At 45.8% G+C, this 71,063-nt stretch overlaps 3 protein-coding genes, 2 long non-coding RNA genes and 1 pseudogene across 10 annotated transcripts; 3 read left to right on the top strand and 3 right to left on the bottom strand.

Moving 5' to 3' along the window:
- Window positions 1–30,170: 30,170 nt before the first annotated feature.
- LOC120681630 lies at window positions 30,171–32,199 on the top strand. Its single transcript, XR_005677963.1, has 2 exons — window positions 30,171–30,519; window positions 31,883–32,199. It is a non-coding gene; the product is annotated as an uncharacterized LOC120681630 (long non-coding RNA).
- Window positions 32,200–32,356: 157 nt separating this feature from the next.
- LOC120681629 lies at window positions 32,357–37,491 on the bottom strand. The gene is made up of 4 exons (XR_005677961.1): window positions 36,219–37,491; window positions 36,025–36,089; window positions 33,179–33,306; window positions 32,357–32,715 (listed from the first exon to the last, which is right to left on the bottom strand). It is a non-coding gene; the product is annotated as an uncharacterized LOC120681629 (long non-coding RNA).
- A 15,481-nt stretch (window positions 37,492–52,972) lies between these two features.
- LOC120680732 (F-box protein SKIP14-like) lies at window positions 52,973–56,626 on the top strand. Its single transcript, XM_039962260.1, has 3 exons — window positions 52,973–54,639; window positions 55,388–56,188; window positions 56,355–56,626. The coding sequence occupies exons 1-2, from the start codon at window positions 53,776–53,778 to the stop codon at window positions 55,907–55,909; spliced, it is 1,386 nt and encodes a 461-aa protein (XP_039818194.1). The 5' UTR covers window positions 52,973–53,775; the 3' UTR covers window positions 55,910–56,188; window positions 56,355–56,626.
- A 1,180-nt stretch (window positions 56,627–57,806) lies between these two features.
- On the bottom strand, window positions 57,807–60,637 carry LOC120680730. Its single transcript, XM_039962253.1, has 2 exons — window positions 60,265–60,637; window positions 57,807–58,857 (listed from the first exon to the last, which is right to left on the bottom strand). Exons 1-2 carry the CDS (start codon window positions 60,473–60,475, stop codon window positions 57,902–57,904), a joined length of 1,167 nt encoding a protein of 388 aa, XP_039818187.1. The 5' UTR covers window positions 60,476–60,637; the 3' UTR covers window positions 57,807–57,901.
- A 51-nt stretch (window positions 60,638–60,688) lies between these two features.
- Window positions 60,689–62,941, top strand: LOC120680734 (annotated as a pseudogene).
- Window positions 62,942–63,385: 444 nt separating this feature from the next.
- Window positions 63,386–70,394, bottom strand: LOC120680731 (glucose-6-phosphate 1-dehydrogenase, cytoplasmic isoform-like). 6 transcript variants are annotated; one of them, XM_039962256.1, is made up of 16 exons: window positions 70,085–70,394; window positions 68,836–69,040; window positions 68,452–68,537; window positions 68,141–68,189; window positions 67,889–68,069; window positions 67,249–67,406; window positions 67,098–67,166; window positions 66,734–66,792; window positions 66,176–66,212; window positions 65,809–65,880; window positions 65,390–65,537; window positions 65,113–65,208; window positions 64,271–64,341; window positions 64,058–64,173; window positions 63,814–63,859; window positions 63,386–63,707 (listed from the first exon to the last, which is right to left on the bottom strand). In XM_039962256.1, exons 2-16 carry the CDS (start codon window positions 69,010–69,012, stop codon window positions 63,537–63,539), a joined length of 1,536 nt encoding a protein of 511 aa, XP_039818190.1. In that variant the 5' UTR covers window positions 69,013–69,040; window positions 70,085–70,394; the 3' UTR covers window positions 63,386–63,536. The 6 variants fall into 6 exon arrangements, with proteins under 6 accessions (XP_039818190.1, XP_039818191.1, XP_039818189.1 ...); XM_039962257.1 differs by having other exon boundaries at window positions 68,836–69,037; XM_039962255.1 differs by having other exon boundaries at window positions 70,118–70,394.
- Between the last annotated feature and the right edge of the window lie 669 nt (window positions 70,395–71,063).

Here is a 71,063-nt window from a genome sequence, read left to right as displayed (position 1 = left end):
GAGCCGACGAAATTCAAACCAGAAGTAACCCGCACAGGAATAGAGTAACACTTCCAACTTGAAACAAACTCTTGAATCCGAGCACAATTCGAAAACCAAGCTCTACAAATCCGAGCAATCACTCCCCAAGCAGCCGGAATTCGAATCAGAATCTCCAGCAATCAAACCCTAAGTCAACAGATCTGACCATGGCAGATTCTGCAGCTCAAACGACAAGCTCTGCAATCAACGATGCGGCAATCTACGGCCTGAAGGTAATATTCGGCCTAATCCTTTAGTTTTCTTCAGCTTATTAAGCTTCTGAAACTAAAATTCTGAAACATGACACCATACGTATGCTTCTGAATCTCTGAACTTCAGGTGTCAAACATCCTTCTGCCGCTTCCCTCCGATCCAAAATCTTTCTGTCTTGACCCACAAACCCATGAAAACCCCATAGATTTGATCTCTTGTGAAACAAATAGGATCCCTTTTGTGAGTCAAAACATCGACCTGAACCTCTGGGCCGACTGCTTAAGAGCCTGGCCTAATCCACCTGAGAGCTGGATTACATGGTACAACAGAGTAGCAAAAGCCTACATGCCCTTGTGGCAAGATTTGAACATAGCTGATGCACTTAGTTTATCACTGTCACCCCTTGACAAAGATGAAAATCTTCTGAAAACCATCGGCTATTTCTGGTCTGATGCTCTGAATTGTTTCCTTTTTGGTCATGGACCCATGACCCCTACTCTGCTAGACATCACCATGATCACTGGACTAGACATTAGCTCTCCTAATCCTGCTGCTCACAAAATGGCAGAAGTCCCCTTTAAACTTTCTTCCAAAGTTAACTGCACAAACTGGGGTACTTACATGAGTCAGCACATGAAAACAAAAGGTCCAGTGACTCAGAAAGAACACACAGCCTTCTTAAATCTTTGGCTAGAGCATTTCATCTTCTGTGGCCCTTCCTTAGCTCCAACTAAGAACTATCTCCCCTTGGCCTACCACCTGGCCCATGGTAATCACACCGGCCTAGGCAAACTCTTCCTTGGAGAAATTTACAGATATCTCCATTTGATGACATCTAACTTGCTTAATAAAAAGAAACTGAGAACTGGAGGCCCTTGGTGGTTCATTCAGTTGTGGGCACAACTGTACTTCCAACATCATATTCCCAACTTCCAAGGCCTGACCAAGAACTATTTCCCCGATGAAAGTGGCAAACCAATCAGATGTACTAGTTACGGCCAAGCTTTGTTCAGTCTCCCTGGCAGTAAACTGAATTCAACAGATGCAGCAAACTGGTTTAGAGTCTTCTACAAAGGACTAGACAATCCTCTCTACTTCCCGTTTACTGAATCTGAATCCTTTGAGAACCCAACTGCCTTCAGATTAGATAATTTTGCCGATGACGACAGCACTCGGCATCTATATTCTTTGATGATTCGACCCGGTTTCCTTTCTGTTGGCATCAGCACTTCTAACAGAATTATCAAGCCAGGTTATGAATCTTACCAACCAGTTATAGCAGCTCGGCAATTTAGCCTAGGACAGGTCCCTCCCCACTTCCATATTCACCACTTGGTGGAGAGCAGAGCCGATCTGCCTGATGGTCTCACCAGCTCGAGATGCTACAACATGTTTGACAATCTCCACATTCCAATACCAGTCGATCTGTCCTTCACTTCCTCATCAATCAGCTTTGATACCTGGTGGAACATGTGGAAAACTCATGTCTTCAGAAAAGCTCTAGGTCCTCGACTGCAGCAAATCGACCTTGAATATGCAATCCCCGAGGAAGAGGTACTAAATTTATGCATTCATCCTTCTAAGTCCTCCATCCTTTGCATCTGTCTAATTCTAACCCACCTTGCTTGCAGCGACAAGATGGTCCAGAACCTATGACCAGCACTGGGGAGCCATTCCACTTTCTTCCAACTGCTCCTGATGTACTCTTTTGCAAAGGATCACCACCAATGAAGAAAGTGATAATGACTGTTCAGCCAGACTTACTTCAATCGGCTTCCAAGTGAAGACAAACTTCTGCAATCGTTGCCCCCCGAGTCTTGACCAAGAAAAGGAAGATGATCACAAGGCGAGTGGCCAAGAAACCAGCACCAGCATCCCCAAGTCCATCAGAGTCCAACACCAACCAGGTAACTCATCTTTCTAAAACCCTTTTTTTATTTCGTATACATATACTCCGGTTGACTGTAGTTCTATGTTCAGGATGCAGCTGAAGACATCCCCAATCCGGATCAACATGAGATGGCTGCAACTCCTGATGCACTGTCGGATGCAAGCGAGGAACAAGCCGATGCAGTAGATGCTCTTGACGTCAACACCAGCTCTGATAGGACGATTGCTCTTGAACCGCCCAACACTTCTTCTTCAGAACAGGTAACATTACAAAACTAATTCTGAACCAGCCGATAACTCCATAAATGCATCTTGCACTAACTCCAGACATGCCCATAGAGTTTCGATATTTCAGGTTTGCTTTCCTTTGACCCTACATCAATGGGCCTGACTACCCCTGGAGCAGAGACATCTTCTCTGCAACAATCGGCTAACTTGGCACATCAGCTTCAACTTATCAAGGATCTTCTATCTGCTCCGATCACTGCTCTAGTTAACGACTCCAGCAAGACAAAGAACATCTTCGAGAAATTAGAATCCCAACTCCCGGAGCCATTGCAAATCAAGCTCTGGTCAGCCAGCAACCTTTCATTCTTTCGGATAGAAGTGAGTAAAGCACAACAAAGAATGGAAGCACGTCGCTCCCAAGCTTCTCTGAAAGCTGACATTACCCAAAAGTGCAAGGCCCTTAACTAGAAGAAAGCAACTCTAGATATCAAAGCTGATGTGTCTGCCAACATGAATCGACTCGACCTCCTGAAGAAAGAATTGTCGGAACTCAAAGAAAAGGTCCGCACTACCAAGGAACTCATCCAGGCCGAGGAAACTTCCATTGCAAACTTCAAACAAGAAACCCAGAAAATATCTGAGCAGATACAAGCAGAGTTTGTAGAGATCAGCACCTTGAGTCGGCAGATAGTTTCAGGTAATGACAAGGATGACGAAGCGATTGTAGCACGAGCAGATGCCGTCCGTACTGAAGCCATCCCGCCATAGAAGAATTCCTGAACCAGTAGATAGGCTCAAGAGACAATCAGTACTTGTTTAAAAACATCTTAAGTCGATGGTTACACATCGGCTATCTTACTTCTCATATGCATTTTTTCTTTACTAGCCAACTCAATGTGTTGGCCTATCATCAATTTTTTTTACCGGCCAACTCAACGTGTTGGCCTGTCATCATCATATTTTTTTTACCTTCCAACTCAACGTGTTGGCCTATTACACTGCAGCCAGATGGATCTCATCGGCTTTTCGTTTTTTTACCGGCCAACGCAATGTGTTGGCCTATTACACTGCAGCCAGATGGATCTCATCGGCTTTTCGTTACTCGCCTTTCCACATGCTCGGGAAATACTTCTTCAGATGCTGTCCATTGACAGCAACAGGAAACTTGACGCCGTCCAATTCCTCGAGCATGTACGCATTCCCAGGCAAAACCTGATCAACCTTGTACGGCCCATGCCAAGTTGGAGACCATTTACCGAACTTTTTATCTTTAGTTCCCAACGGCAATACTGCCTCCCAAACCAAGTCTCCCATCTGGAAATCCTTAGGCTTGACCATCTTGTTGTATGCGCGGGCGACTTTAGCCTTATTTTCTTTGATCTTTTCCAACGACCAAAGTCTTAGTTCCGTTAGGTCCTCCACGTTGTCATTCATCAAGGCTGCATACTGTTCAGCAGATAGACCATTCTGAAACTCAACACGCCTTGATCCGGCCGTGATCTCCCACAGTAGCACAGTATCCTGGCCGTAGACTAGATGGTACGGCGACGTCTTGGTAGACCCATGACACGAAATACGATATGCCCACAAAGCTTCTGACAACATCTCATGCCAGCGCCTAGGATATTCATCAATCTTTCTTTTTATGAGCTTGATGAGGCTCTGGTTGGATGCTTCAGCCTGTCCATTAGCTTGGGCATAATATGGAGATGATCTGATCAGCTTAATCCCCATGTCATCGGCAAACTTTCTGAATTCCTCTGATATAAAGACCGATCCTCCATCGGTCGTAATGGTCTGAGGGATCCCAAATCTGTGAATGATGTGCTCTTTGACAAAACTGATCACATCTCTCGATGCTACCGACCTAATGGGCACTGCCTCTACCCACTTTGTGAAATAATCTGTGGCAGCTAAAACCCATGGGTGACCCTTGCTGGACGACGGGTTGATTTGTCCGATCATGTCCATGCCCCAACCTCTGAATGGCCACGGTTTGATGATCGGATTCATCACTGACGCCAGCACTATCTGAATTTTGCCAAACTTCTGACATGCCTGACATCCTTTATAATATTTGAAACAATCTTCCAGCATACTGGGCCAGTAATAACCCGATCGCCTAATCAGCCACTTCATCTTATGAGCCGATTAGTGAGTACCGCATGCTCCTTCATGAACCTCATGCAAGAGCCGATTTGACTCTGAAGGTCCCAGACATTTAAGTAGTAGTCCTTCCAAGGTCCTGTAGAACATGTCATCCCCTATCAGAACATACTTCATGGCCTTGAGTCTTATCCTTCTCGGTGCCCCCCGAGCCGAATCCTTCAAGTAATTGAAGATATCGGCTCTCCAGTCTCCGGGTTCTGGAAACTGAACCTCCACCTCGACTCCATCGGCTGTCTCCTTGTAGCCAGAAGCCATCTGTGCCAAATCATTGGCTTCATTGTTCAGAGTCCTGCGTATCCAGTGGAAATTGATGTACCTGAATCGTGACATCAACTCACGGCACTGCATCCATATCCGGAAAAGAGCCTCGCTCTCACACCTATATTCCTCCGTGAGCTGAGAAATCACCAGCTTCGAATCTCCAAAAATTTCCACCGCTTCTGCACCGGCTTCGAGAAGCAATTCCATCCCTTTGCGAACGGCTTCATATTCCACCAGATTATTGGTGCACGGGGCAGTCATTCTGATGGAGAAGGAGTAAGTCGCCCCACGAGGCGACACCAACAGAATTCCCACACCGCACCCATCATCACAAGCCGATCCGTCAAAGAACATAGCCCAAGCACGAATAAATAATGCAGCAATATCAGTGCTGATCCTGTCCGCAACAAGATCCGCCAGTGCTTGCCCTTTGACTGCTTTTGCAGGCTGGTACCGGATATCGAACTCTGACAATGCAAACATCCATTTTCCAAGTCGGCCTTTAAGGACAGGGGCCGACAACATATGCTTTATGATATACGATTTGCATATGACAATTGTTTCCGCCGAGAACAAAATATGGCGAAGCTTCGTACATGTAAAGTATAAGCAAAGACAAAGCTTCTCGATTTCAGGATACCTGGTCTCGGCATCTAACATGCGTCTGCTGAGGTAGAAAACCACCCTCTCTTGGACGTCATGCTTCTGGACTAACACCGAAGCAATGGAAGTGTCACCCACGGATAGGTACACATAGAACGGCCTATCTTGCTGAGGAGAAACCAATACTGGAGGCTTTGACAAATATTCCTTGATTTCATCGAAAGCTTGTTGCTGTTCTGCCCCCCAGCAAAACTCATCATCGGATTTGATCTTTACTAACCCCATAAACGGCTCAATGCATCCGGACAGATTAGAAATAAATCGCCTGACAAAATTAATTTTACCGATGAGTTTCTGCAACTCCTTCTTTGTAGTAGGTGGCTTCATCGTCTTTACAGCTTCTTGACTCTTTAGGCCGATCTCGATTCCCTGTTCATGCACCAGGAATCCCAGAAACTGACCGGCCGACACACCGAAAGCACACTTCTTTGGGTTCATTTTGAGCCCAAACCTCCGAGTCCGCTCCAAAACTTGACGCAGATCTTCTAAATGCCCCGCAGCTGATTTGGACTTGACCACGACATCATCAATATAAATCTCTACCAGCTTGCCGATGAGATCATGAAAAATGTAATTCATAGCACGTTGGTACGTTGCACCGGTATTTTTCAGCCCGAAGGTCATAACCAAGTACTCGAACAAGCCAACTGCACCTGGTACTCTGAACGCAGTCTTGTTCACGTCCTCTGGGGCCATGAAGATCTGGTTGTAACCAGCATTGCCATCCATAAAACTCATCATTTTGTGGCCAGCAGCTGCGTTGATCAATGTTTCTACAACAGGCATCGGGTATTCGTCCTTTGGTGTTGCTCTGTTGAGATCTCTAAAATCGACACAAACACGCCATCGGCCATCCTTCTTTTGTACCGGTACCACGCTAGAGATCCATTCTGCATATCGGCATGGCCTGATGAACCCAGCATCCAGCATCTTCTCCACCTCTTTCTTAACTTCCTCTAGGACTTCGGCCTTCATCTGACGTGCTCGTTGCTGAAACGGCCGAAACCCTTTCTTGAGCGGGAGCCGATGATCGACTATCCAGTCCGGGCATCTCGGTGTAGTCCCATGCAAAGCAATCCCGGTATTCTTTTAGCAGTGCAATCATCTCCTCTCGCGAAGCCGGATCCAACTTCTTGCTGATAAATGTCGGCCGTGGCTTATCACCAGGACCGATGTCAACCTCTTCCAAATCATCAGCTGATGTGAACCCGTATCCGAGTTTGCCGTCGTCTGAAAAATTATCTGCGAACGCAAGCGAGTCTTCATTATCCACAAGATCAGCGGCAAACATAGGGAGATGACAAGAAAAATTATTTGGCCAACCGCACGGGCTGGCCGCTTCTAAACTCCTATTATCACTCAGAGCCAAATAGTCAATGAGTGGCCAACTGCCAGAGCAGGCCAACTACAAACAGAATTTTTCTATTTTTTTGGGGCCGATCGCTGGGATCGGCCTCTCTATTTCTATTACACCCCGTGGCTTGCCAGGATGCATTTATTCTGTGAGGCCAGTGGATAAGACCAGCCTCAGTCCGTTTTTTGTCACCTCGATCCGATCACAGTCTTCCAGGGCGATCCCTGAGATCGGCTCTTGTCCTTCCGCATCCCAGGCGTTCATATCTGCGACCGAGACTGTGGCAGAACCACCTGAATTATCCCGGCTCAAGTGCGCAGGCCATCGCCATAAAGGCAACACCAACTCTAACGCACTTCAAACGGAACAATCCTTGGTCTGTCGGGTAACGTCCCGATACAACCATCGGTTTTCGGATCGAACAAGCATACCCCGCACGAAGGCGAGTCCAGAGATATTACAACCACAATTTTTACATCACAGGCATAAAAGTTATTACATACCAGTTCTAAAACATTATTACCAGACCATCCTTAGTAAAGCAGTTATACAAGCCATAAAATAAGTTAAGAGTTTATACAGCGGAAGATAAAACACGACGGCTACAACACGTCGCAAAAGGATACCAGGCTAGCCCAAGCATGGTATCACTCGTCATAGTCATTGCCGGTCGCAGACGTATCCCACTCTACGGACTAGCCAGGAGGCAACGAGCAAGGATAGGTCAAGCTAGCGATTTGCTCCTCAAAACTCATACCTGAAAAGGTTTTCAACAGCAAGACTGAGTATTCTAATACTCAACAAGACTTAACCGTCAACGGGTATAAGTAGCCTACTTTAGCTAGACTATGCAAGGTTTTGTGAGGCTCTGGATTTCCTTTTGCTGAAAAGCAATAAAGAGTAGATCCTTACTTTCAAGTTTTAGCTTTCAAGATTCTAGTTGATTAACCATTCTAGGTAAGCAACTACTATCCAATCATGGTAGAAAACTAAGCAAACATCAAGATTGATAAATAATATTGTTGCTCTTATTACTCTGTGTGGCAAAGGGATCAAGCAGTCTCATTTCATCGTGAGAGGCGGACGATTCTGAATCGAAATTCAACCTGGCCAGGCAAACCTAACACACACGTTTGGAACACCGTCGGGTTGTTTCCAAACAACCGTTGACCTTTCTTTCCGGCTTGTGGATAGGAACACTCTCCCCGACTACAGGGCTCCAAGGTCCACCCTTCTACGAGGTCCACCCTTGTCCCTTGAAGTCGCAGTGTTGCGCAACATAAAAATAAAACCTATCCCTAAGAGAGAGTGTCAGGTATATCCACTCCCCGGTCCAATCGGCTACTAGGCTTGCCGCGTACCATATTTACGGCATGTGGCTAGTACTTTCAAAAACTTAACCACCGCTACCACACACCGCGACCTTAGCAAGTTCATCAATACAGACGGGGTCTCACCAAAGGTCATGATATCGAACACGACCCCGTCCGTCGTCCTTATATTGATAACAGAAAGTAAACAAGCAATTCCTATAAAGCTCGCGAGTAACAGACAATCACTCGACTTTTACCGGTCCTATAAGCTTAGCAAGTAGTCGAACTCAAGTCTAGTTTTCAGTACATAGGTTCCTAGGATCATGCATCTAGGGTTTCAATTCAAATCCTAAGAACTGTAAATGCATAAGCAAGTAATAACAGTAAATGATAATAATTTGAAATATAGGTTATGTCTGGGGCTTGCCTTCTCGGTAGTCGCTAACTATTTCAGCTCTAGGCTCTTCCGAACTTTGGTTCGGGGCTTCAGTTAGTACGGCGGTGTTCGCTTGAGCTTCGAGATCACCTCCGTCGGACTCCGGGATCAGCTCGTACGTCCCGTCCGACAAAGTAGTCGTATCTATATGTAATGCAAGAACAACATTATAAACACACATGGGCAATCGTTTATAGAGTAGTTAAATAACAAATCTAACTACACAAGGCATCATGATCAACAGCACAAATGAAGTTTACTAACTTCATTAAACAAGTGGGGGGTGATTTTCTATAACAAATAAGTCATTGTCTTCTAATAAATAAACAACTCAAAGCACAACCAGAAATAAATTTAGCAAAAATTACCCTAAACAGAACATAAACAGATTAAGCTACCCTGCAAAAATCATGCCAAGACATGTAACCATTTAATCACAACAATTTATTCATTCAGACTACACCTAGAACAAGCTTGAATTATACAGGTCAAACTGGAACAAAACAGAACCTCAAAATTTAACAGAATGTCTACACAGAAAAGAAATAGCTACCGTGAATTTTTCATGATTTTATCTACAAAGAATTAATTCTGAGAAAATAAACAAAACAGACATCAGATTAGCAAGATTTATTTTTAGATCCTGTTCTGTTCATGAACTGAGGCTCAAACTTCCTGGAAAAGCTAAGCTACTCAAGAAGAACATGCAGAAAATTTTTCATGATTTATTACGAAGAGAAACTATTTACCATAAATAAAGTCTATTAAACAAGGATTAAATCAAATAAATAGCTATACATGAGAACTAAGCACGAAATTTTTATAGAAACACTATATACATATGAGTAAATCACAATAAAAATTTCATTGCAAGATCAGGCTTCAAACAGTAGATAAGAAAAAGATAAAATCAACCAATATTTATGCACTAGTAACACAAATCAATTTCTACAGCAAAAACTTTCAATTAATGCCTAACATATTATGATTCTACTGCATAGATATCTTCAAGAGGATTCCAAAACATCTAGATTTGGTATTTTATGAATTTTCCATGAATTGATATTGAATTTCAAAGATCACAGCAAACTATTACAAACAAGTACCTATAGCACTATTCCAATGTGTCACTGACTACGCAGATAGCCCCCTGGGGGTTTTCAAATTCAAACACCGACGTCCTTGGCAGGGTCAGAGAGGGGAGACGGGGTTTGACTGGCCGTTTCCAGCGCCTAGGCTCACCGGCGGCGAGGGATGGGTTGGGGGAAATGGAGTATAGGTCGATGCGGTTCTCCTGGTGCTTGGAATCGAAGCTGGGGTGGTCGGAGATGGGGTGTCGACGGTGAGCGGCGGCTTGCGGTGCTCGGAGCACGGCGGCAGGGTGGTTCCCGTGGGGTTTGGGCGAGGGGAAGTGGCCTGGGAGTTGCGCGAGGGTGAGGCGGTGCTTGCTAGGGGGTCAGAGCGAGGAACAGGCGGAGCGGGGGTGACACAGGCGCGGCGAGGGTGTGGCGCAGGCGGCGCAGGCGTAGAGCGGGCGAGGCACGGGCGCGGTGAAGCTGTGCGCAAGCGGCGGTGGTGCGGCGGCGGCGTGTGGGCGCGCGGCGGCGGAGCGAGGGCGCGGGCCGCGGTTCGCGAGGAAGAAGGAAGTGAGAGAGAGATTGACGCGCGGGGCCCATGGAGGATTTAAGAGAAACAGGACGTGCGGGCCCGCCAACCCTAAAGCACCGGAAGTTCCGAAGGTTCGGAGAACTAGGCATCGGTGAACCCACCGGTTTGAGTTTGACCAGATCTAAAAGAGGTGAAAACGGGTCAACAGAGGGCATCGGAAGAACCGTTACTGAGGCATCGGTACATCCGACGGGCGTCGGTGCAACGGCAGGAGTAATGTCCAGAGACACTGCAAGGGCCATTACTCTACGCAGTAGCACCGGTTGAACCGATGCTGAGACGTCGGTTCATCCGCCAACCATCGGAAGCACCGGTGGCCATCGGTGTAACGGTCGGGAGAAGTTCCAGAGGCGATGCAGAAACCGAGCCACGAAGACTTAAGCACCGGATGAACCGATGAGGGTAAAAACAGGGCGTCGGTTTAACCGGTGATTAAGGAAAATTTCTGCTGAACTACAAACTCTACTTCTGATCCAAATTTACAAAACCAAAGCCATAAACACTCAATTTGGACCAATTTCGAGAGACAACCTCACCCCTCAAACACTCATACTAAGTGCTCGCAAGCTTTTACATAAACATAGGCAAATTAAGATCCAAGCGAGGTTTAAACAGAAAAACCAAATGTATGAGCCACTTTGCCTATGAACTTAGAGATTGAAACTTTAAGTTTGATAGGACGTGTCTCAATAGGCATGAAAGCGCAACATTGATCTTATCACCCTTGTTGAGATGATATATCATATTTAGCATGAATATCTTTCTCGAAGTGTGATTTGCTCTCTTGTGATGCTACTACCGTGATGCAATGCTAATGCAAAGCTAGAGATAAAACATGGATGCATTTTATATGACAAGCACATGCATTGCATAAATTTAAATCTATCTTGTCAAGGTTGAACCCTCGGCAAGCTTCTTCATGATGAACCATTCTTCATGCCATGAGCGAAATGAAGACCACCGGCTCATGCAAGACCCATGTTCATCACTATCTTGACAAGGTTAGACAAGTGTCCTATATGTATGCATTTTTCTATATGACAAGGCATTTTACATGACGTTTGCCGCATCTAATACATTAAGCTCATTCCTTAGCCTAACAAAAGTACTCTCGTCTAATGGTTTTGTGAGAATATCCGCCAATTGCTCCTCGGATCTCACATCTTGAAGAGATATGTCTCCTTTGGCTTCGTGATCACGCAAGAAGTGATGGCGAATATCAATGTGCTTTGTGCGAGAGTGTTGAACCGGATTCTTGGCAATTTTTACGGCACTTTCATTGTCACAAAGGAGTGGGATCCTATCTAGTTTCACACCAAAGTCCAAAAGGGTTTGCTTCATATATAGGATTTGGGCACAACATGCACCGGCCGCTATATATTCCGCTTCCGCGGTGGACAAAGCCATGGAATTTTGCTTCTTACTCGACCAAGAAACTAGAGAACGCCCAAGCAAGTGGCAACCCCCGGAGGTACTCTTGCGATCCACACGGCTTCCGGCAAAATCCGAATCTGAGTATCCCAAGAGATCTAAGCTAGCGCCTTTGGAGTACCACAAGCCTATGCTTGGGGTGTGCTTGAGATACCGAAGGATCCTATTCACAGCTGAGAGGTGTGATTCCTTTGGGTTTGCTTGAAAGCGGGCACACAAGCACACACTAAATATTATATCGGGCCTAGATGCGGTAAGGTAAAGCAAAGACCCTATCATAGAACGATAGAGAGATTGATCAACCGATTTACCATCCACATCCAAGTCGAGATGCCCATTGGTTGCCATGGGTGTCTTGATTGGCTTGCACTCATCCATCTTGAACTTCTTCAAGATATCTTTAGTATATTTTTCTTGATGGATGAATGTCCCTTCCTTCATTTGTTTGACTTGAAAACCAAGGAAGAAGGTCAATTCGCCAATCATGGACATCTCGAATTCCCTAGACATCATGGTAGCAAAATCATGGCTTAGTAAATCATTAGTTGAGCCAAAGATAATATCGTCAACATAAATTTGACAAATGAAAAGATCCCCGTTGACGTCTTTTGTGAACAATGTGGTGTCCACACTCCCGATCTTGAAGCCTTGCATGATTAGGAAGTCACGAAGCCTCTCATACCAAGCCCTTGGAGCTTGTTTGAGCCCATAGAGTGCCTTGTGCAACCTATAAACATGGTTAGGATTCCTCAGATCTTCAAACCCGGGAGGTTGCTCAACATAAACAAGTTCGTTAATTACGACATTTAAGAAAGCACTTTTCACATCCATTTGATACAACTTAATGTTATGATGTGAAGAGTAAGCAAGAAGGATGCGGATAGCTTCAAGTCTTGCGACCGGAGCAAAAGTTTCACCAAAATCCAAACCTTCGACTTGAGAAAACCCTTTTGCCACAAGTCTAGCTTTGTTGCGTATCACCACCCCATGTTCATCTTGCTTGTTTCGAAAGACCCACTTGGTGCCGATGATGTTCTTGTCTTTCGGAGGAGCTTCGAGGACCCAAACTTCATTGCGGGTGAAGTTGTTCAATTCTTCTTGCATGGCCATCACCCAATCTGAGTCTTCAAGCGCTTCCTCTATGCTAGTGGGTTCAATACAAGAAACAAACGAGTAATATTCGCAAAATGAAGCATGCTTGGAGCGAGTTCTTACTCCCTTAGAAGGACTACCAATGATTTGACCAATTGGATGATCCTTGGAGATGTGACCATGCTTCACTAGCGGTGCTTGCGTGGATGCTTGTTGGGGTGTATCATGGGTGACTTGTGCTTGTGGTGGAACATTTTGCTCTTCTTGTTCTTGGACTTGGGGTGTTGGCGTTGGCACAATTTCTTGAGGTTGTGGATCATCTTTTTCTTGATCTTCATCCACTTGGGGTGCCGTAGAGGTGCTTGGTGTAGATGAGAAAGGTCCTCCCCCTTGATCATTGCCTTTATGCACCTCTTCCGGCTTGATATCCCTAATGGACATATTCTTTAAAGCTTCATCAATCTCCTCATCACCTACATTATCATAGCCAACAACCTCCTCTTGGGAGCCATTAGATTTATCAAACTCCACATCACATGTTTCTTCAACTAACCCGGAGGTTTGATTGAATACTCTATATGCTTTGGAGTTTGATGCATAACCAAGAAAGAAACCCTCATCACATCTACTTTCAAACTTACCGAGCCTTTTCTTCTTATAGATGAAGCATTTGCAACCAAAGACTCGAAAGTAGGATATATTTGGTTTCTTCCCGATGATGAGCTCATATGGAGTTTTCTTGAGGAGTCGGTGAGAATACACTCGGTTGGATGCATGACACGCCGTGTTGATTGCTTCCGCCCAAAACTTTTCGGACGTGTCATAATCATCCAACATTGCTCTTGCTAGGGTGATGAGTGTCTTATTCTTTCTTTCCACAACTCCATTTTGTTGAGGCGTGTAGGTGGCGGAGAACTCATGCTTGATGCCCTCTTCATCGCACCATTCTTCAATCTTCATATTATTGAACTCGGTGCCGTTGTCACTCCGGATCTTTACTATTGGGGAGTTGTACTCCCTTTGAGCTCTTCTTGCAAATGTCTTGAATATTTCCGGAGTTTCACCCTTATCGCCTAGAAACATGACCCAAGTATAACGTGAAAAATCATCAACGATTACTAGGCAATAGAGGTTACCACCAATGCTCTTGTATGTAGTTGGACCAAAGAGATCCATGTGTAGTAGCTCGAGCGGCTTGGAGGTAGACAACATCGTCTTGATGGGATGATGTGTTGCAACTTGCTTCCCGACTTGGCATGCTTTGCATAACTTGTTCTTGTCAAAAGTGACATCCTTCAAGCCGGTGATCATCGCTCTCTTGTGGTCCTTCTTGAGGTTGCTCATGCCAATATGAGAAATTCTTCTATGCCAAAGCCAACCAAGAGATGACTTGGTGAAGAGGCATGTCATGGTGCTTGTTTGCTTTGAAGAGAAATCCACCAAGTAAATGTTGTCATGCCTAAACCCCGTGAATACCAATGACTTGTCAAAGGTACACGTTAGTCCAAGATCACATAACTAAGCAATAGAAATGAGATTAAAACTAAGAGCTTCTACAAACAAGACATTAGAAATAGATAAATCTTTAGAAATTGCTATTCTACCCAAACCTAAAACTTTTCCCCTTGAATTATCACCATAGGTGACATGTTCATGATCTCCGGGGTCTTCAAGAGTGGTGAACATGCTATCATTACCGGTCATGTGTTGAGAGCAACCGCTATCAAGTACCCAATGTTTTCCACCGGCTTTGTAGTTCACCTACACACATGAGAATTCACTTTTGAGTTTTAGGAACCCAAACAAGCTTTGGGCCTTGCACATGTGTGACAAGAGCTTTTGGGACCCAAAGTTGCTTGGGGAGCTTCTTCTTTGACTCCTTAGCAATTTTGCCAATGAATTTGGCCTTCACCTTGCCCTTCACTTTACTCAAGAGAAAATGGTTATTTTGAAATATTGATGAGTAATTCTTAGGTAAAGTGGGAAGAGGACGTGAAGGTAAGGTGCACTCCCTAGTGTGGTGCCCGGTGACTTGGCAATGTTGGCAATATGGACCAACTTTCTTGATGAAGCTAGTCTTGATCTCCGGAGAAGGAGTAGTGCCTTGATTTGGCTCCGGAAATGAACCAAGACCTCTCTTGCCATAGTCACGAGCATTATTGAAGAGAATTTCCTTGTGGATGTATTCTCCTCTTGAGAGCTTCTCCACACTACTCTTGAGGCTTGCTACTTGATCCATCAATTCCTTTTCCCTAGAAGGAGCAAGCTCGGGCACAATATTAGTGGTATTTGCATTAATGAGTAGGTCATCACATGAAGTAGAAGCATTGACCTTTTCAATAGTTTCATGAGCAAAATTCTCAAGACTTGGGTCAATTGCTTCATAGGCAAATTCAAGTTCTTCATATTTGTGAGCCAACTCCCTATGCTCTTGTTTAAGCTTTTTGTGGCTCTCTTCAACTTGCTTAGCAAGTACAAGTGACTCATTGTGCTCTTTGAGCAAGTCATTGTACTTGCCAAGCAAGTCGGAGTGGGCAAGCTCTAACTTTGCCTGAATGCTCTCAAGAATCTTGACTTTGCCCTTTTCCCTCTTGATGACGGATGTATACTCATTAATGAGGTTAGTGAATTCATAAGGGTCAAGCTCTTCATCACTATCATCTTCACTATCTACCTCACATACCTTTGTGTTACCTTTTGCCATGAGGCACATGGGAGGCGGAGGTAGTGGTGATTCTTCATTTGTGAGGGCGATGGTAACGATATCTTCTTCATCACTTGAATCTTCGCTTGATGAGACATCGGTCACCCACTCTTGTTTTTCCACCAAGAAGCTTCTCTTGGTGTGCCCTTCCTTCTTTGGGAAGATCTTGGTCTTCTTGTCATGACTTTTCAACTTCCCAAGCTTCTTGTTCTTGTTCTTCTTCTCATCCTCTTCATCATCGCTTGAATCATGGCGTTGTTTGCCTTTGTTGTCCTTCTTTCTCTTGTCCGGCTTAGGGCAATCGGGAGAGATGTGGCCTTTTTCTCCACAATTGTAGCAAGTTTGGTTCTTGACATCACCCCATGGCCGAAACATTCTTCTTTTAGGGTCAAAATTGTAACCCTTCTTGTTTATCTTGTCGCTCAAGCGTGTGAACTTTCTCATCATGAGAGCAAGTTCTCCATCTTCTTCATCATCGGATGAGATTTCGTGATGATCTTCTTCTTCATTGCTTGAGCTTGATTCTTGCTTGATCATCTTGAGCTTGCGGGGCTTGTTTGCCTTGGTTTTGAGAGCGATTGACTTGCTTATAGTTGGCTCTTCGGACATACCAAGGATACCCATTTCATGAGCGCGAATTTGGCCCACAAGCTCTCCCACTTTCATTGTATCAAGATTCTCCTTTTGAAGCATAGTATTGATGATGTTGTACTTGGGCTTCGGAATGAGCATGAGAATCTTGCGGTTGATGGAGCCACTGTCAATTTTAGAAACTTCAAGAGCATTAATGTCCTTGACAATGACATTCAAGCGAGAATACATATCATTGCAATTTTCGTGAGCTAGCATCTTAAAGGAATCATACTTAGCTCTAAACAAGTGATATTTTTGTTCACGGACTTTTGTGGAGCCTTCATGAATTTCAATTAGCTTTCCATATATCACTTGCTAAGTCCATGCCATTTACTCTAGCAAAGACTTCCTCACTAATGGCTTTGAAAATTGCATTTCTAGCCTTAGCATTCCATTTTAATTGCTCCGAGGTGGGAGTTCCGGTGAACCCGGTCTTTGTTGCCAACCACACTTCGGGGGCAATCGCATCAAGGTATGCGGCCATACGAACTTTCCAATAGGCAAAGTTCTTGCCCTCGAAGTGAGGCGGCGAACCTCCCATCTTGGCCATAGCTCTAGGCGGTGAAGCCTAATGATCCAAATGAGCAACGAGGCTCTGATACTAATTGTAAGGATCGATGGACCAAGAGGGGGGTGAATTGGGCCTTTTTCAAAATTCTAAAGCAATTAAAACAACCTTAACCTATGCAATGCTAGTAAGGCTCAATTCACCAACCGGCTAACTAAGCAAGCTACACAAGCTACTAAAGAAAAGAAACTAAGCAAGGTAGAGCTAAGTTATTATCTCTAAGGTCAAGCACATGAAAAGATGCATGAAAGTAAATGCTTGAAAAGAAAGAGTGGGCAAGAGACAACCGGATTTTTTTCCCGTGGTGTCGATGTGTTGGCACACACCCCTAATCCACGTTGTGACACTCACTAAGAGTCTTGTCACCTCCCATGTCACCGAGACTTGGGCGCTCACTAAGAGTCTCCGTTCACCATCCCAGCGTGGTGGAGCTCAAGCCACGTACAAACTTCTTCGGGCTCCCACAATCCTTGGCAAGCTCCGAAAGAAACACCTTCAATCACCAAGATCGTCTAGGTGCTGCCAATCACCAAGAGTAACAAGCTCCTAAGCCTTCACTTGACCTACACTCAGTTGGCCCTAGCTCAAGCACACTTGCTACACTTGCAAACGATGAAATCTTCAAGGTTGAAGCACAAACAAAGCACTAGATCTTCTCTCTTTTGCTCAAAGCTCTTTCTCTTTTTCTCAAGGGTGGCCTCAGGTTTTCAAGGTGTCAAAGGCAACTGAAATGAGCCAGGGGGTACCCTTATATAGAGTGGAGGAGGTCACATAGCCGTTGGAAGTTTTCTGCAGAAAAACCGTGACCACCGGAAGAACCGACGGGATAGAAAGTATAAGCATCGGTTCCACCAGTCTCTCTGTGTCCAATTAGTAGCCGTTGGAGTTCTGACACAGTATCCATGCTTGCGTCATTGCACTGGTGTATGCTCCGTAGGGGCATCGGTTCAACCGGTGCTGAAGAGGTTCACTGATCAACTCAAACAAGCGTTCTGGAAAAAAGTACATCCAATGCACCGGTGCTTTGATTCTGAAGCGTCGGTTCAACCGGTGCTGGAGAGAAGTTGAAGTTCACCAAAACATGCTCTCTGGAACAAAGTACATCTAATGCACCGGTGCTTTTCTTGGGACCATCGGTTCAACCGGTGCTATAGAGTTTTTGACTTGATTCCTGCCTGCTTCCAAAGAAGATAGACCGACAGGCCATCAGTCCTTCCACCAAGCATCGGATGCTCCGACGCTAGGGCACCGGTTCAACCGGTGCTGCTGTTTTTCTTTGTTTTCAGCTGAATTGACTTGGATTTGAATGTAACTTCGATTGTTTCTTCTTCCAAGTGTTGTGCTAACTTCTATTGACCATCTTGGGCTGATTTTGAGCGAGTGTGCAAGATTTCTAAGGCCAACTCAATTTTGATCAAGCTACTAACTTATGAACCCCTCTTAATAGTACGATCAAGAACTAGAAACTATAAAACCTAGCTAAAACGAGTGTCCTTCATCTCCTTGTGACACTTGAGACTAGAAAGGTCCTTACGCTTTCAAATTGAGTCCTTGGTTCGCAAGATTGTTTCGAATTGAGGGGTCTCCTTTCATATTTCATATGAGACTAATCCAGTCAATGAGTTTTCCTTCAAAACACACGTTAGTCGCATACGGTTGTCATGAATCACCGAAACTTACCAATAGCATCTATCGGCCTAGATGCGCTACACAGTGAGATATGAATTTTGACTTACTACTCTCTTCTGTGTTCTTGGATTGTTCTTCCAGCTATCATATATATAATCAGGGAGCGTACAGTGGAAACTCTATTAAATGCATGCACACTTCTCATCTTGTACAAGCGGAGTCTTTGATTTTTCTTTTCATAGTTCTTCAAGGAGGGTTGAAAAGTACAGAACAACTCTAAGGAATATTAATTACAGAAACTTTTCCTTTTGCTACCGAAGGAACTTGCCTTCAGATGATCATGCCTTTCTCCTTTACGGATGCTCTTATCTTGATTTTATTTTCTGCAATCCCATCTGGTCAACCAGTAACAGACCATCAAGCAAAACACAGAACAATTCAAATAAAGCTTTGAAAATATTGCTAGACATATAGATAGGCCCAGTGGCTGGCCCAAGCGAGCAATATAATTGAACCAACCTACACATTTAGAACTACAACCAAGAAATGTTACTACACAAATACCTTCATAATATTACATGCTACAATCTGGTGCAAATACATATCCATACATAACGAAATGTAATTATCACATACAGGTCGGAATACATATCCATACATCTGGTTCAAATACATATGCACACATAACGAAATCTAGATGCGACGGGCTCCAAAATCCGGAGGCAATCCATCGGTGGGATTTCCAGAAGGTCCAACCTCAGCACCAGCATTATCTTCTTGCATTTTAGGGCACTTCTTGTAAGTGTGACCATCTGCTCCACACAGGTTGCATCTTTTTTTCTTCTTTCCTGCCTCAGACTCATCCATTCCGTTACGGATACGAAGTGCCTGCCGTCGACCTACCCCTCTCCTAGCATCTGGATTGGGAATGTACACTGGAGAGATATTTAGTGTAGTGAATGATCCCAGACTGCCTATGCCATATATCTCATGGCCCCAAGTGTGCACAGCGGTTTCTTTTCTATAATATTGTGAAACAAAAACCCCAGGATCCAACTCAGATTCTGAACATGCCGCAATGATATGGGAGCATGATAAGTGAAGAAGCTGTGGCTTCTTGCATCTGTAAAAAAACCTTGCCTTTCGGCGTTATCAAGCAATCCTGAATGACCCTTTGTCTGCGGACACCCTGCCCTGTCCTGTCCTTGCATGAAACTTCAAACCTTTGATCCTTTGTGCCCATGGAAACCACTCTATGATATTGAGCCTTTTCAATCTTTTCTTTCATGTAGTTAGTGACCCTATTACAAAAAATCACACCTGGATCATTAAGTAAGACATCAGCTGCCTGGTACCGCTCTTTGAAGTACCTTGTGCATCCGTATATGATGAATTCAACTATGCCAACAAGAGAAAATCCACGAACATGATGCATTACCATATTGTAACACTCTGCGTGGTTGGTTGTCTCGATCCCATATCGACGACCACCAGTGTCGTATAGAATTGACCACTTCTCCTTAGGTGCATCCTTAATCCACTGTGTGAAAGTTCCGCCGCCGGAACGTCTCCGGCTAGAGGTTGAGGCCTGTTCCTTTAGCAGCTCGGCGCACATGTTATCTAGCACCTGCCACAATGCATCAAACTTCCGCTGCTGATTCTGAGTGCACAATCTCTTGAACAAATTCATAAGTTCCTTATTCTTGAAGTGCTCATAAAAGTTTGCACCCATATGCCTTATGCACCACCTACTCACAACATCTGGCCATAGAGGAGGCTGTCCTCGACTTCCTTCATGTAGTTGCCTTATTGCTGCTAGAAGACCAGCATGTCTGTCACTGATGAGGCAAACATCAGGCCTTTCAGCAACAACGTGAATCTTCACACATTCAAGGAACCAGTACCAGCTCTCTGTGTTCTCATTCTCAACAAAAGCAAAGGCGATGGGAACCACCTGCTTGTTGCAATCAATTCCAATCGCTGTCAGTATTGTCCCTTTATATCTTCCTGTCAAGAATGTGTCGTTAATACATAGAACAGGAAGACAATACATAAATGCCCTCACACATGCACCAAGGCAGAAGAAAGCACGAACCAGAAACACAGGTCCCCCATCTAAACTCGGTACAATGTAGCTATCAGCTGCGCTTCCAGGATTTCTCTGCACAATTGCTGACAGCATGTGAGACAAGTTATCATATGATGCCTCATATGTGCCAAATCTCATCTCAAACACCTTTTGTTTTGCCCGCCAAGCCTTTGCATAGCTGATTTTGTATTGAAAACGGTCGTCGATGTCCCTAATTATCAATTTTGGCTCATAATCAATTTTGTCCAGAATCACCCCATACATCTTCTTGGCAACGAAAGTGGATGTGATGTTACGGTGAGTTTGAGCAACAATAGTTAATCTACATGTATGTGGTGTAACAATTGAACACTCTCAGTGTATCTTGTACTTGCCCTTGTAGGCATGTACTCGCCATGTACAATTGCCATTGATACACTTCACCTCATATTCTTTGCTGCTAGACTTCACAACTCTGAATTTCTTCCTCAACGATATAGCCCAAAGCTTCACAATATCTTTCACAGCTTCAATGCTAGGATACATTGCCCCCTGCACAACCTCATTCTCTTTGTATTCGTACTCATTACTCATAATATCCTGTATCACTGGATTTCCAAAACCCTTGCCTCTCCATTCACCTAGTAACGGGTAGTCCTCATCGTCTGATGAGTCCCCACATTCTTTCATCATTCGAGCCTCTTGGTCTTCATTCTGTACAGCTTCCACAATTCCAGGTATCCGCTCACCCTCATCAGTTAAACCTTGTGGCTCAGGTTGAATGACATGCACGTTCTGATCTTGTTTTTCTCCTACCTGATCAACTATACCTTGCGGTTCAGGTTCTGTGACATGCATATTCTGATCTTCATTTTCTTGTTCCACTGCTTGGTTCATATGAGATGATATACTTGTTGATCCTTCACCGAAATGGGCTGTCTTCTGGTGAATCTGAATTAGCATTGCAAGAGGCCACCCGCGGTTAAGAGCTGCTTGCATGTAAGTCCGCCATTCTTCGGTGTTTGCTATAAGCATCACCTCCCAGAAATCCCCTTCAGTTCCCCAATTTGTCACAGTCTGAACGGTTAGGAAATGAGTCTTTGGATTCACATTGAATATCTCGTGAAGCCATTTACGTATGGAACCAAAACTCCTCTCTAAGGGTTTATCTATTCCGCACTCTCTTCGTTCAAAAGCTGATAGATCTACTTCATACGCATCATGAAAAATATATCCGTCACCATAATGAACTTGAAAACGAAGTTTGCTCGACATATCTGGACACAGAATCATTATATTAAATTGATTGCTAATCTACTATTTCAACAAAAATAATTGCTCGCCATATCTGGACAAACAATCATGCTATTTGTAAAGCGTAGAAGAATTTTGGTTACCTGCAGTCGCCGGCTCGAAAATCCGGCATGGCTTCGCCTCTCTCCCTCCCTCTCTCTTTTTTTTCTTGGTTTCTGAAATTGTGGTGATGCAAATGAGGGGTGGGGGGACCAGCCAACTCTTATATAAGGGTGGGAGAGCCGGCCGCCCCGCTGCCGGGCGGCCAAGGGGGCCCGGCCGCCCCGCAGCCGGGCGACCGGCCCCAGGGACCTGTCTGCAATGTTTTTTCATCTTTTTTTGCGGATAAACCCCTGCCGCCTGGCAGCGGGTCGTCCGGGGTATATTTCTATAAATTTTCAAATCGAAAATATATTTTTGTAAAAAATAGAAATATAAAATATAAAAATAAAAAAACCGCGGCCCTCCACAGCGTATGCCTTGAGTGGTGCTCAAAAGGGAGAGAGAAAGTTTGGGCATTACTCCTACCACTGTGGCATGTGATGCCAATTCGAAGTGATGCTTGAAAAATTGGGAGCGAGGCACGTTCTTGCACCGGTGCTTGATTATTAAACAACAATTGTTGTGTGAGCTTTTGTGTCCGTAGTTGTCGAATGGCAGGCGTCCCTAGCCTGCATGCAAGGGAGAGGAGCCTGCATGCAAGGGAGTATATCTTTTGTTTATTACCCACCCGAGCTCTATAGCGATGCTTGCCCGCTGCAGCCTGTGAAGCGTGATGCCTGGTTTTCATGGTGGGGCCCAATATTTTTTGAGCTTCACTTGCACACTGCGGAAGGACTTAAAGCCACGCGCCAAGGGCCTTTTCTTTCGCGCACACGCATCGTCGTCCTACATTGCAGCGTCTAGGTTTAAGAAGGATGGCGGCGGCGGCGAAAGCGATGATCTCGATGTCGCGTGCGAGGGCTACGGCGTGTGCGACGGCGGCGAGGATCGTGCCGCGCAGGTTCTACTCCACCGGCGGCGAGGCCGGAGGCTCTGGAGCCGCATCGGCCGCAAAGGCGGCGAGGACCGTGCCGCTTCAGATCGACTCCAGCAGCGACGGTACACTCTTGTCCGACACTAAGGGGAAGATAGTGCATGAAAATCGGAAACGTAGCTTTGAAATGGCTCTGTTTGATCATAAAGTTGAAGTGAAGCAACTTGTGCATGAGCAAAATGTGCGGATCATCAAACTACACCATGAAGTTGACATGTTTAAAGTAGATATAGAAGCAATGAAACAGGTGAACGAGATGAACCACGAGGTTATCAAGGGACAATAATCAACACTGCTTAATTGTGTTATTGCTGTTTTTGGTGGGGTTGGACTTTTCTCAACATTGTTTAATTAAGCTGGTGTCTCATCTCACCTGTGAGGGAGAGGGGCAGAGGAGGAATTAGACGGGCTCATGTGGAAGACGACAAATTAATATATTTGTTTGCAGTTAAGTGGTAACGTTGTTAGATTGTGTTGCACCTTGATGTTTGAGTTTATTCCACCACTGGAAGAGTTTGTGCCAGTGGAAGTCGTTTTGCTTTCTCTGTGTGTTCAGATCTGAATAATGAAAAAGTGGTGATGTGGATTGAACTTGAACTGCCAAGGGATATGAATGATATGCGGACGTGTTGAATCAGAAAATAAAAAGACAAGCGGCGCGCCAAGCTCCATATGCTTCTTAATTAGGTTCCTTGGTGCCTGCGTTTGGCATGAGCAAATAAAATAGCGCAAATGCTATGTTCTCCCCGAAATGGAACGATGGATCCTACGTTTATTGTAGGATTGCCCATCGCCTGAAGAGGAGCGACGCCTCAATTCAGCCACAGTCAGCGGCTTCTCCTCTTTCTTCTTCCAGGCGCTGCTCCTTCTCTTCCTCACGCTTACCATTCACCAAGGCGGGTTCGGAGCTTCGGGTTCGAGGTTCCAGGGTCGAGGTTGGGGGTCGATGTTGTTCCCCGCATGTAGAGGAGGTCCTTGGATGGCGGCAAACCGGCGGTGGCCACAGGTTGTGTGTGAGACGCCTGTTAGATAACTAGGCAATTTTCGCTATATTTTAATTTCAAATATTATTAGCAATTTCATGGCATAAATGAGTAATAATATGTGAATAAGATATGTGCATGTGTTCATGTTATTCTTAATAATAAGCACGAACAAAAAGTTAAACCAGAATATGAGTGTACCCCAAGGCGGGACCAGTGCCGGAGGCACCGGTTGCGCCGTTACCAGCTGGAATAGACATACTATTCGACTGGCCTTGCCTGAAGTAGCCGAACGATGTCGATGCAGGAAGAGGTTTGCAGTGCAGCCCCACGAACGGTCACCAGGAAGCAGACGAAGTAGTTGTTCGTTCACGCCGGGAAGTAGACGAAGTAGTCGTTCGCCGGGAAGTAGACGAAGTAGTCGATCAAGGAGCGAGCAGTCGTGTCAAGACGCTCCCCAAAAACCTGATTACCCACGTCCCGTGCAGGACCTTCAGCGAGCAGAGGTTCCGGAGGCCTGCTCTCGCTAGAGCTGTGCGCGCAGCACTAGCGATGGGAACGGCAGAAAGCAACAGAGGGAGAAGGGAGAGGTCTTCTAAGCATGTGTTCCTGGATCAAGTGCTGAAGTGTGTGTTGATGAGAGGATGAAGGGGTAGTTTATATAGGCGTGGAGGTGCCTCAGGTTCAACGAACCTGGACGTCGTAAAGAGCTTTGATGAGTGGCAGTTACTGGTGTGATTCTCCAGTCATTACTGTCAACGTTTATTCTCTGTTTTAATGCTCTTAACAGCAAAACGTTCTTCTCATCTCAGCACATCACGTCGCACCGCACCGCACCTGCACGTCATGTCCGGCCACGCACGCGCACCGCACCGCCCGTCCGGCCGGCCGTGCCTCGGCCCGGCCCGGCGAGGCGAGCGAGCGCGCGCGTGGTTCACCGACCTCCTCTTACCGTCTTCACAAGTGGTGTACATGAAGTCCACCCTTTAAGTCGGTTGAGATCCTCATCAAATCCCGGTACGGAATTAAGCAATTGATTCCCTAGCATTTAATAGTGGGTTTTAAATTCTTTTATTGTATTGATTAGAATAAATGGGCCAAGCCCATAATTCCCACAATCCCCACCAAGAAATTCAAGCCACACTAGAAATGCCCTCATTCCCTCATTGATATACCAGTATTTGACAGAGACTGTTAAGTTGAACTTCCATCTAGGACAAAAGCTACACTTATTCACAACTGTTCAATGGACTATGCCTTGAATTGCCAGTCTTGTGCAAACAAGTTTGACCAAAGCCCTACACTGGTACTAGGCTGCAAAAGCATCTCCGCGGTTTGGAGCTTATAAGTCAAACTCCAGACCCTTCATACGTTTCTAGAGAATACCCAGTTCTCATAGACCATGACCAGTAGTCGGACTCATATAGGTGTGTTTCTTTTAGATGTTCTGTAGGACAACATCTTTGTTTCAAGAAAACAACTCATTTGTTTTAAAGAAACCACCTGGAACACATTAAGGTATAGACCAACCTGCCATACAGATTAGAAGAGAAATGCACCTTATACACGGAATGAGCCCTTTTCACAAAGGTTCTCTTCTCTCAGTCAGACTTTAGTTTGTTTCACCATCCTAATTCACAGGATCTCCGATCACATAGGACATGTTTCCACTATAGAATGACTCACGTGGGTCTCAAGCCCAATTCCATAGATGCATTGTCTATCACATTTCGTGAAAGACCCTTTGTAAACTGATCTGCCAGATTTTTAGCCGTCTGAACATAGTCTAGGGCTATAACTCCATAGTTTCTCAATTTTCTGACAGATTTCAACCACCTTTTCACATGTCTAGATGACTTCATGTTATCCTTTGAACTGTTCATCTTGACAATCACCGTTTGATTGTCACAGTTCATTAGAATTGCCGGTATCGGTTTTTCAACTATCGGCAAGTCCATAAGGAGCTCACGAAGTCACTCAGCCTCAACAGTGGCGGTATCTAATGCTGTGAGTTCTGCTTCCATAGTTGACCTCGTTAAGATGGTCTGCTTGCAAGACTTCTAGGAAATAGCTCCACCACCAAATGTAAACACATATCCACTTGTGGCCTTTATCCAATCAGCATCAAAAATCCAGTTTGAATCACTATATCCTTCTAGTACCCTTGGGTACCCGGTATAGTGAATTCCATAGTCATTGTCCCCTTTAGATAGCGCATTACTCTTTCAAGAGCCTTCCAATGATCATCTCCCGGGTTTGAAACAAACCGGCTCAGTTTGCTTACAGCAAACGAGATGTCAGGTCTTGTAGCACTAGCTAAATACATCAATGAACCAATGATCTGAGAATATCTCAGCTGATCTCGTATTATCCTTTTGTTCTTCTTAAGAATTAAAATGGCATCATATGGTGTTGAGACATGTTTATAGTCGCTATAACCAAAGCGACTTAACACCTTCTCCACATAGTGAGACTGTGTAAGAATCACCCCACCATTGCTCTCTTTTACCAGCTTTATATTAAGGATAACATCAGCTTCTCCCAGATCCTTCATCTCAAAACATTGAGATAAAAACTCTTTGACTTCCTTAATCACATTAAGGCTAGTGCCAAAGATCAGTATGTCATCCACATACAAGCACAAAATCACTCCTTCAGCCCCACCATAGCGATAGTACACACATTTGTCAGCTTCGTTCACAACAAAGCCAGCAGACGTCAAAGTTCTGTCGAACTTTTCATGTCACTGCTTAGGCGCTTGCTTGAGACCATATAAAGATTTCAACAACTTACAAACCATTCCTTCTTGACCCTTTGATACAAACCAACCGGCTGATCCATATAGATCTCCTCTTCTAATTCTCCATTGAGGAAAGCCGTCTTAACGTCCATCTGATGAACGAGAAGACCATAAGGGGCTGCCAGGGAAAGTAACACTCGAATTGTGGTCAATCGGGCAACTGGTGAATAAGTGTCAAAGAAATCTTCTCCTTCTTTTTGGGTATAACCCTTGGCCAGAAGCCTATCCTTGTCCTTTTCAATAGTACCATCTGGCTTAAGTTTTTTCTTGAACACCCACTTGCATCCAACCGGTTTACATCCATAAGGACGTTCAACGACCTCCCAGGTTCCATTAGACATAATAGAATCCATCTCATTCCTCACTGCTTCCTTCCAATAGTCAGCATCAGGAGATGAATATGCCTCTTCAATGGTTCTCAGTGTATCATCTATGAGGTATACAATGAAATCATCACCAAAAGACTTTACAGTCCTTTGTCTCTTGCTCTTTCTCGGAGCATCATTGTTATCCTCCTCAGAATTTTCCACAAGTGTATGTTCATTGTGTTTTATCGGCTCAGCAGAGCTATCATCCTCGATGAACTCTTGCCTAAATGAACTTGTTTCATCTCTCATGGGAAAAATATTTTCAAAAAATGTAGCATCTCTGGACTCCATTATAGTACCAACATGCATGTCAGGTACTCTAGATTTCACTATTAAAAATCTATACCCAACGCTGTGAATAACATAACCTAGAAAGATACAATCCACAGTTTTAGGTCCAAACTTACGTTTCTTGGTTATTAGCACACTCATTTTTGCCAAACAACCCCATGTACATAAGTATGAAAGTGTTGGCCTTTTCTTCTCCCAATCCTCGAATGGTGTTATCTCTTTATTCTTTGTAGGAACACGGTTTAGGACATGACATGCAGTCAATATAGCCTCACCCCACCATTCCTTGGAAAGTCCCGCTGTATCTAACATGGCGTTAACCAAATTCGTTAGAGTGCGGTTCTTTCTTTCGGCAACCCCATTTGACTGAGGTAGATAGGGAGGCGTCCTCTCATGAATAATACCATGTTCCTCGCAGAATAAAGTAAATAAATTTGAGAAGTACTCGCCACCACGATCTGACCTAACTCTTTTGATCTTTCTCTCAAGTTGGTTTTCTACTTCAGCTTTATAGATTTTAAAGTAGTGTAAAGCTTCATCTTTTGACTTCAACAAATAGATGTAACAAAATCTAGTACTGTCATCAATCAAAGTCATGAAATATCTTTTACCACCTTTTGTCAACACTCCATTCATTTCGCACAAATCGGAATGAATTAATTCTAAGGGTGCCAAGCTCCTCGCCTCCGCGACCTTATGAGTCTTGCGAGTTTTTTTTGATTCAACACATACATGACACTTAGAATTTTTGACAAAAGTAAACTTTGGAATTAAACTCAAATTAGCTAAGCGCATCATACAACCAAAATTAACATGACAAAGCCTCGAATGCCAAATATTTGTTTCAACAACGTTAATAACATTGTATGCAACTTTATTACAAACATCTGACAAAGAAAGACGGAACAAGCCTCCGCTTTCATAACCTTTTCCAACAAAAGTACCAAATTTAAACAAGATACATTTATTGAACTCAAAGACTAATTTAAAACCATCTCTACACAGTAGAGAGCCGCTGACTAGATTCTTCTTGATGGTGGGGACATGCTGCACGTTCTTCAGCTGCACGGTCTTCCCCGAAGTAAACTTCAGATTTACCGTACCAACACCAAGAACACGCGCATGCGATCCGTTCCCCATCAGCAAGGAGGAAGTCCCGCCGTCCTGGTAAGAAAACAAAAAAGCATCAGCACAAACATGAATATTAGCACCAGTGTCAACCCACCATTTTGGTGAACAAAAAACTGAAAGAACTGTAGGTAATAAATTACCGTACCCCGATGTTCCTCCAGGCTCGCTAATGACCATGTTGGCGGAGTCGTTACCTTTGCGGTTCGGACACTTTGCAGCAAAGTGTTTCGTACTAGCGCACACATAGCAAGCTCCCTTCTTCTTCTTCTTCTTCTTCTTGAAGGTGGTTGTCTGCTTAGTCTTTGGTTGGTTCTGCGGTGGCTTTTTCTTGTTCTTGTGTGAGTTGTTCTTCTGAACAAGATTGGCGCTAGAAGCACCAACAACTCTTTTCCCACGTATGTCTTTTGCTCTCGCCTTCTCCTCAACATCAAGAGTCCCTATGAGTCCATCTATGATGAACTCCTGTCTCTTGTGTTTTAGAGAAGTAGCAAACTCCCTCCAAGAAGGTGGCAGCTTAGAGATGATACCTCCGGCCACAAACTTATTGGGTAACACACATGGGGACTCTTTGTTACAATTTTTGAGATCTTTTGCCAGAGTATGTATTTAATGAGCCTGTTCCACCACAGAACGGTATTTGACCATCCTATATTCAAGGAACTGCTCCATCGTATACAACTCACTGCCGGCGTCAGACACTCCATATTGAGCCTCAAGAGCATCCCACGACGCTTTGCCAGTTGGCAGCCGGACATAGGAATCCACCATGTTTTCACCGAGAACACTAATGACCAAGCCTCGAAAGAGGGTATCGGCCTCATCGAACGCACTCCCTTCCTCTGGAGTGAACTGTTCAGGCTTACCCTCTTTTACATGGATCACTCTCGATATTGTTAACCATAGTATAAGCCGCACTTGCTAACGTTTATAATTTGAACCATCAAAAGGGGTGGTTTGATTGATGCAGCAAAGCTAGATACCGAAAGCCTATTAACAAAATCAGGTTTTTTGGATTGTTAGATAACTAGGCAATTTTCGGTATATTTTAATTCCAAATATTATTAGCAATTTTATGGCATAAATGAGTGATAATGTGTGAATAAGATATGTGCATGTGTTCATGTTATTCTTACTAATAAGCATGAACAAAAAGTTAAACCAGAATAGGTTTAGAGTGTACCCCAAGGCGGGACCAGTGCCGGAGGCACCGGTTGCGCCGTTAACAGCTGGAATAGACATGCTATTCGACTGGCCTTGCCTGAAGTAGCCGAACGATGTCGATGCAGGAAGAGGTTCGCAGTGCAGTCCCACGAACGGTCACCAGGAAGCAGACGAAGTAGTCGTTCGTTCACGCCAGAAAGTAGACGAAGTAATCGTTCGCCGGGAAGTAGACGAAGTAGTCGATCAGGGAGCGAGCAGTCGCGTCAAGACGCTCCCCAAAAACCTGATTGCCCGCGTCCCGTGCAGGACCTTTAGCGAGCAGAGGTTCCAGAGGCCTGCTCTCGCTAGAGCTGTGTGCGCAGCACTAGCGATGGGAACGGCAGAAAACAGCAGAGGGAGAAGGGAGAGGTCTTCTATGTGATTCTCCAGTCATTACTGTCAACGTTTATTCTCTGTTTTAATGCTCTTAACAGCAAAACGTTCTTCTCAGCACATCATGTCACGTCCGGCCACGCCGCGCCGCGCCTCGGCAAGACGAGCGAGCGCGCGCGTGTGGTTCACCGACCTCCTCTTACCGGCTTCACAAGTGGGGTACATGAAGTCCACCCTTTAAGTCGGTTGAGATCCTCTTCAAATCCCGGTACGGAATTAAGCAATTGATTCCCTAGCATTTAATAGTGGACATTAAATTCTTTTATCGTATTGATTAGAATAAATAGGCCAAGCCCATAATTCCAACAACGCGTGGGTGCCAGCAGCCGTGGGTGGGTGTCCGGAGATATCCGGTGGGGGGTGGGGGAGGTGTTGTGTGGCAGTGAGCCCTCTCGCAAAAGATTAAGCGGCGGCGGAGACGATGAAGGTGATTGGCTCGAGGGATACACGAAGTCGGGTTGGGCGGGTTGGCACCGGCGGATCCAGCGGCTTCTGTCGCCGGAGATGAAGCTGGAGGGGCGAACGCAGGCGAAACAAGGAATAAGTTACTGTGGGCTGTCAAACTCGTGGCCCATTGATCTAGTGTGTTGTTCCTAATTATTCAGAGAGTAAAGAATCTCATCGTACAATTACCATCATCAAGATGAAGTGTGTATGTTCCAATTGGCGTATCCCTGTCCAAGGTAAGAACAACCTCATCCTCATCTTCAAGCCAGAAAGCACGTCTTGTTCTAAGTCCAAATGCTGATTTGATAGCTTCCTTAATTGCCTCAGAAGTACCATCAATTACTATTCTTTTAGTGTAAGCACCCCATTTGACCAAAATGACTCTCCCACCAAAAGTGCCCCGGTTATCTCCACCTGTATGCGTTATCAGAGTTGAAAAGAAAGAAACAAATTAAAATAATAATCACTGGACTAACCAGTTTTACTGAACTACACATTGAACATTTTTTGTAAATTTCCGCCAGAATTCAGTTTAAGTAGAATTTAAGTGAAACTTTGGCAATATTAAGAAATCCTTTTTATAAAAGGGGATATATTTGGCACAGGACATCCCCATCTTACAAGATAGACCGCAAGGAAATATTGAAGGCTACATGTTCTTAAAATGCAAATTAGAAATATTTGGCAAGGAAATCTATCTAGCTGGTTGATCTATCTCAGTGGGTGTAACAAATTGAACGATAGCCGTTAGTACATAATATGCAGAGTTTAAAGGCCCCGCCACATTCCATGAAGTATAGAAATAAGAACCTAAGAAAAAATTAGTCTAGTCGAGTTCAGGAGTTTCAAGCCTTTTGTTTCTATTGGGTTATTAGAATGCCAGAGAGTTAAACCGAACCCAATTCGTACACCAAACAGTGGAATAGCAACTAATTGAAGGTATTCCATTTAAACTGCAACGTATGCACTGTGCAGATTATTACCATTAGTTGAGGTATCTCTCCAATTCCATGGGTTTACACCATTGGTTGCAACTGCATCAGCAGCCGTTAACGGAAGTTGATGCCTCTCATCCTCCAAACGATCATCAATACTCAGTATTGATCTACCATTTGCTACAAACATAAAAAAGGTATAATCAACAAGAAATTCGCATAGTTACTATATGAGATAAATTAAGAAATAGGTATTGTTAGACATGTAGGTTAACTCACGCTACTACAATTCTGGATTTTGCGAGGCACTTGAAAAAGACCTCAGAGGCGTACACAAAAAGAAAACGCATCTGTTAATGATTCGTTTCCTATTAACTGAGCCGTTCTTATGTCCGCCTCAGTTAATCGATTAACAGAGGCGTTTTTGTGTCCGCCTCAGTTAATCGATTAACTGAAGCATTTACGCTATAAAGCCCACCTCAGAAAAAATAGGCCCAGCCCGTTGGCCCAGAAAGCCCGATTGCAAGCACATATATATATATATATATATATATATATATATATATATATATATATATATATATATATATATATATATATATATATATATATATATATATATAGGGTTAGGGTTTGGTCTCATTTCTCTCTCTCTCTCCCTCAGCCATCGGCGCCTCCCAGTGCCCTGCGGCTCCCACAGCGCCACCCAGCAACCCAACCGCGGCTCCAACCGCGGCGGCCGAGACCGGTGGGTCTCCGACGAGCACTACAATACATATGGGCTTCTGTGACATTTCTTTTATATCACTGTAAGTGGTATTTTCATCATATTTCATAATCTATGACACTTGCGTGACGAAAATCGGTTCGTCACCTATACCATGTAATAAAAGGTCTTCTGCGACGAAATCAGATTTTTTCGTCATAAATTTTATGACAATTATTCTATTGTCACTAATTTATGACGCTCATTTTTTGTCATAATACCAAAAAAACGTCATAAAACTGTGTTCCTAGATGACTGTACATATGCCACGTAAGATAGAAAACGTCATAAAATTCTATCATCTTATGACGTGGCGATTACTAGAATCTGATATGGCAATCCAAATATGATAATTTGATTCGTCATAAAATATGACCTAAAAAAACCCATTTGTACTTGACAACTTTCAAGGCCCAACAAGACCCAGCAGAATACAACCATTCAGCTATTTTGTCGAGACAACAAATCAATCCACACAACCTTGCTATTTTGTCAGGAAAACATATCAATCCAGACAGCCATAGATCATTTGTGCTAGCAAATGTAACTTACATGAGATGTACACTAGTGATGGTGCACTCAGCCACATATTTGCTTCCTTAATTACCTATGCAGTATAAGACCACAAATCACAAATAGGACCTATGTTCTCTAACAATGGAGCATCTTCCAGTTCGCCGATTATCAGGTACAAGGGTTTTTTCAATCAATTCCAGATCTTGCTCAGTTCCCTGTACATGCATAAAAACAATTTAAACTGATCAGCAACATGTCATGGAAAAGGGTTCACCACTTAAGAATGTTTCAAAAAGAATGCATCTAACAATCAGCCCTATTGTTAAATCTTTCTAATTATTTGCTCAAATGTTGATGTAACGGGCTAGAGACAATTTAATTCGACAAACTAATGTTTAAATTCAATGCGAATGATCAAGTTGGCCCCTAAATTCAGACAATGACAAATCACAGACTTATTCAAGCTGGCTCCTATATTTAACATCTTATTGCTGGAAACACAACATACATAGGAAATAATGATAAATTGCCTGTATGACAAAGAATAAGTTCAAAAGGCTGTGGCAGTGTTGCAAAATAATTTAGATGTATGCAAGGAAGGTTAACAACCAGGCACAATACACAAAGGAGGGAGACGTGAGGCACATAGTAACATAGAGTAAAACATTAATCAGGTACCTGGTGGCTTGTTTCTCGTTGCTGGTGGAAAAGATATGGAGGTGGTCTTTGCTGCTCAAGGGAGGACGTCCACTTCTGCTTGAGAGAGGTCGTCAATCTTTTTAAAGAGTGCATCATACTGACATTTTCTATAACAAAAATGTGCTTTGTCAAATAGTGAAGCAGATATATACATCAGCAGCAAAATGCAAATCTGTACTCAAAGGGTAATCAAGCAAGCATTCAGCTGTAGGCATCTACTAGAAAAAAAAATATGGAGCAACACAAAGTACTCACCACTCTGTTCAGTCAAGCACTAGTAGTGCACTAGTGCTATACAAGCCTTCAGGTTTGGTTGAATGTACAGTCAGTCATCAGAAATATTTTGTTGAAAAAGAAACTAAACTTCAGCTACAGAAATGTTTAGCTAAACCAACTTGAGGTCCAATGTGAATGGCATTGAACAGGACAATAGAACAGAGGCATCGGTAGCTAATACCAAAGTTTAACTAGTGTCTCAAAGAGCAAGATATTTCAGAGATGGTCTATTGCACTGTTATTTCAAAACAGAGGCATCGGTAGCAAAATAAAATTCACAGAGTTCTATTAAGAAGTAGACAGACCAACTCAAAATATAATGTACTGTATTAATGTTCAGGTGCAATGTTTACAAATAAACCACCAAGCGAGTGCTAAGTTACTACAAATGGTTCAATAGCATGTAACTCATAGTTATCTTTTGTCATTATCTAAAGATAAGAACTTTGCAATCAAATATATGTATAGCCTAATCAGCTCTTGACCCCTCAAGCACAAATAACCAATTTAATCTAACAATACAGTATCAATTACAATCGCATTCATAGAACAGGCTACCCAACTAGGCTAAGTATGTAGGGTATACTAGAACATTTTTGCACCTGTTGATTGAACAAGGATAAATATATCATAAAGGGTGCAAACTGAATATGTAATGCAAAAGAGTTGTAAATCAATATCAAAAGTCAAAGACTGGGCATGGGATGCATCACTGTTTCCCAACAATTGATCTATTATCCCAGTTCTAAAAGGTCAACAAACGAATGATGGTTTTTAAGAATCCCTTGCATTCCTTGAAATATAAATTTTGCAGATCACCTTAAGATCAGTAGTCAAGTCAGATTATGGCAGTAGGATGACAGCATCTGTGTAGGAAAGGTATGATGCGTATAATGTGGTCGATGTATTGCTTGAGCCCCTTGGACGGTATATATAGAAGTACATGGCTTGGAGGGCAAGTAGCCTCTTCTAGAGATAAGGAAGGTTATCTCGGGATTACAATCAATCCTAAACTAACCATATCCGGAGTTGCCTAATATACTCTAACATCCCCCCCGCAGTCGTAGCGGTAGCAACACGAACGGTCAGACCGGAGAAATATGGAGACGTATCCCCCCTGCAGTCGGAACGCCGGTGCGAAAGTTTTGACAGGAGACTCATGCAGATGATAGCCCTTTAGTGCCGTAGTAGCCGAAGTCGAGGTGGACATGGTCGAAGCCGTGGAGGGGGGCGCGGGTCGAAGCGTCGTCGAGGTGCTCGAGTACACAAACTCAGCAGCTTCTTGCGAAGACAGCAGGAGGACGGTGCGGCGGATGACGATGGTAGACGGCGCGGTTTGCGACTTAGGTCACGCTCAGGACAGGGGTGGCAATGGTGCAGGTTGCAGCAAGTGTCGCGCTTAGATCAGGGGTGGCGACGACGTCTTCCTTCAGGAACATCGACGGCGATGTGCGCGCGAAAACGGCTGGAGGCGCAGAGGCGGATCGAGCGCCTACTTGACGAAGACCGACGGCGAGTGGCGCCACCGCCTGCGGGTACAATCTCGAGTGCACGGAGCATTACCCCCAACCTTATCCTCATCCACCCGTCGGTCAAACGGTGGAGAGGCAAAGCAGAGTGGTGAGACCCGCCCGTGAGCGAATTCAAGCGGGCGGCGTGCAACCCGAGCGGCGTCCTCCTCCAGTTGCGCGGCGGGTAGCGGCCCCATGAGCCGCCCCCGCAGCCGCGTCCTCGCGCGTATGGCAGCGGCGGAAGTGGCGCAGAGGGCGAACGGGACGGCGCCCGACAGTGCGGAGGATGGAGCCGGTGAGGGGGGGCAGCGGCAGCACTGCGGCCCGGCGTTGGCGTCGATTGGCGGTGCGGCGGCCCGTTGGCCCCGATGGCGCAGTGGTCTGGCATCCCTGCGGTGGTCCTCCGCAGCCGCACAGGGCACGCGCGCTCTGGAGGAGCGGTGCGGCGGCGCTGGTAGGAGGCGGGGCGCCTGGCCTGATGCGCGGGAGGGGCGGGCGGATCCGGATGCGGTGCCGAGGGAGCGACGACGCAGAGGCAGGGCAGGCTCGGCGGCGGGCCCATGGCGACGTAGTGCCCGACGAGGACGACGGCGGCGCAGCCATGGATCCAATGGGCGACGGGAAGAGGTAGGTCCCCTGCTACTTGTTGACGACGGCGGCGCGGATCAGAGGGATCCGCGCGCTGATCCTACGAGGGCGCAGCCCCGGCGGAGATCAATCTCCCCGGGGGTGGCGCGATGGCAGCGGAAGAGGGAGCCTAGGTCGAAACCCTAACTCGTGATATCATGTAGGAAAGGTATGATGCGTATAATGTGGTCGATGTATTGCTTGAGCCCCTTGGGCGGTATATATAGGAGTACATGGCTTGGAGGGCAAGTAGCCTCTTCTAGAGATAAGGAAGGTTATCCCGGGATTACAATCAATCCTAAACTAACCATATCCGGAGTTGCCTAATATACTCTAACAATCTGGGTTACTTATATTTACAAGCTCCACTACTTGGCACATGCTCGAAGCAAAGGATTAAAAAAAGGCTACCTGATCAAAATCTCTCCAAGGTTCCCAGAGAATTGCCCATCAATGTACTCCTGTGTGGTAGCAAGCTGCAGGCAGTAGAGAGAGGTAGTAACTAATTTCTTATGTCATTTCAGATCCAATAGATATTTAGCTATTTAGTAAAATCAAGAGATGGTAGATCTAATAGTCAGACAGCCAAACTGTCAAATTAGTACCTGAAGATTCATGTAGGAGTCAGACATCCTGCTTATAGCTCATTGGAATCAATGCTTTTCACCTGATGTTAGATCACAATCAGTTTCATTGGCTGAATTGCAAAGAAATCAACTGTGTATATGCATACCTTTGGACTGAGCTGGCAGAAACAATTGCTAATGTGATAAAAAAATACCATGGTACTGGCAAGTCAAAACATAGAAAAATCCATCCAGAAATTAAATCAACTGAGGATATTGGCTACATGGCAGTATAATAACCATGGAAGTAAAAAAGAACACTCAATTGAAGCGACAGAACTTACTCTATTTTACTGAGTTCCAAACATGAGGGCATTCCTCCCAGCATTACAAGATTAAGAATTAACTCCATTTTGTAATATCTGAATTTCTGATGCCAATACTCTGGTGCGGCATCAAGTTACTCAATAACCAGAAGTGAGATGCAATACTGAGCCATATGAACAGATATTGAGTTGTTTATTTCGAAGCAGCCATGCCAACGCCTCATACTATCTTGCAGATTTCAACAAGAGAAGTTCAGGAACAAAAATTAGCACCCATGATCCTGAACCTAGCTAACTCTAGAACTGATTCTGACTAGTAGTTCAGATATTTAGTTATGATGAGCAACAAATTTAGCGCAAATTTATATTGCCATGTCTCACAGATCAAGCACTCTACTAATCAATTGTCACAAGTAGTACTAATTAATTACTAATAGATCGATAACTAACAGATCATGTCCTAATAGATCAAGAATAGACCAGGAATGCACAGATCGAGCACTAACAAATCACCGTTCCACATAGAGCCACCAGTCAAGTCCGCCGCCAGCTCCTCGGGAAGAGGCGCCGCTTGTCCTGGCTCCCAAGTTGAGGAGTCGTCGCGGATCCACGTGAGGAGGAACCGTCGCCGTCGATTCGCAAGGGGAGGAGGAAGCTCCGGCCCGCTGCTGCCTGCTGCAAACTGCAAGCGGGAGTGCCCTGCGGGCTGCTACGTCGTTGGAGTGGAGGCTCTGCCGCTGCCGCTTGTAGGCCTCCGCACCTTGTTGTCCCCGTCGCTACGTGGGCACCGGGCGGGAGGGGTTGTGGCGGCCACATGTGCGGGCGGCGGTGGTAGGGGACGGCGGCGGCCACCTGCGCGCTCGGTGAGCGGGAGCCGGGAAGGAGCAGCGGCGGCCACCTGCGCGGCTGCACGGGCGGCGGGCGGGAGGCAAGGCGGCGCGAGGGACCGAGGGAGACGGGTAAGGGGCGACTGGGTAAGGGTTGTTGGGTTAGGGTTAGCCGCTCCTTTTTTTTCTAACTATTGTTCCGATTTTAGCTTCTTAATATCATTTACAGTCTTTTTAGCGGCAGAATTAATCAAATACGCTATAGTAGTATAATTGCTGGTCCTTTACTTTTATAGGGAGGATGCAGAATTAATTATAGAAAAATTTTCGGCAAAAATTAAAGTCGGGAATCAGGATGAGGTCAACACCTCGTTGACAATTTCTTGTACTTTATTGTTGCTTGATTTTCTCGTTCGACTAAGTTAAAAATCCATATCCATCTATCCTATTTTATTTAGTATTATATCTTTCACTTAACTCACATCAAATGGTTAGCGGGTCATACTTATCTTTTAAGTAAATACATGTAGAGCCTAGCATTATGTGTCGGTCCCACATAGTCAAATGGCAATGGGACCCGCCCTACAGATGGGCCGCGCTTACTAATAGGGATGACATAAATCATTTATTTTAAAAATAATCATGATGAACCAGAATTGTCATAAATTTTGTCACAAATGTGGCAATGAAATTGATTATGATGATTTTTTATTGATCTTAGTGACGCACATTATATATTCGTCACTAAATTGTATTGGCTCCTACAAAACGTCACAAATAGAAGTATTCAATGACCAATAACTCTATTGTCACGAGAAATTTGTCACAGAAGGTCATCTATATTGTAGTGGCGGCGGGGCGTTGGTTCGCGAGGCGTCGCATCCATGGGCCGGAGCTCGCGGGCGCAGCACCCGTCGCGGAGTGGCGCGGGTCCGGGGCGGTTTTGGCTCTCCGGCTGGCTGCTGCCCCGGTGCCCTGCCGCGGGCGGGCGAGGGCCAGCCACCCAGACCCAGGCTGCCAGCGGGGATGTCCCTCTCCGCATCGGCAGCGCCGCCGCAGGCACTCGAGCGGCCTCCGAGGCGGGGCGGGCGGTGCGGCTCGGCAGCGGCGGCGGCCTTCGAGGCGACGCGCGCGTCCCGGATCCGGCGGTCTGCGACGACGGCGGTGGTCGGCGGCCACGGCGCGGATCCGGCGGCCACGTTGAGCAGCTGCATCCATGGCGGCGCGGCTCGCTGCGGGTGGCGGCGCTGCGGGCGCCGGGCGGCGGCGCAGCAGATGGGCTCGACCGAACCCGTGATGGGCTTGGCGGGCCTGTCGCTTTTTTTATTTGATTAACTGAGGCGTGCACAAGAACGTCTCTGAAAATGTTATATTAACAGTGACTATAGCTCTGAGGCGTTTCCAAAGAATGCCTCTAAAAATAAAAAATGCACGCATCTGAAAATAGAAAATGTAGTAGTGTCAGCACCTTCAACAGGGCCAAAGGGAATATTAGCATCTTCAAAGCCTAGATTGAATCAAGAAAATATTAGTCAACAAGCTAATAAAAAGTACCGCAACCACAAATCAAATAAAGCACAAAATTCAAATATACATCCACTAAGCATGATCAGGAACTACTATTAATGAAATAAGTAACTCAGGCATTTGAAACACAGACCATATGACTCATTATTCATTGTTTATCGAGTTATGAGCAGGAATTAAAATCATTGAAATAAGCAAGAGCAATTAACGACGCCAAATTTGCTAAAGAGATGCTGATTGAGCTTCAATGAGAATCTTTTACAATTTTCTATTTTGAATTTGTGTATAGGATCATCGTACTATTAAGAGGGACGAGAAAAGATCGTGTGGTAGATGCTTAGAAGAATTAACGAAAATCCTTTGAAACACAAACCCAACTCCACGGCCTTAATCCTGCAAAAGTTGTTCTTGTTGGAACTTCCTTCATCGCGTCGGAAGTTCCGACCAGCATAGGAAGTTCACTGTTAATTCCGACAAAATGCTCTCGGCCGGTAGTCTTTGAATTCGTCGGAAGTTCCGACATGAGGTCGGTGTAGTTTCCGGCAAAGGGCTCTCGGGAGATTTGCTTTTCACCTTACCAGAAGTTGCGATGGAGCATCGGAAGTTTCGATAAGTGTGTAATCTGCCCAGTAACAGCTAGTTTTTGAAGCTCGGGTATATATACCCCCTCTTTAATTTGTTGCTGACTCCACTCGAACACAACACTCTCTCAAGCTTCCAAAGCACTCTCCCAATCCCTCCAAGTGCTACATCTTTGAGTGAATCCAAGCAAAGGGTTGGGAGTGAGCTAGATCCAAGTGTGAGCTTGACCTCTTGACAAGAGTGAGCAGCCAAGTTTTCTTCAAAGCGCTAGAAGCATCTCCATCCTTCCGATTCGCGTTTGTTACTCTTGGAGCTTGCTCCTAGACGGTTCGGCGTCGCCCGTGGAGCGCCCTCTTGTGTGTGAGCGCCCCAGAAAGTTTGTATTACCCTGTCCTTTGTGGACAAGAGCCAGTGAGAATTCAATCCTCCTAAGTGGTGGATTGGGTGAGGAAAAAGGTTATAGGGCAACCCGGCTCTTTGTGAGCTCCTCAACGGAGATGTAGCATCTTTAGTGGGTGTGAACTTCGGGAACAAATCCTTTGTGTCATTACTTTGCTTGTTCATATCTTGTTCTTGTTGACCTAACCTTGTTTTGTCCCGATCTACTTCGTTGAGTAGTTCTAGTGCACGAGATCTCTTGTAGGGGTATCTACGACTCATTGGTGAATTTTTTATTCAAACAGGTTTTTAGATTTCGTATTTAATTTTGAATCTTTTTCATACCTAGTTAGGGTCAGAAGTTCTGACAGGACTGATTATTTTGAAGAATTTATCAAGTTTTTCAGGTTCGCCTATTCACCCCCCTCTAGGCATCACCAAGATCCTTTCAATTGGTATCAGAGCCTAATCTCTTAATTTAGGCTTAACCACTAAGGGATAACAATGTCTCAAAGTGGGGATGGCGTCGACGCCGACGCCAACATTGTCGCTGCGCAAGATGTGGCAACCGTTCCGCCGGTTGTCAACATCGGAGCTACCGAAAGCTCCTACAACCCCTTCTGCGGAAGCCGGCCTCCCTCCATCCATGGCGCGGCATCAAGCGACGATTCAAGTTCAAGTGAAGATGAAGGGGAGATGTCGGAAGCAAGGAGAAGGAGAAAAGAGAAGATGAAGGAGAAGATTGAGATGATGGCGAGGAAATTGATGAAGCAAAGAATCAAGGAAGAGAAGGAGAAGCACCCCTTCTTTGGCATGCATCAATTTCCTCACAACTACGAGCAACAAGCGTATTTTTCTTCTCAATTTCAATCCATCCACTTGGGACGTGCTCCGTACTTTGATGGTACGGATTACCCCAAGTGGGCCTTTGATATGAAAATGCACCTCTACGGGCTTCACCCCTCGATATGGGAAGTTGTGTGTGTAGGTGTGACTCCATCCGTCAATGGTGTGCCCACGGCCGAACAAGCACAAGACTACTTCAGCAATGCGCAAGCCATACGAGTCATCACTGGTTCACTATGTATCCAAGAATTCAACAAAGTCCGCATTGTTGAGATTGCAAAGAAGATTTGGGATACATTTAAGCAAGCTCATGAGGGAATGGATCAAGTTCGTGAAGGCAAGATGGATTTGTTGCAAGGAGAACTTGAGCATTTTGTCATGAATGATGATGAAACCGTGACACAAATGTATGAGAGGCTCATGGTTCTAGTTTCGGATATTGCCGCTCTTGGAAGCACCGAGTGGGATGACCACAAAGTTACAAAGAAGTTGCTTAGAGCTTTCACTCCAAGAAATCCTACACTTGCAACAATGACAAGAAGAGATCCCAAGTTCAAGACCAAGATACCAAATCAACTTCTTGGTGAAATTCTTCATCAAGAATTGGTTGAGAGAGATGTGGCAAAATCACTTAGCCACAAAATGACCAAGAGTGTTGCACTCAATGCAACTCCAAGCATCCCGGTTGAATCAAGCTCCAAAGCAATCAAGTCAACCAAAGAAGATTCAAGTGATGAAGGATCAACCGATGAGGAGATGACACTTGTCATGAAGAACTTCAAGAAGTTCATGAAGAAGAAATTTCAAAAGAAAGATGGCTATGACAAGAAGAAGCCAAATCATAGAAGATGCTATGAGTGCAAGGAGTTGGGGCATTACATTGCTGATTGCCCTAGACTCAAGAACAAGGAAAAGGAAGAGAAGAAATACAAGGAGAAGAGCAAGGATTTCAAGAAAAGATATCAAGGTCGTGCTCATGTTGGTGAAGAGTGGGAGTCAAGTCATGAAGAATTCGACAAGGAAGGTGTGGCATCACTTGCCATAACCAACACCATAAGACAACTCTTCAACAACATCTCCGATGATGAGGATGACACTCACTTTTGTCTCATGGCAAGAGGCAACAAGGTACTGGCAATAAATGGTCATCTTGATCTAAATGAAGAAGGAAAGTCGGTCGATCAAAAGGTATATCACTCCATTATTGGCTCTCTTCTTTATCTTTGTGCATCTAGGCCCGATATTATGCTTAGTGTGTGTATGTGTGCAAGATTTCAAGCTAATCCTAAGGAATGTCACCTAGTGGCTGTTAAAAGAATTTTGAGATATTTGGTACACACTCCTAACCTTGGCTTGTGGTATCCCAAAAGCTCCACTTTCGATCTACTTGGCTATTCCGATTCGGATTATGCCGGTTGCAAAGTAGATAGAAAGAGTACAACGGGGACGTGTCAATTCCTTGGTCGTTCCCTAGTATCTTGGAGTTCCAAGAAACAAAGTTCGATAGCTTTATCCACCGCCGAAGCCGAATATGTGGCAGCGGGTGCTTGTTGTGCCTAACTTTTGTGGATGAAGCGTACCTTGAGTGACTTTGGTTGTGAGTTTAGTAAGATCCCACTCTTGTGTGACAATGAGAGTGTCATCAAGCTAGCTAACAATCCGGTGCAACACTCTAGAACAAAGCACATAGATATAAGACATCATTTATTACGGGATCATGAGGCTAAGGGAGATATTACTTTACATCATGTGAGCACCGAATGGCAACTTGCCGATATCTTTACTAAGCCTCTAGATGAGCAAAGATTTTGTGCTTTGAGGAGTGAACTAAATATCTTGGATTCTCGTAACGTGGCTTGACTTGTTGCACATACTTGATTGTTGCCTTGATAGAAATATTGAATTTTCTTGTGTGAGTTTCTTAAAAATCTTGGATTTTGATCTTTAGATCATAACTTGATTCATGTGACCATTGTCATGTACTGTTGTTTGTGCCTGGTCATGTTGAATCAAGGTGTCTTAGAAGTTCACAAGCAATTCTCTTGAAATTCTCCAAATCAATTCAATCCTAAATTCTATCTTTTCTGGAGCAAAATTCATCTTATCGGATGTTCCGACACTGTATCGGAACTTCCGGTGCCGTCGGAAGTTCTGTGATACTTTCGTCCGAACCCTCTCGGCTGCTGATCTCCATTTTATCGGAACTTCCGATCTAGCATCGGAACTTTCGACCCCCTACGGAAATTCTCCATTACTTCCATCCAGGAGTCCTCGGGAAAAATTCTTTTAACCTAGTCGGAACTTCCGACAGAGCGTCGAAACTTCCGACAAGACACGATCCTATATGTACCCCCTCTGAACCGTTGCAAACCCTAGAACACCTCCCACACCACTGCCCTACTCTTTTTCCTCTCCCATTGTGGTGATCTGAAGATTCAACCATGGAAACTTGAAGATCTTTGGTTCTTTGGATTCCCCAAGACTCAGAGACTCCGATCCCCTCCATCTTTCCTCCGATCCGCGCGGGAAAAGCTCAAGGTATTTCATTCAAACTTCATGTTGCCCAATCTCTAAATGTAGAAGGTCTTAGATGGATTCCTTTAGGGGATAGGCTCCTAGTTCCACCTAGATGCTATGCCTAAAGTTTCATTCAATTTAGAGAACATCTACTCAAATTCATGGCTTAGGGCTCTTGACCCATGCCCTGTCGGAAGTTCCGACCCCGTGTCGGAAGTTCCGTCAGGCACAATTTTTCAGCCAATCAGCCCAATTATCTTACTTTCTTTCAATCCTTTGCCTTGATCCATCATAATGCTTATATATATTTACTTCAAATCAGATGGCTCGTGAGAAGAAAGGCAAGGGGAGGGCTGCTTCTCCTAAGATTGAGTCTCCATCCTCAGATTCAGAGGAGACTCATGATGTTTCTCCACCTCCTCGGGTTCAACCAAAGAGAAAGGCAGTGGCTACCAAGGTCCCAAAGCGTGCTCAAGGGCGAGGATGTCCTAATCCTCATGCCACATCAGGTCAAGGCTCAAGGGCACACATGAAGAGATCTTTTGCACCTAGCTCTCAAGATGATGATGAGGAAGAAATATCTCTAGACTTCTTGGAGCACATAGTGCTTCGCATGTCCAGACCTCACAGGACCACATCTTCAGGTTACAATGGTCATAGGATGAAGAACTACACCAAGGGCAAGCACAATTTCTACAATCTTAGATATGACAATCCTAGGGGATATGGTAAGGAGATGACTGGGGATCAGAGGTTTTGGTTGTGGTTCCAGGCAGATTGGTATGAGTCAGTTATTATGACAAAGTCCAAGCCTGTCACTGAGATGAAGTCAATTGATTGGCAACACTTGAAGGACTTGGAGATTCCAGTTGTTAGTGAGGCCGTAGCAGCTTGTGGGAGAATGCATATGCATGCTATTATGGATTTCAACTTTGATTGGAACGATGAGGTAGTGGCTCAATTCTATGCCACTCTTCACTTTGACAGAGATCGCAAGATATTGCATTGGAGCCTTCAGCTCAGTTTGCAGCTATCCTTGGATTCCCCGGCAGCGATCTAGAGAGGCCCAAGATTCATGATGAGAATGTACTAGCAGATAAGGCCATGAGATATATGTATGATAGAGCTTATGGGTCTGTTGTCATTGGTTCCACTTCAGGACTTATCCCATATTACAAAATGATCAACCAGCTCCTTCGCTACTCTCACACCAAAGGCCGGCAACTCAGATAAGATCTCAAACATGTCTAGAAACCTCCTTGCTAGATTGGGCCCAAACCAGCCCGAGTTCAGTGTCTTTGACTTCCTTTGGGAAGAGATCATCATCAGCTCAGTCTCGCCAAAGAGAGGATGTCACTATGGTCCATACATCTTCTATATGATCACACAAGTGACGAAGCTAGACATCATGACAGACAAGTGATATCTGGTGTACAGTCCTAGCAAGGGCACCTTGGTTAGGTTACTCAAGATTGGTGCTCATGCTCCCTCTTCACCTGATGCAGATGCACCACTAGCTCTCACAGATCCTTCTCAAGCAGGTCCTTCCAGTTCTCGTGGACCTTCTAGAGCTTCTCATCGTGCCCCGAAGAAGAAGGGGATTCTTCAGTTCTTATCTCAGGGGCTATTTGCATTCTTCAATGTGGCCAAGCATAACGCACAGGAGATCCATGCCCACAAGAAGCATGTGGATGAGCAGCTTCTCAAGATAGAGACTCGTCAGAAGGAGATGATGGCCAAGTATGACATGCCACACTCACTGATTAGGGCCCCCATGGATTTCCCTCCACCACCGGTTTTCTATGATCCTTGGGAGGAGATGGGTGGGCCTTCTATGGTCTTTGGTGCTCCGCAAGCTCATGGAGGTTCAGATGATGATGCCGAGGATGACGTGCCCACCGCCGACACTCCTACAGATGAGGATGGCGGCAATGAAGACGACGACAACGACGAGTAGGGGTCTCTCCTTTTTGGTGCTTGATGCCAAAGGGGGGGTGAACTTGGAGCTTCACTTCATGCTTATCATTTATCGCTTGTCGTCATGTATCTCTCGCTTTATCTAGCGCTTTATCTAGTGTGTGAACTTATCTATCTAGCTTGTGGACTTGTAAGACTATTTGTGTTATGGTTGTGACTTGTGGTGTGTGCCAAGTGAGACTTTTATTTGTAAGACTTATTAATTCATACTATGCTAGTGTGGTTTGAACTTATATATGTTTGTGATGCTCATGAGATGATGTAATACTTATTTTCACTTTGTTGGTTGATATATCATGTCATATGCATCACGGTCTCACGGATTATATCATGACACTATGCACCCCACTCTTATGCAATGAAATGAAAGAGAGCTCCTTGAATTTATGCAAATGGCATTTGAGGCCGTTTCTTGAGAATCATTTAAATTCATGCACAAATTTAGGGGGAGCTCAACTATAGCATTGGATAAATAATTTTATTTGAATATCTTGAAGCCTTAATTGTGTTGTCATCAATCACCAAAAAGGGGGAGATTGTGAGTGCATTTGGCCCCCTAAGCGGGTTTTGATGATAATGACACGCACAATTAAGGAGCCAAAGTGTTTATCGAGTTATGAGCAGGAATTAAAATCATTGAAATAAGCAAGAGCAATTAACAATGTCAAATTTGCTAAAGAGATGGTGATTGAGCTTCAACGAGAATATTTTATAATTTTCTATTTTGAATTTGAGTATAGGATCACCGTATTATTAAGAGAGACGAGAAAAGATCGTGTGGAGATGCTTAGATGCTTAGAAGAATTAACGAAAATCCGTTGAAACACAAACCCAACGCCACAGCCTTAATCCTGCAAAATTTGTTCTTGTCGGAACTTCCTTCATCGTGTCGGAAGTTTCGATCAGCATAGGAAGTTCACTGTTAGTTTCGACAAATGCTCTCGGCCGGCAGTTTTTGAATTCGTCGGAAGTTCCGACATGAGGTCGGAAATTCCGACCCTCCTCGGAACTTCTGTGTAGTTTCCGGCAAAGGGCACTCGGGAGATTTGCTTTCCACCTTACCGGAAGTTCCGATGGAGCATCGGAAGTTCCGATAAGTGTGTAATCTGCCCAGTAACGGCTAGTTTTTGAAGCTCGGGTATATATACCCCCTCACCCCTCTTTCATTTGCTGCTGACTCCACTCGAACACAACACTCTCTGAAGCTTCCAAAGCACTTTCCCAATCCCTCCAAGTGCTAGATCTTTGACTGAATCCAAGCAAAGGCTTGGGAGTGAGCTAGATCCAAGTGTGAGCTTGACCTCTTGACAAGAGTGAGCAGCCAAGTTTTCTTCAAAGCCCTAGAAGCATCTCCATCCTTCCGATTCGCGTTTGTTACTCTTGGAGCTTGCTCCTAGACGGTTCGGCGTCGCCCGTAGAGCGTCCTCTTGTGTGTGAGCGCCCCGGGAAGTTTGTATTACCCCGTCCTTTGTGGACAAGAGCTAGTGAGAACTCAATCCTCCTAAGTGGTGGATTGGGTGAGGAAAAGGGTTTGTCAGTACCCCTTCCTTCTGTGTCTGGGCAAGGACTCGCGTAGTTATCCTAAACTACACGCTGAAGAGCAGAGCAGCCGGGCCCCTGTGGTCCGGAGTCCACCTTGTCGGGCCAGCGGCCCCGAACCTGCTCTCTGCTCGTGGGACGATCCGGTGGCGCCACGTGTCCCAGAGAAGCCAGCGCCCGGCGCAGATAGCCGGGGGTCCCGGACCCCCATGCCATCCGGACTCCCCGGCGCGCGGGGAACCAGCATTTCACCCAGGAGGGGTCCGGAGCCGCCACGTGTCCGCGGGCGCGGGCACGAGTCTTCCACCGGAAGACTCGCCCACCCACCGCATTTAATGCGGGAGGCTGAGGCGTGCTCTGTTGCCGCAGAGCACGGGGCAGCCTTTGCCAGACTCCATTATTGGTCGCGTATTACCAAGGTGCACAGTGCAGCCGCAGGCGCCGCACACACGGTGCACGTTAGTCTGCCGCATTAAATGGATGCGACAACACAGCCCTTTCCATCATGCCGCCTACGCCGCAAGCTACGCGGCATGAACAGCATGCGTGGCGCAGCCTACCCTGCTAGCTGCAAGCGCCGCACCAACATAACAGGGCAAGACCACGCCGATCGGAGGGTCTGCGCCGGTCAGTACATCCATACGGACGAGGCAGCGAAATCCCGGAATAAGATCTTCCCCAGGCGTAGCACCATAATAGCGCTAGGCGTTATGTTATTTAAATACATCCACGTTGGGCCCACCTGTCGGGGTCCCAACGGCTATGTACGTGCCTCCCTTTGACTATGAAAGGGGAGCACACGCTAGTCTCAGGATAAGTGGACTCAGACTCTCTCCCTCACACTCTCAGCTCACCAGCTAGAACCACTCTCGAGCAATCTCTTGTGAGCATAGGCAATACAACACACAGTAGATGTAGGGTATTACGCTCCGGCGGCCCGAACCACTCTAAACCTTCTGTGTTCATCGTGTTCTTGTATCTAGATCGGACTAATCCTAGCTACCCCCGAGTTCATTCTCCCTCAGGGCTTAGGCGGGTGCATTCTACCACCCGGCTGGGTTTACCACCCGACATTTGGCGCGCCAGATAGGGGCAGAAGGTTAGCTAGTCTTAGTTCATCTCTTGCTCTTCTCCATGGTTCGGGTGGTTGAGCACTCCCACCACGACGACGACATGGAGATGGTGGAGGGTGTGGCATCATCCGCGCCACGGGCCTCTCGCCTTCCTGCCCCAGGGGCAACCGTGCCCGTGGAGCAGCCACCGATGGCAGCGGCGCACGTTGCACGCCAGCGAGAATCAGGGCGCCCGTCAAAGGCCCCCTCACAAGCTGCGAGCAGCGGGGCGCTAGCGGCTGCTAGGGAGTTGCTTCGCAATCCTCCGGCTGCTGCAGCCTCGCCAGACGCCCTGAGACAGTGGCGGGACGACGTTGACCGTCTCCTTCATCGGGCTCAGGCCTCTCCCAGTTCCACAAGGACTGGGCAACGACCTCCGCCTGGCAATGCGGTGGTACCCTACCACCGGCGCCAGGGCGGCATGTCGGCATCCGTGCGCTCCCCCACGGTGAGGGGTGCGCGAACAGAAGACTTGCGGGCGGAGCTCAACCGCAGGCGCGCGGGTGAGGACGACCGCATCTCCGTAGAAAGGGCGCGAAACGCCGCCTCAACATTGAGGGCCGCAATCTCAACGCCGACTTGGATGCAGCGGCACACAAGCTCCCGGGAAATGCCCGGGCACCAGCGGCTGCCCCGGTTGCTGGGGCGGGCTGTGCCGCGCTTGCGGATCATCTCCGCGCGGTGGCCTGGCCGTCCAAGTTTCGTCCACAACTGCCGGAGAAGTACGACGGTACCACTAATCCGTCTGAATTCCTGCAGGTGTACGTCACCGCCATCACAACAGCTGGTGGCAACGATGCTGTCATGGCGAGCTACTTTCATGTAGCCTTGACTGAGCCAGCCCGGACTTCGCTCATGAACCTCACTCCTGGGACGATTCAGTCCTGGGAGGGGCTCTGCGCCAGATTTACGGCGAACTTTGCCAGTGCTTATCAGCAGCATGGTGTGGAGGATCACCTCCACGCCGTGAGGTAGAAACCCGGAGAGACGCTACGGGCATTCATCTCGCGCTTCACCAAGGTACGAGGTACTATTCCTCGTATCTCTGACGCATCTATCATTACTGCTTTTCGTCAGGGAGTACGTGATGAGAAGATGCTCGAGAAACTGGCGACGCACGAGGTTGAAGGCGTCACCACGCTTTTCTCCCTGGCCGACAAGTGTGCCAGGGCCGCGCATGGCACTCAGCCCCCCAAGACGGAGTCGCCGAGGCTGGTGGCTCCGGAGCTACCGTCCAGGGCGGAGGCAAGAAAAAGAAGAACAAGAACCGCGGTCGCGGGGGGGCTCTAGGCTGAAGCCCCAGTCTGCGGCAGCAGCACCAGCTGCGGCAGCGGCAGCTGGGGGCCAGAATGCAAACGGCAAGCGCCCGTGCCCGCAGGGTGGCAATGGTGGTTCATGCCCGGTTCATCCTACCGCTCGCCACAGCGCCGCTGACTGCTGTGAGATCCAGAAACTCGCGAAGCGGGTCAGTGGGCGACGTGAGCAGGCCTCCAAGGACGGCTCACCCCCTCCTCGCCAGCGGTCTGGCAAGGAGAAAGCCTCCGACAGTGAGGCCGCTGCCGTGGAGAAGGGGATGGGGTACCAATCCCCTGCTCGAGAACTAAAAGGCGTCTAAAGCCATGGCGACACCGACTCTGGCGAGGACGAGCGCCGCAAGAAGCTGTACGTGATGTACGGCGGAAGCTCGGAACTCGTCTCCCGGAGAGATGTCAAGACCCTTCGCCGAGAGGTCCTCTCGGTGAAGCCGGGGGTCCCGAGGGCAGCGCCTCACCACAGGTGGAAGAACACCACCATCTCCTTCGGGTCATCTGACTGCCCGGAGAACATGGCCGGGGCTGGTGTACTACCTCTAGTCACCTTCCCTGTCATAGCCAACATCAGGCTCTATCACGTGCTGATCGACGGCGGGGCTGGCCTCAACGTCATCAGCTATGCAGCGTTCAAGCAGCTGCAGATCCCGGAGTCCAAGCTGGCTCCCTCTCGCCCATTATCAGGAGTGGGCCCACACCCGGTGTTCCCTCTGGGGAGCATCACTCTACCGGTCACGTTCGGGACTGAGGAGAACTTCCGCACGGAGAACGTCCAGTTCGACGTCGCGGAGGTAAACCTCCCGTTCAATGCCATCATTGACAGGCCGGCGCTCTACCATTTCATGGCCACTGCCCACTACATGTACTTGGTCTTGAAGATGCCTTTCCTGGTTCGCTCCCACCACCCACCAGCGCGCGCGCGTCACTGCGTGAGGCCGTCAGCCGTGAGCGGGCGGAAATTAAAAGTAGCCCAACTGCGAACTGACCCAAGGACCCGGCGGGCGGTCTTCAGTTTCGTGCCGGCCAAGCCGCTGCCGTCGGCGCCTCGGCCTCACGCGCGCCCGTGCGTCAGCGCCTACGGAGGCGCCACCCTTTTTACCGTACGCCGGGAGGTGGAGCACCTGGTGCTTGGCTACGAAGGAAAACCGGGGGAAGGAGGAGGCGTTGCCTTTGACTCGCCGGACGCGCGCGCGGCAAGGTAAGCGCGGGGCCCTGCCGAGGAAAAGCCGAGAAGCTCTCTGCTCTGCACAAGCTGACATCCGGAAAACGCCCCGCTTGTGCAGCGCAGCAGCAGGTGCGGGTGCGCGGCAGGCAGCGGCACCAGGCCAGGGAGGTACCACGCTTTCTCCTCCACCCCGGTTCCTGGACTAGACGAACCCGTGACACCGAACCTGAAAGCGAGATCTCGCGTTCTACTTGGGTTCTGCCACGCTGCACGGCAACTACTACTACTGATACCGTGTCCCGACTACGTACTCCCAGAGCAGCACGTCATCTGACTAACCGGCGGCTGACAACATCTTCAATGCTGCCGTTGGAGGCTGCTGCTCTCGGTCTCTTGCTCTGAGCCTCTCTAACCCGGTGGAGAACTGGAGATTGAGTTGGCTACCTGCAAGATCTCTGCCGATAATCCAAATTCCAGAAATTAAAAAAGGATCTGCTTCTGCATTCGGGGCGGGGGGGGGGGGGGGGGGGGGGGGGGGATCATAGCCTTCTTAAAATGTGCAGAGAGAGATGAACCGTAGCGCATCTGCTATGATTAGTACTTCACGTAAGCCCCGTGCTGGATCTCTCAAACAGCTACGCGACACGGAACGGGTTCCCGTGGAACCGGTCCATCCCGTGGACCGCAAGCCGCGCTGCTCTGTTCTGCACGGCCCGTGCGCCGCAGCGCTCCTCGATCCATCGCCATTCGCCGCCCGCTCCGGCGTCACGCCGCGGTCACGGCAGCTCCCTCCACGTGTGGGCGGCGGGGCACACGTGTAAGGAGCAGCGCCCAACAACCAGCCCCTTCTCCGGTTCTCCCCTCCCGCTGAATCCATCGCGATCGCGACCATGAATGCGCGCGCGTCAGTAGGGGTCTCCCCGCCCTGGGCCCCGGAGCGCGCTGTCTCACCGCTGTCACGTAAGCAAGCCCACCCGTCACAGCGGCCACGCGGGCCGGGAAAGCTGGCGTCAGCGGTGACCAAGCGTGAGCCTGCTCGGCGCGTGGCGGGCGCGAGACCCGGCGGCGTTACGAGTCTGAACCTGGAGATGCGGATGGAATGGAGGGAAGGAACGGGCAAATGGCTGGTGTTTCTTTTGCGGAGAAGCCCCTACACTCTGATGAAAACACGCGTTTATAAGAAGAGGGGGCAAGCGATATCCACAAGGCTTAGGGGTGCAAGTGCAATGTATTATTTCGTTCCATAAAAATGAATTTCATTCCAAAATAACACTTTCCATTTGTAAATATCTCTAGTGGCACCCTCGTGGTAACCCTAACTCTTTTATGGTTATTCACCCTTGGATGCCGCCACCCACCAAGATAACGTCTCAGAGCCGCTTGATTATCACGCTAGCCGCGAGTAGTCTACCAAGGCTGCTATAAATATCCCGATTGGATCGCGGTAGTAACCCTAGCCTTTCCACCCTTCTTCCTCCTCTTGCGCCGCCGGCTTTTACCAAAGCGACCATTATATATTCCGGCGATACCCGCAATTCTAACCCTCGCATTCACGTCATTCTCTTCCTCTAGCATCGCCGATTTACCAAGGTAGGTATAAACATCTCGGTGGTACCAGATAGTAAACATAACTTTTTCGCCTATTGTTTTCCTTCAGCGCCGCCGCTTAAACTTGGATTCCTTGCATTCTATACCTCCACTACTATTGTTCCCTTTTATGATAGTTGCATATGGTAGATCCAGAGTAGACACAGGGTTTGATTACACACCGTGTGATATTTGGTTTAATCATGCATCCATCTATTTAGGATTAATTGTTGGTTATACCCACCATTTTTTATGGTTGGTGGAGTCATCTTGCTATCTCTCTGTTGCTCTACCGCTCGTTTGAGGATGATGTTGAGGAAATGATCAACAAATTAGAAGGGGAACCATATTTGGACAAATCAAGAGAAGCACAATGTATAAACACGTAGTAAGGTCCGCCACTATCTATCTATTCTAAATTAATCGTTATAATTATTTATCATCTGTGGTTAGTTATGTTTTTTGCTTGGAGAGATGGAGAAGATAATTGGCATTCAGATCTTGAGGAATCAAAGAAAGCACTATGCATAGCCTTATATGTAAAGGTACGTTTTCTTATCCATTTGTTTCATTTTCGCATGTTTTTGTAGAACTTTAAATAGACAAAATGTTCCTTACTAATCTAAAAAAATACATCTGGATGTGTACAAAATGCTCAATCGGTACCATTTGATACGCCATCCTCACACACATCTCATTATAATTGTTTTATTCTTTTGCGGCACGCGGGTTAGATCGGGCGATTCGAACCTTATCGAATCATTTCTTTTCGGATTGAGACCCTCCCGTGGCATCTAGAATGGCCGCGAATTTAGGATTGTCATTATCACTGTGGAATCCCAACGCAGCCACGCTCTTTGATCCCCGCAGATATGCGAAACCAACCCCACGGAGTTTTCCAAATTCCAAAACCAAGGCTCCGATCAAACCCTCGCCTCGCGCAGTCCGCCGCGAGTTCCCACCCGCGCGCCAACGGCGCGAACCCTCGCAGCCGCCAAGCCGCTGGCGGGCGGGCAAGGGCATCAAACGGAGGGAAATCCCCACCCGAACGCAACGAGGAGGCGCGTCCGCGAGTAGAAAAGGCAGATCGCGCTCGCCCAGCCGACCGCTGCCCCGGCCCCCACCAGAGCAGAGGCCGCCACACCCTCTCGTCCCCTCCCTGCTCACCTCTCTCCTCCGCTCCCCTCGGCGCGGCGCGGAAGGAGAAGGAAGAGGAGGCTTCGAGATTTTCGCGGAACCCCCACGCCACCGCCCTCTCTCCACCACCACCACCACCACCGCCCCCTCCTCCTCTTAGCCTGCGTCCCGTGTAGGGTTTCCGCTTCGCCCCCCCCCCCCCCCCCTTTTCCACTCCAATCCCAGCCAGACACACCACCCGCCCCGTCCTCCCGCCGCCGCATTCGGAGCTCTGCATCTGCCTGCAGCCGAGTCGCCCAATCGCCGCCTGCCCCGCCCCGAGGAGCCTCGTGCCGGTTTGGGGATTTCGGTCTCCCACTGTTGCTGCTGGTCTGTGTTGGGGATCTGGGAGGGGTGTTTTGTTTTGGAGCGGTTGTTGTTTCTCGCGATTTGGGCGTGATTATCCGGGTCGATTGGATGTTGATGATGTCGTGTGATTAGATTCAGGGTCTGACCTGGGGAGGGGATTCGTTTTAGTTTTTTGGGCCCCCTAGTTTCTCTGCTATTGGATTGGATTGGGATCCATGATCGAGATTGCTCGGTGAAGTTTTTGGTCCTAGGGATTGTGTTTTTTTGATCGGCCCGGACCAGGAATAGAGGGTTCTCTTTGAGGAGATCTAGGGCCGCGTGTTCTATCGTCATCTGTAGATATAATCTGAAAAGAAAAAAAAGGCGAAAAAAAGAAATAAAAAAGAGAGAGGAGACAGTGGAAGGGAGTTTGGAGGGCATGGCTCTGAATTGCTCGTTGCGCTCGCTCCCGGTGACCGATGATTGTGCCGGCATGATGCTTGGGTGTGGGTGCCGGTCAGAGGAGGCTTCCCCGCTGTCATCCTGTGGGGTGAATTCGCTGTGGTGGGATGACCTGGAGCTGGAGCTGGTGGAGGAGGTGGTGGAGGAGTCTGACCCCGTGGATCTCTTACCCACGGACCCCTTTGGGATGAACCTGGAGACCTCATTCACTGCGGTGATCGCCAGTTGCATCGAGGACCTCACAGTCATGTCCGGCGCTGGGCATTTTGGAAATGGCGGTGATGATGATTTATTTGCCGACCTGAGTTACTACTTGAATCAAGCTTTTGAGTTTGCTCCGGAGCCGTGGATTGGTGGCTATACGGGTGTTCTCGAGGGCTCCTTTGGGTCTGGAGGCCTCTCTGGTAGTGGAGGTGTCGACCAATTTTCACGGTTGCCTCTTAATGCGTCCTGCTCAGAGCCTACTGGGACCATGGAGGACCCATCTAGCTCATGTGAGGCAACTTTGGCATGCTGTGATACAGTTGATGCCACTCCTCTCCAGGAGGGAAATGATGCACATGAAGGAATGGTGTATGTTCTGGGCTATCTTGGCTTACGTGACATCCTCTCTGTCGAGATGGTGTGCAAGTCAATGCGATCAGCTGTTCGGGACGAACCATTTTTATGGAAATGCCTCCATATTGATACGCACTTGGGCAAGAAGATTTCTGATGCTGATCTTCTGTGCCTCACACAAAAGTCCCCAGGTTCTTTGCAGTGCCTAAGTCTTGAGGGCTGCCCGAATATCACTGATCAGGGATTGAAGGCTGTTTTAGAAAGTAATCTACAGTTGTCAAAGGTTAGTATGGTGTGGTCCTCTTGCAAACATTTCTCACTAACATGGCCGCTTCATGTCTTGCAGTTGAATAGTTTTATTTATCATACCTTACTAATGAATGCTGTTTATATCTCACCATATTCTTGGCAGTCCAGTGTTATTATATCAGTATACCATTTTATGTGATTGTGTAACCCTGTCAAGATTCTCCATTATAGCTTAAAATCAATTGTGCTATGCTTCTGCTTGCTCTGGATACATTTTCAGTACTTTCAGCTGTAAATATCCAGTTTGAATGTTAGTGATATGATGATCTTCAATGCTATTTGATTCTTATTTACATTTTTGGAACATGGCTACTGCTTTAGATATTCTTGGTTTCTCCAGCTCTCTGTTTGATCTATGAGATGACTGAAATCTGAGAATTTACATGTCCTACTTTTCATTTAGCTAATTGTACTCATCTGTCCATATATTTGCTAGACCATGATCTCAAATGCAAACTAGTTAAGGAAACTACATACATGCTCTGTGACATACATACTGTACAGTTAGCTTGAGAATGTTGCATGTTTTTGCAGAAGATTTCAAAGAGGAGTTAATTAATTTTGTAGCAAAGGCTTCAGAAATTTGCATCTGAATGTTCAAATTGTAGTGTTTTGGATTTGTTGCATGAGTAGTTGGGGCCAGTATGAAAAGCTCTGCCACCATTTTAGGGGCAATTCACAGTTCTCTTTTTACTGAGCTTCCTCCTTTTTTTTTGTTACAGTTGGGCATTTTTGGCGCATTTCGGATAACTTACCAAGGTCTTCTTGACAATCTGAGGTCATTTAATATGGTAGCAGGTACTGGTATTAAGAAACTCAGAGTTGCAAACCGCTTCACTGCATCAGAAGCGCAATATGAGGAGTTATTGTCCTTGCTGCAAATAGACAAGGGGCAGGCATTGCATAAACAGGAGCCACGTATCTTTCATGCTGAGTGTTTTCTACCAGATCTTCAGGGTGGTTATGTTCCTGATTGTTTCATACCAGATCTTCATGATGAATATGCTCTTGATATTGAGAAATGCCCTCATTGTCCGAATTACAAGCTTGTTTTTGATTGCTCAACAGAGGAATGCAAGATCAGGGGATCTTGCCGAGGGTGTGCTGTTTGTATCAAAAGATGTATGAGGTGTGGGAGATGTGTAGACAGTGAGTTTCATGAGACATTTCTTCTGGAGAACATCTGCCGTATCTGTCAGCCTATCTGTCCGCCGCATGAAGATTCACCTCCCTCTGAAAAATAGATGGTCTCTTTTATCCATTGGATGGATACAGTCCTAACATAGCATTTCTTTTGTTGATGCCCCCATCCATGTGGGGCCATCCTGACAATATTTCTGACAAGGAAAAGAACAAAAAGAAAGATACAGTTTGCTATCAGTGGAAGTGCAGCAGATGGTATATTGTGTTCGCCTTCAAGAAAAAAGAGAAAAAAAAATAAAAATACCAGAAAAACACAAAAATGGAAGGATGGATTTGCTATTGAACTGTGAGCAGTGGGTAGTGTTAAACTGACAATGGAGGTAGGTGATGCTATTTTTTTTGTCATTGAAATGTTTTTTTGAACTCTTTTGGAATGCAGCAATTTTATACTAGTTCAGTCTGCATGAGACTAGGAACTCGGATACTGCTTTCTGAATCAGGACCTCAGGCGAGCATTTGCTTATCATGTTCTGTTTCTTGTTTCAGGAATGTTTCCCTTAGGAATGTGAAGTGCTCAGGAGTGTGGAAGTATTGCATGTAAGATTGTTCCAGTGGGCTGCTTGTTCTTGGAACTTCAGATAGAAGTTATGAATTTGCTTTCGGCAGCCCCCCCAAAATAAAATCTGATGTACCTTCCTGTGTACTTTGTTAACTGACAAATGTAATAGTAGCCGACTGGGATGTGGAAACATGGCTCCATCTGACTTGTGTACCAGCTACATTTGAATAAATAAAACTGACTTCTAACTTAGAGGCTATTGTCTTATGGTCTTATGGCACGGCACCTGTGTTTGCTCTGGCTCCTGTTCTTACTGCCAGATGCATGTTTGGAGATTGTTTCAGGTTGTTGCCTGTTGTGTGATCTCATTTTCTCATGTCCCTCTTTTTTGTATGCCAGATTCATGTTTCTGGTGGTTATGCCGTGATCTCGTTCTGGCAAGTTTCGAAAATGTGGCCGTCCTTTTTGTGCTGCTGGGTATATAAATTGTCCTCTGATGTTGTTGCTGAGTGCTGATGAAAGATGAACACAGCATGCGAAAGGCTGTCCTTTTGCTATATTCGCTTGTTTTCATGCTACGGTGCTGCCTCTTGTTGGTCGCTTACAACATCTGCAGGAGCGCGAGGTGTATGTGTTCGGTTTCGACACGTGGAATTGGGTGCCTTTCTGGTTATGGACTCTGGACAGGAGCGCGAGCAACGCTGGCTTCCAGAATAGAAGCTTCTTGCTACTCTAATTATAGAGGCACACTAGAAACATGCTGAGCCAGACAGGTGCTGGCCTCTCCTGAGCACACGGCTTAAATACATAAAAGTGGCAGGAGCGCGGCATGGTGCGCTACAACCAGCAAAACGCTTTACGGAGCGCATGGTTTACCGGTCAGTTAGGACCTTAGTTTGGAAAAGTTTTGAACTGGTCTCTCCTGCCCAATGTTCTTGGTCAGGTGCCGGCCACGTGATCCGTGGTTGGTTTCCAAAACAGCCTTGCTTGTCCCAAAGGCAAGGCAAGACAAGGATTCCTGAGAGTTCGGAAGTCGGAAGCAACCGGCAGGTGGATTGGATGGATAAGAGGAGTAGAGGAGCAATCAGTTGGCCGTTTTGGACATCCAGGACGGGGGGAATGAGAATATCCAGGAAGCAAGCAACAGCTGTCCCCGTCAGATTGCTTCTCCTTCGCGTACAAGCGGAAGAAAGGCCAACGCAAAAGCATTGCAATTTACAATGGGCAAGGCAGGTAGTTCCTGGTGCCAGGAAACCACTTGAGAAAAGAAGAGCTGTCACATAGGAAAACCATAAAGAACTAGTAGACCTGCACTTCACGTTCGGGCAATCCACCAGGCTCATTGTTTGATAGATCCTTTTCAGCGAATGCAAGTCTCAAATCTGACGAACACACAAAATAATCACAAGGCATACGGTGCATTTTACACTTTCTAAACATAAAAAAGGGGTATCACGCAGAGCTTGGAGTCATTCATTCATAATTTAATTTAAAGAATAGTCACAATACGGTGTACAATCATCGGCAGGACCACTCATTGGAAGAATTCTACATGGCCGCCAACATCCATACACAATAGCTTGGCTTCTGAGGCCAGCTTCCTGCTCCTAAACAGCACCAGGTTCGTGAGCCGGTGCTTGGGCTGTGGCTCGAAGGATCTTGCCTCAGCGTCCTTCCCCAGGATCACCAGCTCCCGCGCCGGCATCACGTTGCCCCACCAGAAGTCACGCAGGACCTCATGGATGAGCTCCCAGTACGCACGGTCCCGGGGCACCCGGAACAGGCTGCTTCCATTGGGCATCCAGCAGTAGAGTTCCACCCAATCCCTGTCCATGATCTCCATCAGGCCCTGCACCTGTGGCATGTAGTAGTACGGCATGGCACGCCACGGCAGCGCGAGCTCGGGCTTGCCCTTATTGAATGGGCACTTGACCTCTAGGATCCCGCCATCAGGCTCACATCCAAGGATTCCATCAGGTGAGGCTCCAAGCCATCCGGAGTTGGCCTCAGTGTGCACCGCGAAGCCGAGGGTACCCACAAATTTTCCTGTGATGCTTGTGTACTGCTCTATGGCTACGCTTTCATGATTTGTTCCCCAGTCCATGGCAGACCTGGCCGTGTCTGCCAGCTTGATGTCCACTGCTCCAAAAACCTTCTCATTCCACAGCTCTGCCCGTCTGTTGCCAGCCCAGAAACCCAAGGCTGTGCTGAAGGTGCTTGTGGTGAGCTTGTCCTTTCGGAGAGCAAACCATTCCTCTGACCGTTGTGCCACATCAGAAGAGGTGAGCTGGGATGACACCATGAGGGCTGAAGATGGCTGCAGGGTTAGCGGTGATGAACGGCTATAGATCTTCAATGATGAACCTGAGCAGCTTCGTGGAATATAGCCTTCAAAGTTTCGTCTTGATGGCAAGAAAGATGGAGTTAAACACGCGTGAGGAGTTGAAGAGACTGTTGGGATTTGCAGGAATGTCCTAAACAAACGAGAAACTGCTCAATGATTAGGGAGCATGTGAGATGATGATGTATGTAGTATCTTAACAAAGGTGAGAAGTTAATCTGGGAAAGCATGTAGGAAGCACTCAACAAGAAGGGTTAGCCACAAAACATGCAGCACCTGACAATGGTATGCTTCATTTATATGAACTCGCTTCACTTCTTCAAGGAATGGTAGAATATTGCAAGAAAGGGTTTATACCTTGCCCAATTTCAGTAAAAAGATGTTGCTTGGGACAAGTAAAGATCTGGGCAAGAAAGCTAGCTATAGAGATCCCAGATTCTCAAGCAATGGTGAACCAGATAGGAAAGTTAACACTACAAGTAACAGTGTATCTAAGCATTTTCAAGTTCAAGGCGTGTTGCATTAATCAGGCCATTCATTCTAGTTCCAGTTTCAGACCAACCATCATCAATGCTATCTTGTTCCATGTATTTATACGCAATTCAGGCGAAAGTGAAAAAAAAAATCCTAACATGAGAACATATGGCTGAGGTGATTGAGTTCATCTTCAATTAGTCACTCTCCTAAAACCAAAGGTTCATAATTACTACTTACTCCTACAAACCTAAAGCGAAATCACATGATTGGATAAAGGTTACGCGTCGATAAGTCCATTTCCAGAGTTGATGGCAGCTAGAAATTACGAAAATCATAAGAACAATTAGTTGCAGGGGGTTAAGGAAAGCAAGAAGACTGCAAACAGACCGACATTAAAAATATGAAGCACATAGATGAGTTGAATTCATTGTGCACCGGTCAGCACCCAAAACTACATTACACAAAGGGTATAATTATGAATTCAGGGATCTTACAAATCATCTGATTCTCTCGTCTTTCTCCATCTCTTCATTTTTACCATTCAAAACATTCTAAAATTTATGCTACCAGCTATTACCCTAATTGAGTAATGGTAGAATTTCACTGTTTGCTTGCCAGAATCCTAGTTGCTTACTGGCATTCTTGAGCATCCACTGTCATTTTGTGCCACAAAAAATTAACAACAGTCCTAAACCCCCAATACCTTACCCAGGGCCAGCCCCGTAGTTGTGGCAGCCAGGGTGACCGCCCAGGCCACCCAAAACTTTGGAGCCGTGTTCTATTTGTATGTTTTTATGTTTCTCAATGCCTCTGTTTCGTTCTAGTATAATTTTAGTTTAGTACCCCCCATCACTTACTAATATTGTTGAGAAATTTGATCAGCACAAATTAACAGTTCATGTTTTCATATATAAGCTAAAAGCTTGCTCGTATTTGACTTGTAAAAAAATATAAGTGTCTTGGGCCTACATTTCTGCTTTGCCCCGGGCCACCAAAATATCAGGGCTGACCGTCACCAAGCCTAAAAATCCATTTAACTACACATGCAAAAAGCCAAGAAATAAACGCAGTTCTAGTACCTGATGCAGCGGCGCGACAGGCAGGGGCGAACGCGGACACGGCCGAGCGCCGCGCGGGCCTCCGGGCGGCCGCCGCTGCGGGCTGCGCGCGGGCGGCCAGGGGCGGCAGGCGCCGCTGCGGCACGTGGTCGAACACATGGTGGGCGTCAAGCAGCGTGGCGCGGCGGCTCGAGTAGCAGTGCGGAGGTGGTGCGCTCACCGCCGCCCTCATGCTGCGCGCCCCGTGGCTTCGCAAATAGGGCACCGGCGATTTCGGGCTCGGCGCGGCGGGCCGGCGGCGAGCTCCTGCGGCGCCGGCGGTGACAGCTAGTGGCCTAGTGGGACGGGGAAAGAGCGCGGAACCGGCTCCGCGAGTAGAGGGATATTTGGGTTGGGCCCGTTCCGTTCCACCAGCAAAAGATTCCCTAATCTTCTCGACAGCCGACCATCCGTTAGAAATCGGACGGTTCAGATGCTCCGAGCGGTCGACACATTGACCCAAGCCTTTTGTCTCCCGCAAACCCGAAGGGACCTTAAACCCCGTCGACGCGGCAGCAGCGAGCCAGCGAGGAATCCATGGAGAGCGGCGGCGGCGGCAACGTCCCGGAGGACGCCAACGACCGTAAGAAATTTCCTGCCGCTCGTGCGGAGTTTTTGTGTCTTGAAGTATGCCGCGACCCCCTTTTGATCGGTTCTGCATTCGCCGCAGATTGCCCCGGGACGCAGTCGGAGGCGCGCGCGGGGTGCCCCCAAATCAGCAGGTCTGCGCCACCGCGCCCAAGGGTCCTGACCTAGGTAGCCATACCAAGCCCTTAACCCCGCCGCCGTTTCCTATCCGGTCTTTGCGTGATTCGGTGAATGGCATGAGCACCGGCCGTATCCTTTCCCTGTCAGGAGTAGTTCTTAGTTGTACATTTGCATCAATGCTTGATGCTATGGAGAATGCAACTTGCAGCTAGTTGATAATTGTTAGTTGGTAGCTCACGAGTGAACAAAATGCTCATGCTTTTGGTGTATATTTAAGAAGCATATCTGACTGTGAGTTATGATGATGGTTTTGTTAGTTTATTTGGAAGACCGATGCTTTTGTTAGTTATGGGTATGCCTAATGTAGATTTTCTCGTAATGTCTGGCTAAGCTTTAGAGAATGCTTATGTTAGTCAGCAACTTGATTTGATACATGCTAAGGGTAGATATGGTGCATTGCGCAAAAGGTTAGATTTTGAAACCACGTGCTTAGGAGAAATCACAAATACTTGGACTCTAATTGATGTACAAATAACCTAAAGCATAGTGGATTTTATAGCCCAAATAGGCCACTGTTAGTTTGACCTATTTTCTAATGATGAGCTTCTTATGTCTCAAAATGCTTTCCCAAGTGATTTTGAGTTTATAATGCTCATTAATAAAACAGAAGTGCTACCTATATTTCTGCTTGGTGGAAATCTTAAATGCAATTATTTTTGTTTACTTTTCAGACCTTCTTGCCATCACTGAGCGAATGAGTACCGTCAAACACAAGATTCCGGTGATGTCTGGAAAAGGTGGTGTTGGAAAGAGTACATTCTCAACCCAGCTCTCATTTGCCCTTGCTGAGATGGACAATGAGTTTTTTTTTTTTGATAATATGGACTGTGAGGTTGGCCTCCTTGACATAGATATATGCGGCCCTAGCATCGCCATGTTAGGCCTTGAAGGTCAGTGTATTCATCAAAGCAACTTCAGCTGGCAACCTGTCTGTTGAGTCAAACCTTGGTGTTATGTCAATTGGCTTCCTTCTTCACAGCCAAATTGATGCTGTTGTTTGGAAGGGTCCTTGCAAGAATGGTCTCATCAAACAATTCCTAAAGGATGTGACTGGGGCAACATCGACTATCTTGTGATGGATACCCGATACCCCACCAGGGACGTTGGACGAAAACATCTCGATTGTGCAATACCTCAAGAGCGCAGGAATTGATGGAGTAATCATCGTCACCACTCGGCAGCAAGTTTCTCTAATTGATGTGAGGAAGGGGATAAATTTTTGCAAGATGGCTGGGTTTCCAGTCCTGGCTCCTGGGTGTCGTTGAAAACATGAGTAGCTTGAGGCAGACAATTTTGGATATGAGATTTGTGAAGCCAAGTGAGTCAGGGAGACAGACGTCACAGAGTGGGCTCTTAACTATATTAAGGAGAAAGTTCCAGACCTTCTGTCAGTTATTGCGTGCAGTGAGGCATTTGAAGCAGTAAGGGCGGTGCTGAGATGTACCATGAAATGGGGCCATGGTGGTCCCTTTCCTTGGGAAGGTGCCCATGGATCCCCAGCTCGGCAAGGCGGAAGAGGAAGGGAGGTCATGTTTCACTGATCAGAACTGCAGTGCAAATGCTCCAGCTCTGGAACAGATAATGGAGAAGCTGCTCAAGCCCTAGTAATAAGAAGATAGGCTGCCGATAGTGCCGTGTGTTCCATTGTATATTAGTTGGTGTTTTGCGGGAATTTAAACTTTGGATAAACCTTCTATCATGGTTTGCGAAGTTGGCCCAATTTTTTTAGGGCTCTGTTTTGATACCGTGAAAAGCTGTATAATAGCTGTAGTAGCTGATAGATGCTACTTTAAATCGAAATCCTCCGTGCAAGCTTAATGCTGCACCAGTTTGTATGAGCTTACGAGACTGGTGAAAGTTTGCATTGAAATTAGCTTATGCTAGTCTGCTTCTCCTTTTTTTTAGCTGTTTATTATATACTCCCTCCATCCTAGGATTCAAAATTTGTCCCAAAAGACAAGTCATCTTATCCTATTTAGAAAGTGCATGTGAATGTGCATGCAATAATGAAGTAATGCCAAATATGGATAATATATAGGGACAAACATGGTTATTTTACCTTCTTGTTGAGTTATCCTAGAATTTCTAGGATGACTTGTTTTACAGGGACAGAAGGAGTACCAACGTTTTATCTGCCATGCCTACCAAAGATGCTGAAAGCCTATGCATTGGCCCCCACAAATTCCACTCGTCGGAATTCTCAGACATATTTCTATCTGCATCTGTTAGCTTATCTTGCAGCCAGCAGGTGTTGTTGGGATTTCAATTCCAACATTGTTATCAGCCCATCAGCATTGGAGGTGCAAACAACATTCCATCACTGACCATTGCATACTGATTGAAACATGCATTTTTATTTCATATCGGAGTTGCTGTAGTTGTTGGTACAGTGAAAAATGGCGTTGATATATATTCGTGACTTTATTGTAGGGCACTCTTCCTAGATACACAATTCCTATGAGGCCATGGAAAAAGACCTTTCTCTTCTATGCAAGGGTGGGTGGTATCCATATATAACCGTGGGTCTGGACATAACCAACTCTCGTGCTCAATTCATCAGCTTCCTTGGGGCCTCGACTCCCAGGTTGATATGGAACGGCCTTCAGCTTGCCGTCATCAATGTCATGCAGCAAAGGAGTGAAGATCTGCCAAGCAGCCTGAGAACCAACGGGTATGGTGTTAGAGTGACAAGAATCAGAAGAGCTCTTGAAGAAAAATACTCCCCATAACCATAAGGACATGAATATGCAGGGTGGCACAAACCTTTAGCTCATCTCTGCGAACAAAGTGCTGCTGGTCTCCTCGTATTCTGCAGAAATATGGATATCAATCAGACGATCAATGCAATATAGAGAAGCATCACTTTGCATAGAAGAAAGCTTTGCAAAGTTTATATGAGCATAGGACATGTCTATACAGAGCTATATGCAATTCCAGGATGGGAAGAGAGAATTTCTTAGTAAAGAAGAGAGATATATGCTAGAACAACGAAAAGGATGACACATACGTATCCAAGATGAGTCGTTCATATGCCTCAGGAATTTTGACATTTTGGTAGCGCATCCCATATGACAGATCAAGCTCACTCTGTTCAGTAGCCATTTCTAAACCAGGTTTCTTAACCTGCAGTGATTTAATTTTCAAAGATTATATTAGAAATTCTGTTGCACACTCAAATCCCATCAAATTTCCTTTTCTCCAAGAAAATACCAGAACTTACAGTTAGTTTCATGTACATGGCTTCCGATGGCTGGAGGCGTATAACAAACTCATTTCTTCCTTGCTTCTTACCTTCACCAGGTTATATTAATATTCAGTCAATTATACAATCTCTAATTCTGACTTAGAAATAACAGAATGACATATTAAACCAAATAAGATATTCGTTTCAAAAGCATCAACCAGAGAGGCGCTCCAAGAAGCTATAAGCTGAGCAAGATCATCATCCTTAATATTATTTTGGTGTTCATTGAGGTTTGTCCATCCACCCTAATATTCAAATTTGCATGCTGAACTCAAATTGAGTTATTTTTTTTAAAAGCACTGGCTTGAGTTAATTTAACTATGTAGGCATTTTATCTATACGACAGCTAATGTAGACAAACTTCAGTGAATAGTGAAAAGGCAATCCATGCCTTCAGGCTTCAGCACATTGTATTTTCTTCAACCTAAAGTAAGTACTATCCTGGCTTCACAATATGATGCATGGATCTGTCCTACCTGTTCTGCACTATCAACAAATCTCTACTCAATCCTTTGGTAGTTTCAGATCTCATGGGCAACTCATGAAAGACCATCTAGCTTTCTACTGTCTGGTTATGTAAAGGAACTCTCCATTTTTATACTACAACTACTAAAATCTACTCCCTCCGTTCTAAAATATGTGACATTTAGGACAAGAAAATTACTTCAATTTTAACTAAATTGATTGTCATAAACGTCATATATTCAAGAACGGAGGTTATACTTGATTAGGTAGTAGCCATTGTAAGCTATGAATTAACTACACCATGAACATTAACTTCTATGCACATACATGAACATTAACTTCTATGCACATACATTTAAAAATGTCACCAGGAACATCCTTGAATTGCACTCGAACTTCTGCTTTCCTTGAGTTTAATGCTTTACCAGCTTTAAGAATGAAAGGAACACCTGCATGATATGAATATTAGAGGGCTGAGTAAGGGTACAACGATAGAGAAAAAGACATGCTGAACAAAAGAAGAAAAAGAGAGAGAACAAGTATTTCAATTATTGTTTTTTTTTTCCCGAATACCAGTTATAGCCTTTTCAACTCTAACGTATAAAGATGTTACGTGGGTGAAAGAGATACCTTCCCATCTTTCGTTGTGTACCCGAAGAACAACAGATGCAAAAGTTGGGGTATTAGAGTCATCTGGCACTGTAGGGTCATCCTTGTAGCCATCGTATTGTCCAAGGACTACCTCTTCAGGATTAATAGGGTTCACAGATTGCAGAACCTGACATAAGACAAGAAACTGGTTTTTCTAAGCACTAATCAAACAACAAAACCTTAATTGCACACTCTGCTACATTTCTTTCTGGAACGCACAGGAGAGCTGCGAGTCATTTCATTAAGAGCAAGAAAAAAAAGTTGCAAGGGCAGTCAGGACCATAACCTAACCAGATTTGTCATTCTGCTACATTTCAGAGAGCAAATCAAACCACAGCAAGATAACTGGTAGATCTGCAATATAGTAATAACATGAAGAGAGTAAAGAGAGATTGAACCTTGACTTTCTCATCTCTGATGTGCTCAGGCTTAAGGGAAACAGGCTTTTCCATTGCAACCAAACAGAAAACCTGTAGGAAGTAATAAGAATTTATAACTGAGTGTGTTAACTCCTAAATACAATCATACAGAACTACTCTTCAATAAATTTTATCATCGGCTAGTTATTCCACAGAAGTTCAGCATGTAAACCATAGATGCAAGTATTCTGAATGACAAGTAGACAGAATGGTATTGAAAAAAGAGGTCCTTATTGTCCAGTAATCCAGTCCCTAAAATACTAAAACTTTAAAAGCTGGCCTCCATTATGAAGACAATTACAGAATCATATCATATGAATGCTCAAAACATCTTATTTATGTTTACCTGCAACAAATGGTTCTGAATAATATCACGAATGATTCTGTAGCAACAGAGCAGAGTCAGATATTTATAGAGCAAAAATAAAATGTAGGAATGCGGAGAAAAATATGAAAATGTTTAAGCAATGTGATAGAGACAGGCAGTATCATCCAGTAGTCATCAACTCATTATCTTTAACTCATCTGTTCACCTATTGCAGGAGAGTGACATAAACCTCTTTTGTAATTCAACATCAAAGGACAAAGGGAAGCATGCTATTTCAAGTTCTGTGGGTGCTCCATTATTGTATTTTTCTTCCTGGATTTTACAAGTTTAAGCAATAAGGGAGAACATGCATTTTCCACAGTTTCAATACAATATGCATCTTTCCATTAATAAGGACCAACCAGCTCTCAAATATTTCTAAAATTTCTCATCGTTGCCATGCATAATATGCATGTTTCAAAGAAGATTGATATGTTTGCTTCTAAGAGCATGGTCTTAGATCAGAAAACTTTATAAAAATGCTATTTAAATACACTAAATTAGTGTGTGTAAGAAGAAAACAACGTTTGTACATACCCATATTGATCGAAATATCCTCCACGCCCTTCAGTCCCGAAGTCCTCCCTAAATACAATCTGAAGGGTTGGATTAATTAGCATGACATGTTGTTGATACTATAAGTTTAAACTGTTTACGGAAAAGCATTTATGCTTTCAGTATCTTAGGTTCAATTTTTGTCCCTTCCAAACAGTAGTAAATTGTAGCGGTCAAATACAACAGCTTTCTACTATAGCCACGAAAAGGTCAAGTAAAACCACTTACGAAACAAACTACAAAAGTGCCTTCTTGAATGATAAAGGAACCACGTTTATGGTACAAGGAACTTATACTAGCAAAACAAAGTTACTAACTGCTAGCTACTTACTACAAATCAGCTTACCTGTATATTATCAATGTTATCACGGTTCCAAAGAGGCAAGAACAAGCGGTTGGCAAAACGAAGGACAAGCTGTAACATGTGATCGGTTTTAAAATAGTTAGGCAAGTGTTGGTGAAATGGAAAATAAGTCAAGCAAAGTTACAGCCATTACCAAGTTTTGGACCAACTCTTTTCCTAGGTAGTGATCTATTCTGTACAGTTGGTGTTCCTCGAATAGCTCCCCAAGTTGGGCACTTAATTCTTCTGCAGAATCCAAGTCCTTTCCAAAGGGTTTCTCAACAATGACTCTAGTCCATCCAGGGTGAGAAGCTGCACGCACAACACTAATGTGAAGCCCAAACTCTGACAGATGTTGTAGTGCAAATGTGCAATTTAGTACAGTAGTATGCTGCTCGATTTTTCGAATCTATATATTACTACTAAGAGAACCAATACTGGATTTATTTGATAAACAGCATGGATGTCTTTGTATCCCTTCAAACAAATTAATATTTGACAGATTGTTTAGTTTTCCTAAATTCCAATGGAAGCACTACACAAAGAAAGAAATGAACTGCAGGTAGGAACTAAAGCAAAAAATAATTATGCTCTCATTACTACTGAAAAACCCAAAAGCTTTGAAAGAACAATGTAAACGTTTATGGTGCTCTAAGCAAACAAAAGAAAACAGATCTTGATGAAGCTGAAGCTTTCACTAACTTCATCATGCTTGGTTGTTCATTAAACAAATAAAATGCAACAGCTTATCAAACTTTTTTAAAAATAACACATAGAATATGGGATAAACTTACATGGATTCATGCAGTATGTTCTGATCATTTTGCACACTGAAGGGTAGACAGATGGAGGCAATGCCAAATAAAAGAGCCTGCGATAGCTTTCTGATTTGCTTGACGCCTCATACTCTGATATTGCCTTGTTCAATTTCTCAAATCCCTCCCCATTGTCATAAGAACCACTGACATATTTTATCTGAGAGACAAAATTACATAATGATGTCTGTGACACATAATTAATTAAGTGTGGTTATAATAACAACTTACCAACTGCAAAAATTCTGAAAGATCTTCCTCCGTGGCTCCTTTGAGATATCTGTATAAAAAGAACACCTTTGACTGGAGTTCAAAGAGTAAAGGCGCACGAGATACATGCAGCTGCTGAACATCTAGGAATATATACAATGCATTTCAGATCAAAGCAATATTTATTTTGAGGTTAACACATGTATAAATGCAATAAAATGGAAACATACAAGTTTTTATGTCTTGGTGTGGAAAACAGGGAAACTCTTTGCACAATAAAACAGCTGTGTTGTGCAACCTAAGAACTAGCTCCAGCCATCTGAAAACCTTACCCACGAATGCGTTCTCTTAACCCATCATCAGAAAGATTTGATCTAGCATAACCAAATATATGCACTTCTCCAGACTGTATAAATCCCTGTAACGCATGAATATTAACTTCAATAAATATATTAATGAACTTCATAATTATTGTCAACCACAGAACTGGACATATTCTTAAGAACAGGAACTGCAAAGAGAAAGATACAATTGTCTTCTACACTATCATATCTTGAACAGGAAAAAGATAAAATTGTGTGTGCTTGTAATTGTGATATGGTCATCCCGAGAAAGTATTGATTACTTGCTATGTAGTGGCTCAACTGGATGTGCATTACAGCTTAAATTTGTCTAAATTGTACAAGGAATTGTTAGTGCTAAGTGCAGTTAGATACCTGATCGAAAAGGTGGTAGAGTGCTGGGAAAGTTTTCTTCTTGGCAAGGTCACCAGAAGCCCCAAGTACAACAATAGATAGACACCCTTGTTCTGAAGGAAGGTCTAGGTCTCTAGATAAAGAATTAAAGCTGGCCCGCCTTGATGATGGTGAAGATCCAGCTGATCCTCCTGACATGATAAACAGGACGAGCCTCTTCTACCTGCTACAATGATACACCTAACCAAGTGAGACGATACAATTGATGTTGCCATAAGTATTTTCATACTGCTAATGAAATATCCAACAACAAACAAAATAAGCTAGCAGGGCACATGAATAACTTCTGTTGTTAAGTTGTTCCATGCAAATGCAATGCCATTTCTTTCGTGCTAGAAATAGCTTGTAAACTACTGCAATCTCAGAACTGGATACAAAAACTGGGCAGGATCGGTTACAAGATCGCACTCCTTTTCGTTCCCTTTAAGGGAATTAGATCTAATGGCATATGACTCGTGCTTTTAAGGACAAAGCACATCATATTATTGTATCATCGCTAAAAGGTAGTCAGCTTATTGTATCATCGCAAAAGGTAGTCTGCTTATTGTATCCTCGGAAAAGCATCTCAACTTATTCCTCTAGCTGCAGAGATCACTAAAAGCACCATATCTAAAGGTCAATATAGCAGTATCCACTTAAACCCCCGAGGTCAACTCTAATCTAATCTTATCTAAAGGAGCAGTACAAGTCGTTACTCTTTGATTTGGAGTTTATACTTGCTAAACCCACTTAAGGTAAGAAATGCACACGAAGCACACACTTGTGGTCCAGCCTGATTGTAGGAGCAGAAATTAAAATTGCAGCATCCCAATTTAATATGCCAAAACCTCCGCTAATTCGGAATTCGTGGCTGCAGCAAAAACGAACCACACCTCCTGCCCCACAAGAAAAACAGAACGACAGAACAATCGGAGGCGAGCACACGAATCCCATGAGTAGAGAAAACCGCTAAAACCCAGACAAACAGGCATGACAGAATACCCTTCACCGAAGTGAGGGGAAAAAAAAGATCTGCAACTCTAGCAGCTCAAGATCCGCGGAGAGCAGAGCGGCCGCCGCCGCCGCGTAACCGTTAGCGATTGAGGAGACGAATCTAGAGCAACATACAAGCAGGCGCGCGGAACGCGACCCCAATCCCGAAAAATCCTATACCGTGAACTCGGGCGGGAGCAGAAGATGACGAACCGAAAAATCCCGAAAAATCCTATACCGTGAACTCGGGCGGGAGCAGAAGATGACGAACCGAAAAATTCCGAAGCAGGCAAAGGCGCGGGTTCTTGTTTTCGCGGCGAGGAAGAGGAGGCGAGGAGGAGGAGCAGGCGGCGGGTGCGGAGGCCGGAGGGAGATATCACTGACCAGCGGCGGGATTTCTGTGGTGGGAGCGAGCGCCGAGCGGTCGGACTCTCGCGGAGCGGGTGGTAGGGTCGTAGGGAAGGGAGGGAGGCGCTCTGTCGCCGCTTCGGCTGGTCTCCCTCGGCGGCCGCCCGTTTTTATACCGCGACGGCGGCGGCCTCCCCCCGCTGTCGCCTGGCTTCGTCACCCCTTTTACCTGCCCGCCACCTACCTGCCTTTCCCCCCGGCTCACCTGCGCTGCGCGCGACCGCGAGCCGGCGTGCCCTGTGCCACCAACCCCCCGCTTCCGCCAAAGCCGGGTGACCTGGCGCGGAAACTGGTAACGGTAGAGGAAGTGAACGGCGGGGGCGAGATTACGTGCTGCCCCCTGTCAATTGCTGGATTTCGCCTGCGATTGCGAAGACCGATGGGTGATCAAATCATAGCAGCGACGAGCGCATGTGGACTTTTGAGCGGGTCGGTCGGGGCGTGTCGACGACGTTGACGATACTGCTTGCACGTGCCGGGAAGACGAACATCCATCTCAGTCTCGGCACGCCGTGCAGCTCGAGCAGCAACGGGTTCTGTTCCTGTGTGATTCGATGTGTTTCGCGGGTTCGTCAGAAAACCCAACGTTCCTAAAGAAGAATGTCTCTGCTACTGCTAGCCTAGCCTTGTTGGCTCGACAGCAGCGAAGCATAGTTGTGTGGCATGTGAGCGAGCCGCTCTCACCTCGTGTCATCGTCGTCGTACCATCTGATGATCAGATCAGAGCACCGTCGTCGTCCCGAGAACGAGAAGAAACTCCTGAATCCTGATCGTAGTTGTCCTCGTACCGGGGGGCATGCCTCGTGGTT

The sequence above is a fragment of the Panicum virgatum genome, chromosome 7N (assembly GCF_016808335.1).
Source record: "Panicum virgatum strain AP13 chromosome 7N, P.virgatum_v5, whole genome shotgun sequence".
Lineage (NCBI taxonomy): Eukaryota > Viridiplantae > Streptophyta > Magnoliopsida > Poales > Poaceae > Panicum > Panicum virgatum.
This window is presented reverse-complemented; position numbering and strand designations above follow the sequence as displayed.

What these genes read in the sequence shown, in the direction of transcription:
- LOC120680732 (XM_039962260.1), top strand. Translation starts at nt 53,776, where the DNA reads ATGGCTCTGAATTGCTCGTTGCGCTCGCTCCCGGTGACCGATGATTGT. An exon ending in GTAATCTACAGTTGTCAAAG is followed by an intron (nt 54,640 to 55,387) that starts GTTAGTATGGTG and finishes TTTTTGTTACAG; the next exon opens with TTGGGCATTTTTGGCGCATT.
- LOC120680730 (XM_039962253.1), bottom strand. Translation starts at nt 60,475, where the DNA reads ATGAGGGCGGCGGTGAGCGCACCACCTCCGCACTGCTACTCGAGCCGC. An exon ending in CTGTCGCGCCGCTGCATCAG is followed by an intron (nt 58,858 to 60,264) that starts GTACTAGAACTG and finishes ATCATTGAGCAG; the next exon opens with TTTCTCGTTTGTTTAGGACA.
- LOC120680731 (XM_039962256.1), bottom strand. Translation starts at nt 69,012, where the DNA reads ATGTCAGGAGGATCAGCTGGATCTTCACCATCATCAAGGCGGGCCAGC. An exon ending in TTCAGAACCATTTGTTGCAG is followed by an intron (nt 65,881 to 66,175) that starts GTAAACATAAAT and finishes TACTTCCTACAG; the next exon opens with GTTTTCTGTTTGGTTGCAAT. An exon ending in TCCTGGTGACATTTTTAAAT is followed by an intron (nt 64,342 to 65,112) that starts GTATGTGCATAG and finishes AACCTGGTGAAG; the next exon opens with GTAAGAAGCAAGGAAGAAAT.